Source organism: Haliotis rufescens, unplaced genomic scaffold, assembly GCF_023055435.1.
Source record: "Haliotis rufescens isolate VD_foot unplaced genomic scaffold, xgHalRufe1.0.p SCAF_5, whole genome shotgun sequence".
Lineage (NCBI taxonomy): Eukaryota > Metazoa > Mollusca > Gastropoda > Lepetellida > Haliotidae > Haliotis > Haliotis rufescens.
In genome coordinates, this window is record NW_025964223.1 from 56,291,283 (window position 1) to 56,363,371 (window position 72,089).

The 72,089-nt window shown below is 42.6% G+C and overlaps 1 protein-coding gene across 2 annotated transcripts; it reads left to right on the forward strand.

Moving 5' to 3' along the window:
* Positions 1-2,253: 2,253 nt before the first annotated feature.
* LOC124125908 lies at positions 2,254-46,738 on the forward strand. Of its 2 annotated transcripts, none has more exons than XM_046489300.2 (4): positions 2,254-2,393; positions 34,101-34,197; positions 42,317-42,377; positions 46,294-46,738. In XM_046489300.2, exons 1-4 carry the CDS (start codon positions 2,385-2,387, stop codon positions 46,475-46,477), a joined length of 351 nt encoding a protein of 116 aa, XP_046345256.1. In that variant the 5' UTR covers positions 2,254-2,384; the 3' UTR covers positions 46,478-46,738. The 2 variants fall into 2 exon arrangements, with proteins under 2 accessions (XP_046345256.1, XP_046345255.1); XM_046489299.1 differs by lacking the exon at positions 2,254-2,393 and adding an exon at positions 32,321-32,368.
* The last annotated feature ends 25,351 nt before the right edge of the window (positions 46,739-72,089 follow it).

Genomic DNA, 72,089 nt, shown 5'->3' on the forward strand with positions numbered 1-72,089 from the left:
ACGCTGCACATGCTGCTAAATATAGCCTCTCGCGGTCACACAAGTCCTCATGGTTCCCATATCAACTGGGGACGTTTTCACGCCATAAATAACTGCCGGGGAAAAGAATGTCTGCACACGTGTTTGATGGTGTCTATAAATGAAACAAACAAGAAATGGTTATTTGATGGTGACGTATTTGATACGGGTATCATACTTGTGTTTTGGACTTCACGTTTGCAGTGTTTCGGCGACTGTTTTCAGCCTAGTAACATTTTGTGAGGTGAGGTGAAATGGGGTTTAATGTCTATCACTACGCCACGGAGGCCGTCTGTAATGTTTTGTAAATGTTTTCTCTAATCCAATTTTTCAAGTGTGTACTTTCTTTTGACCGGTAGTTTATCTTCGACCCCGAAGAAAGATCACCTGTAATGTGAGTGGGTGAGTTGGGTTTAACGCAGCTTTTAACATTATTCCAGTTATATCGCGGCGTGTCAGCTTGATGTGGGAAGAAAGCCCGAAGTGATGCAGGTCTCAGACGTTTACCACTTCGGTGAAACCCACGGGCACGGGTATGGTGCTGATAAACCTAGGAACATAATCGGGGCGAACAGGGTTTCGATCCCACGATCATAGGTTTCTGGCGTGCCCAAGTGACGCAACTCTGCACAGCGAATCGCGACGCCTTAGACGACTGGGCCACCCGTGCCCCCCACTTGTAATGTATCGATAGCTCGATCAGTCCTTACATCCCTATTCTCATCCGATGTCGCATGGATGTTGACTGTTGTTTAACGCCGCACTCAAAAATATTCAGCTATATGATGGCGTTCTGTAAATATATCGAGTACTGGACCAGACAATCGAGTGACTGACCTCGTGAGGATCGATCCTATCAATGGGGATACGATGACATGCAATCAACCAAGTCAGCGAGCCTGACCACCCGATCCCGTTAGCCGCCCTTACGACAAGCACGGGTTGCTGAAGACCAATTCTAACCAGGATTTTCAATGCTTCGTACATAATTCACATGAATGTAGTATTCGCAGTGTTTCAGCAGCTGCACATCAGTGTATTCCTATTATAATGCCAGTCCCGATATAACGAGGGAATATCAACATATATGAATGTACAGTGTGTCACGTAATATCTTAAATGATGGTAACGTCAGTCTGCTACGGTGATTTATAACAGTCGCTGTGATAACGATACGTTATGTCAGATCATAACTGAGGCTACCGTTATGTGTCAGATCACCATGTATCACATTGACATTCATTAGCTGCCACCGCCTCTGAGTCCTTGGCCACCGTGCTGTGCATGCTTGTGGGCGCTCGGTGTTAAATGTGCTAACTGTTGGTGTATGTCCCTCTCCGGGAGCGGCTGACAGTAAGTGTGAGTTTGGATCAATACATGGTAGTATTGTGTGCAGGGGGCTGACTTTACAAGGAATTTACTGGGGTCGGGGAGTTAAGTTGGGGGTAAAGGTTGGGGTAGGGGAGTATAAGGGAAATGAGGTAGGGGTGGGGGCAAGGAGGGGTGTATAGACAGAATCAGGCATAAAAAAGACAAGAATAAACATGGAAGACAGGAATGTTAACGACGGAATGGGGTCGGTTTGGTTTTTTTACTTTTTACGAGTGAGAGAGAGAGAGAGTAGCACATACGTTCTCCACAACAGAAAGCGCCGCTTGGGGGGTGGGGGGGGGGGGTATATATAACCCATACATACATACAACAAGTTCCCATTTGTAAACGCTCAGCAAATAAACGAAGCAGAATGGCGTGCAACACAGAATAATCACCACATGCTCGCGCGTCATACACCCACATCATGGAACATCACCATGTCCGCTCGACAAGCCGGGAACGCATCATCTCTGAGCGAATGTCAGATCGTAATGTGTGAAGCGTGTTGTCGGTGTTTACCAAGGCACATATGCCGACGCATATACGTGTGCAAATATAATAGACATCAATGAAACAAAAACACACAGCTTCTCGGAGTCCCAAGCAATGGTTTCCTGCGCACGTAACCACAGGCGTCACGGCATAGACATCCACCGCACGTACACATCCTCTCACACCCATCAGCAATCAAATGTGACGTATTTACCCCTTGTGAAGATCCCCCACACCGTCTCCCCCACTTTGCCGATCCGGCCCTCCCCTCAATCGACTCCTGGAACTTCATTGGAGAAAGCCAAACCCTTCGAATGGTGTGTGGCTCGGGCAAACAGAAGGTGCCACTGACTAGCCAATCAGCGCCAACTTCCGGTCCACCCGCAGACCCCGGGACGGCGTTATGTTGAAGGTTGTTACTGGCGGGTTGTTACGGGAACATAGTTGTCTGTGGATCTTCTCTAATAAGACTGGACGTCACTTAGCAGCTAAAGCGCAAAATGAAAAAGGTAAGCGTATGTTTTTTTAACGTTTTTTTTCTGTCCATGTGGACTTTTGTCATTGGCATATTTTTACAAATATTTAAAACAATATTTTAATAACGATGGTGTGTATATGTATAATGCGTCAAATCCACTCCATTAAAGTTATGCATATTCTTGAAATACTGAAAAAAACTCATGAAGGATAAATTTAGATTGGACAAATTAAAGTCGTTATTAATAATATTAAATCGCTATATTGATTTTTTCTGAAATATAGTCCAGTTGTTATCAAAGTATGTGTTCTCAAACTGTCAAGACTATGATTGTTACTGGGAAGCAGAGTTATTGATTTTTCGAGGTTCTGCACAAGAATACGGTTTTCGTTGAGTTTCATGTCTATATGAAAACATTTAATGACATACTTAAGCATAGATAAGCATTGATAAGTATAAGTACAAAGGTTTCGTTTTGAAAATAATTACATTAAGTGTGATGCAAATTGGTAATTGTTAATGCACTTGTTCTATCGAGCGCGAGGAAGTGCCTCTCATTTTCATTTCGTCATATCATGAAAGCAGGATTTGTAAGCACGTGGACTGGGGTTTGACATCTCTCGCATTAGTTCGGTTTTATATATCATGGAGTATCATCTTTCTCTGAAAGCCCAAGATTGCGCAGGATATTGACCTTTACAATTAAGGCACAACCTATAATATGGTGTAACTGAACAATGATCTAAACCGGAACGATTCTGAGATTCGAACCCATAACTAGCGGATCCTTATACTACTTGACTACCCGGGTCCTAATGAACGGCCAACTTGAATGTGTTAGTGAGTGAGTTGGGTTTAACGCCGCTTAACAAGTTCAATTTGAGAATCCCTTTCGTTGTGTCCCCCGCTGGAATATTGCTAAAAGCGGTGTTAAACCCAACTCACTCACTAACACATTCAAGTTGGCCGATCATTAGGACACGGGTAGTCCAGTAGTCTAAGGAGTTGCGTCCCTTGCATCAGGATCCGCTAGTTGTGGGTTCGAATCTCAGAATCGTTCCGGTTTAGATCATTGGTCAATTACACCACATTATAGGTTGTGCCTTAATTGTAAAGGTCAATACCAATACCCAATTTTGGGCTTTCAGAGAAAGGTGATACTCCATGATACATAAAACCGAACTAATGCGAGAGATGTCAAACCCCAGTCCACATGCTTACAAATCCTGCTTTTATGATATGTTCTCCGCCTCCGTGGTCCAGTGGATAGAGCGTCTGCCCGGAGAGCGGGAGGTCGGCGGTTCGATCCCTGTCCGTGTCATACCAAGATACATTAGAGATGGTACAAGTTTCCGTCTGACGCTCGGTATGAACGGGATGAAATAAGGGTTGGTCGGCTCGGAGTCGACTGTGTCTGAGTGAGGTATTCATGTTAAACTGCGGCATGGTATCTCAGTGGGTTAGCACTATTAAACCAGCATTAGAACACACGCACAGGCACAGGCACAGGCACACGCACACGCACACGCAAAACACACACACACTCACACATGCATGCACGCCGATATATAAGTGCAATAATAATACGCGATGTTAAACACCATTTTGGGGGCACGGGTGGCCCAGTCGTCTAAAGCGCCGCAATTCGCTGGGCAGAGTTGCGTCCCTTGGGCACGCCAGAAACCTATGAATATGGGTTCGAATCCCTGTTTGCCCCAATTATGTTTCCAGGTTTGTCAGCACCATACCCGTGCTTAAGGTTTCATCACAGTGCTAAACGTCTGAGACCTGCATCACTTCGGGCTTTCCTCCCACATTAGGCTGACACGCCGCGATATAACTGTAATAATGTTAAAAGCGGCGTTAAACCCAACTCACTAACTCACTCGAATGATGATGAAATTTAATGGATTTATACATAAAACGATATATTGGTACTCTACCTGAACTCCTTAAGTGTGTATTAAACACCTTTGAGGCATATGCTTATACACTCTTCTAATGACCCTTAAGATAATATTGGTGTGAGTAGGTTTTACAGGTGCTAATACTCGTTATCTGATAATCATATATACAAAGTGTTGGTAGTTTCTATGAGAGCACAAAGGCGTATTCGTATAAATAATGTATAGATGTTTGGTAATATTTTATTATAATTTAATTCTTAAATTAGGCATGCATGGTTATTGTCTATTTTGAAGATGAGAACCATTTACATTAGGCCTCTGTAATATATAACTCATGCAACATATATATTTAAACTTTCCAGTAATATAGGCCATATGCCTTAAACATTGGAAACAACAACGCCTGTCTGTTGAAATATCTATTCAAATAATACAAATAGTTTGTAATGGAAAAATAAGTATCTGAACCAGGATCCTAACGTCATTATACATCCTAGTATTGATTTCCGCGTGGACAGGATAGGCCAAAAGCGGCCCCGTTATCCTAAGCCCGACTTATGTGAGCGCGAGGGTTACAATGTGTCTGGTCCTATCTCATGCTACTACCACCGGTCTGTCTGTCCAGGTTCGATTATATTCACGCAGTCGTGATGTAGCTGAAGATTGTTGACAGCGGCTGAAAACAACATTCACCCACTCATCCCCCTTGAACTGTTTGGGGATTCCGGGATACAATATGGGTGGGCAGGCTCGGTGACTTTGTATTGACCCTGTCACATAGTACGCTACTTATAATATGAACCACTGGTTTGTCTTGGCCGGAATCGATCATAGAGTACGTAAAATAACTGGAATATAGCTTACTTGGGCGTAAAAGAAAAAACACTGGCTTGATGAGGGTGTATTTTTCTCCTATTACCGCCTCCGTGGTCTAGTGGTAGAGGTTACACACAACCAAATGTTTTCCCATAGACTTTTAAAATAACTAAGCATTCAACAGCTATTACCTGTACGTGTGTGCACAGTTTGGCCTTAGAGCAGCAATAAAAAAATAAAAAATGACTAGCTTAGTCAGCTCCTTTTACGAGTACCGGAAGCTAAACACAACACCCCCAGTTTCGCACCAAATGTCACCTCCTTGAAAATAGCTGTGGTCACATTCAGCATAAGTCATCATGTTGAAAAAGACAGTACTAAATATAGAAAAACATGGTCAGTTTTACTAACTGGATGGATGTACATTTGAAAGACATAAAAATCTTACAGAATATCCCCCAATCACAGCCAGCAGATATCTCTCGATCCGCACTGTCCAAACTGGTACTGATTTGGTGTAGTAGAACCTAGAGCGTCCGCCCGGAGAGCGGAAGGTCCAGGGTTCGATCCCCGGCCGCGTCATACCAAAAGACGTTAAAAGATGGTACTTGTTGTTATCCTGTCTGGCGCTCGGCATTAAGGGGCTAAAACAAGGACTGGTCGGCTCGGAGTCAGTATACTGTGTCTCAGTGGGGTACTCGTGTTAAACTGCGGCATGGTATCTCAGTTCTCAGTGGGCTAGCACTATAAATCGGCATCAGTCCGGACTAGTACAAGCAGCCACACAAACACACACACGTACATGCACGTCGCTATATAAGTGCAATAATCTTGGACGCGACGTTAAACCCCATTTCACCACAACCACCACCAGCTCAAGTAGGATCATTCTCTGAGCAGAGTTGCGTCCCTTTAATTTGATGTACCAGAAATCTGTAATTTTGTTTTGTGAGCGCTATACCAATGCTCGTTGGTTTCACTCAAGGTGAACATGAAAGACTTGTATTATCTCGAGCTCTCCCTCCATATTGATGCAATGTAACTGAAATACTGTTCAAAGTAGCGTTAAACCAAACTCTCTCACCATTGGGAGGTCATTCAACATTGATGACAGCAGGAAATCGCGCCTATTGATCTGACTTCGATCAGAGATTGTGCCCTGAACCAAAGCAAACACGAGTGTAGACACATCCTGATATGATATTGTATTACCTGCACACTCCCCCAATCGCTGACAGGCGAGAGAATATGTTGATTTAGTGGGTGATTGCGGAGGCAGACGAAAAGTTAATGCTGCGGGTTATTTTGTCGGCCAAGGATCGGAGGGTCTTAAAGAGAATAATTATTGTATTGACAGACCAATCCCAGATATTAATACAGATATGTTCTTGATACATGTGGGGGCACGGGTGGCCCAATCGTCTAAGGCGCCGCGATTCGCTGTGCAGAGTTGCGTCCTTTGGGCATGCCAGAAACCTATGATTGTGGGTTCGAATCCCGGTTTGCCCCAATTATGTTTCTAGGTTTGTCAGCACCATACCCGTGGTCGTGGGTTTCACCGAAATGGTAAACGTCTGAGACCTGAATCACTTCGAGCTTTCCTCCCACATTAAGTTGACACGCCGTGATATAACTGGAATACTGGTAAAAGCGGCGTTAAACCCAACTCACTCACTCACTCACTCTTGATACATGTTATAGGTTAAACCCCACTTCGGCACAGCTGAAGGTTTGTAGAAAAGGTAACAATTATATTTACATAGACTTAAATGAGTGAGTGAGTATGGTTTTACGCCGCTTTTAGCAATATTCCAGCAATATCACGGCGGGGGACACCAGAAATGGGCTTCACACTTTGTACCCATGTCGGGAATCGAACCCGGGTCTTCGGCGTGACGATCCAACGCTTTAACCACTAGGCTACCCGACCGCCCCACTCATAGACTTAAAATAATACTGTGCTTACAAGTAGTGCAGGGGCGGGTGTTGTCGCCGGTCTCGCATGCTAGTTCGTTTCCTGCCATGAGCCCAAATCATTCGCTTTACTATGAATTACATATTTAAATATTGAGATAAAGATAAGAACACTTGGCAATGAGTCATATCATGCAGGCGCCTCTCCTTCTCATTCAGTATTGCGCGGGTAATTTACACAGAAATCGTTAAACTGGAGAGTTGTTTAACACCACTGTAAGCAATATCCCAGCTTTTATACAACGGCCTTTAGTGAGTGAGTATAACAGCAATATCACGGCCATACCGTGCTCGTGGATTTCACCGAAGTTGTAAACGTCCGAGACCTGCATCACTTCGGGCTGTCCTCCCACATTAAGCTGACACGCCGTGATATAACTGTTATACTGTTAAAAGCGGCGTTAAACCCAACTCACTCGCGCAGCTCAGGGACTGCAAACTCAACCCTGCCGGGAAATACCATTCGTTACTCGCTCATTGTCTTACTCACGTTCTCATTGTTCTAGTCTCATCTAAGGAGGTGATGAGACAAGGTTCTGGACTCCCTCGCCAATTATTACAGTTAATGGTATTCCGGAATGTTACTTCCATTGTCATATAGTAACAGTTATACAATGGAACAAGTTCACCACCGAAGACCAATTTCCGCTATCACCTCAATTATCCGAACTTCCGAGCCTAATTAGTGGCGTGTTATACAAATGAGTTTAACTCGTAACTTATCAAACACCATCCTACGGCTACTGGGCTGATATCACAGTGGCATTGTGATATTGGTAATTTAGGGGACAGAATCATATGATTTACATAATTGACAAGATACTTGCCGGTGCTGGTAATGAAGAACACAACTCCTCCAGAGTGTAAATCAATACGGAATCCAGTATGGGCGTGGGACATTGTGTAATAATTTTTTAATTTGAAGTTTACACGATATACGGCTTTTCCATTGGACGACAGGTCGGTCACATGACAGTGAAATTGACGTTCATAAGTGTATGAACGACACAATTTGACGTTCATACGTTTTTCACGAGACCGTGTTCTTGACATGACGTAAACACTGACGGACTACTTCCACATTCCTGGGGAAACCCCTGGGAATTCCCTAGCACAAAAACATACGTAAGCGTTCTTTCTTTCGCAAGCTCCGACGTTCATACAGGTTGGCCCTCACTCTATGAAGGTTCATACTCCAATGAACTCACACAAAGTGAAAGTCAATTCTTAAATAAATGTGAGTGAGTTGGGTTTAACCACGCTTTGAACAGTATTCCAGTCATATCACGCGTACGGCGTGTCAGCTTAAAAATAATGTGGGAGGAAGTCTTAGACGTTTACAACTTGGTGAAACCCACGAGCACAGGTATTGTGCTGACAATCCTAGAAACATAATCGGGGTGAACCGGAATTCGAACCCACGATCACAGGTTTCTGGTGTGACCAAGGGACGCAACTCTGCACAGTGAATTGTGACGCCTCGGACCACTGCTCCACTCGTGTCCCCTTAAGAGTATTTGCAGACATACACGAATTAACAAGAAAACAAAATCACCCGTTGAGCATTTGTCTCATGTGTTAATATACGAAATAATGTTGGACGGTACAGGAGTTATGCTCTGGAGTCAACCGTGCCGACGGACGACCGAACGGGGCTCGTTTCTTGTCCCCCGTTGGACGGATAGAGTTTCAGCGTCCGTATGATCCCCTTATAAATTTATGGACAGGAAAACCTCGTCCAGCAATTCATTAATGCAATGTAACGTTTTAGACGATTTATTGGTATGATCCCGACGGATTCCGTCTGTTAATACCTCTGGCAGTGGGTTTGGTTTTACACCCCTTTAACAATATTCTAGCAATATAACGGTGGAGTACAGCGGAAATGGGCTTGACACATTGTTCGCATGAGGGCAATCGAAACCGGGTCTTCGGTCTGACGAGCGAACGCTTTAACCACAAGCTATGATGATCAAGAATGCCGCTAGGTTGTGGTGTGTAATGTGATAGTCACGTGAACTAGTAAAACTATTGACTTCAGACATGAGGATTGAGATGAGACATGAGGATTGTCGAAAGTCAACTGGCGGCAAAAGAAAGAATACACCCATGTTTGATGGTGGCTAAACATATCAATGAGGATTTCACAACAGGCGACTGTTTTCAAGCTACCAACGTTTGTATGTCTTTGGTCAAATCTAATTTTCAAGGGTATACTTTCTTATGCCCGGGGCGGTCGGGTAGCCTAGTGGTTAAAGCGTTCGCTCGTCACGCCGAAGACCCGGGTTCGAATCCCGTCATGGGTACAATGTGTGAAGCCCATTTCTGGTGTCCCCGCCGTGATATTGCTCGAATATTGCTAAAAGCGGCGTAAAACCAAACTCACTCACTCACTCACTTTCTTATGCCCAGCAGTGTATCTATTTGTCCCTTATAATAGTGGAAAAGGTGAAGCCATCACCTCTGACACCATAATTGTCGTCAGTATAAAGTAGTCTGTTCATTTGCAAGGTAAAATCAAACAAACACAAAAGAATCGTGTTTCCGTTGACAAAACAGATTCGTTGTTCAGGATTTATGGTTGTCACTTGGCGTGTAACATTCTCTTAAATTGCCAGAGTCGCCTATTTCAGTCAGATTACCCCAGGTGTCTAAGATAACCAATTAGTCAGCCCACGAACATATTAAAAAGTAGCGAGAGGCAAAGTTTAATCTGTTTACTACGGTAACACTTTCATTTCACGTGTTATTGGTCTCAAGATTGGCCTGATATACGATCTGGACTGCTAGCCTAGACGCTGATCAGTCTCTTGTGGGTTGTTGTTTAACGCCGCACTCAGTAATGTTCCAGCTATATGACGGCGGTCTGTAAATAATTGAGTCTGGTCCAGACAATCCAGTGATTGACATCATTAACATCGATCCACGCAATTGGGGTACGATGACATGCATCAACCAAGTCAGCGAGCCTGACCACCCGATCCCGTTAGTCGCCTCTTACGACAAGCATAGTCGCCTTTTACGCCTTTTGCTGAAGTACCCCGGATCTTTACGGGTACTCTTGTTGGTAGTATCTCTAGCACATGCGGGGGATTGTATCTCAGTGTTGGTTGTTTTGTCCGTTATGAAGAAATCAGCTGAATCTCTGGAGCTTAAAATATTCTTTGAATTTATCGTATCTTTAAACAATACGTTACCTGTCTGGGTTCAATCAGATGTCAGCTTTCTAAAATGATTGGCTTCATTTCTTTACCATCTTGATTTCGATTCGATTCTTTATCCCTTAATATTAACCCTTTTGGGTGTTGTTGTCATGGTGATTGCAAACGACAGGGGGTATAAAATAACCACAATCATAAAAACCGCGGTGTTTTTCGCATTCGGATTTCATCGATTTATTTTCTTCGACTCAGATATGCATTTTTAATGCTGCGCTCACTTGTAGAGAGCATTTTGAATTATTGACGCTGATTTGCTGATTTCAAAGATCACCTGACCACCTCCTATGTAGGCGTCGTCAGTTCTGTAGTCAGAGAGACATCGTATCGGAGTAGTAGATCTGATCTGATTTTAATAAGATTGCTTTGAAATGGGTTATTTTATTAGATATTGAAGATGAAACCCCATCGCAGCTTCGACCTAAGCGATTCGATGTCGAACAAAAGTAACCAAACAATTGTCCACAAATAGCCCATTGCCCAGTTACGAAACAAATCACATGGATATCGGTAAGGCAAGTAGGGGAGTACTGACGCTTAATGTAACTATCATGTCAATGCAAAATTATTACAAGTCTTGATTATCCGCCGAAACAGATTCCATTTGGCGTAAAGGGCAAAATAGCTCCGTGTGGTCCACTGAAAATCAATGGCGAAACATCTTTAATTTCGCTGTTCAGATTGCAATAATTCCTGCCACAATCTTAAAGACCGGGATATATGCCTACTAAAAGAGCCAGTAATATTATTTCAGAATCCGATCAGACTTTGTGTCGGGCAGTGCAATTGCATCCCGGCTGTAATTATCAGGTCTGTTAGGGCCGACAATAATAGCTGAGCATCTGTTGGGAATAGAGCCCCATTGTTGCTCCGTCTAAGCCAGGATCTCGCTGACAATATCGTCTGACAATCACAGTCAATGACGACAGTCATTACGTCCATGTGTTCGCTCAGTTCATTCATGGCGATGCCAAATGTGCCAAGTGTCTATTGCAATACTTGAACAGACTTGTAATAAGCATCCGTCAATCAACGTCACGAGTACATGCAATGGAGTCATTATTAGAATGGCGTCGGCATATTTCCGCCGTCAGCCGTACAGTAACGAAGCCAACTCGCAAGTACCCCTGGACATATCTCGTGATTCAGTTCCATTTAACAACTAACAGTTACTTCTCGCGAAATGTGGAAACAAATCTCTCTTTTCCTGTCTGCGTTGAATGATGATTATAGTTATGGTTCTTTGATATTCTCACCAACGCCTATAATAGACGCTAATAAGATACTTTAGGAGAAACTTATAAACAAACCATTTTGTATGTAATCTTTATCATTTCCTTAACTTTTGAAGTTAACCTTCTCTGCTTATCGACGTTCGTAAATGGCTGCAATCTTAGCCATTTTGAAAATACCTGGTGCACGATGTTGCCTTTTCATTCGGAACATTTATTTCCCAAATGGATTTACAACGAAGCTGTACGACTCAAAAGAAGTTAAGAACTCCTGATTATTTTATTAGTCAATCAATCATGACAGATCAACTATAGTCGTATGAAAAATCGCCTGTTCTGTAACGTACACTATTTTCATCAGCTGAAAAGTCAGGAAGGTGAGCTACGAACCCTTTCTAGACACATACGTACCCTTTCTAGACACATACGTACCCTTTCTAGACACATACGTTCCCTTTCTAGACACATACGTACCCATCCTATACACATACGTACCCTTTCTAGACACATGCGTACCCTTACCAGACACATACGTACACATCCTAGACACATAGTACTCTTTCTAGCTTTATACGTATCCATCCTAGACACATACGTACCCTTTCCAGACACATGCGTACCCTTACCAGCCACATACGTACCCATCCTAGACACATACGTACTCTTTCTAGATTTATACGTACCCACCCTAGACACATACGTACCCTTTCTAGACACATACGTACACATCCTAGACACATACGTACCCATCATAGACACATACGTACTCTTTCTAGATTTATACGTACACATCCTAGACACATACGTACCCTTTCTAGACACATACGTACCCATCCTAGACACACACGTACCCTTGCCTAGCGTGAGATAAATGTACGTTTTGAGCAAACAATTGGTTGAGTTTAGTCAGTTAATTTGAAATAGAACAGTGATCCAATACCATTCTATTCTGAGATATTAGATGATCTTTTGTGAGAGCTAGAGTGTATCATGGCCATCATTATTTATTGAAAGGATTGGTTGTCATGGTAATGATTATACATTTCATTTAAACAACAGACGTAGTGTTGTTCTGGCTTACTGGTGCCGGGATATAACATCCATTTTGCTGTTTGGAACCCTTGCAGAGCCTGGCAACAACAGGATTAAGAATCAAAGAGGAAAAAATGATTAATCTTTGGTCAAATTTTCGCTTTTTATTACGCTATTCTTTATCAAATAAGACAATTTGGAATCTGAACTGAAATCAAATTCTGTTTTCTCCTTATAGCTGTGATCAATTTTCACGTTCCACAAATCTCTCCTGAGAATACATTTGACTAACAAGTGTAGGAGCGCAGCTGTTTGATTTAAAGTTCTTGCGAAGATAGCACCGTGATTAAATGTCTGTTTCAATAACACTGTCATCTATTACAGTTACACAGGATGGATAAGTAAATGTAAGTAATCATCCTGTCTAACATAAACGTGGGCGGGTATCAGCTTCAGACGCTATCCTGGTCTTACTTCGCCCTTTCTGAAGCATGAAATTATGTCTTTGTATATTTAAACATCGAAAACCACTGGGATTAACTCCCGATGCCCGAAGCTTGTCAATTAGTTATTTTATCTGTACAGCTAATTATCGTAGCTAATTTGCAAGCCGGGAAATACTATCAGAGTAATTACACGGGTTGATTTGTTTGTCAAGACTGGTCTCAAGGCACTTCCTGATATCTGCCGGTTAGTTGTGGAGTAGGTCAACCAGCGGTCAGCAGTGGCAATTAGCTCGCTCTGGACAGGGGATATAGTTTAATCATACCAACTATTTTCCTGCAGAGAATTATTGGGTATATCTTACGGGCAAGATCAGTTGCAGACATTTGGGAAATATTGGAGTTCAAAATTAATTTGACACGATTGGCCACAAAAACTCGGATTAACAAAAGTTTATACGATTGATAATATGATCGACAATATGATATGGAAACCATAGAAAGACATAGGCTACAATCACTAGAATATGAAAGGGACACAGTGTCCATTTCGACTCTCCAGAATAATGATTTACCCGAATTGCGGATGTCTCGAAACTATTAGAAAAATAAGATATGTTTGTTTGTTTCTTGTTTAACGCCACACTCAGCAAAGCAATATTCCAGCTATATGACGGCGGTCTGTAAATAATCGAGTCTGGACCAGACAATCCAGTGATTGCCATCATGAGCATCGATCCACGCAATTGGGATACGATGACATGTAGCAACAAAGTCAGCGAGCCTGATCACCCGATCCCGTTAGTCGCCTCTGTCGAGAAGCATGGTCCCCTTTTTATGGCAAGCATGGGTTGCTGAAGACCTATTGTAACCCGGATCTTCACGGGTCAGTAAAATAAGAAGATGCCCACACACATACACACACACGCACACTCACTCGCGCCCGTGTACGCACGCACACGTACACACACACACACACTCACTCACTCACTCACTCTCACATACACACACCCACACACACTAAGGATGAGGAACGCGACACACTTCGAGGTCTTAGACCAATGGGTTTTCTCTTATCATGAGTTAATTTGATTGTAAGTGATGTATTTCTGATTATGATGGATCGATTGATGGGAAGAGAAATGAACTAGTGGGTGTTTGGGTCTTGAGAGCAATGTATAGTCGGGTGGATGGATTGAATATTGTTATGTTGTTTTGTAGATGGCTTAGGTGGATGGAATGATAGGTGAAAGAGGCGAGTTAAGGGGAGATTAAGGGTAGATTTAAGGGGAGAGTTAAGGGTAGATTTAAGGGGAGAGTTAAAGGTAGAGTAAAGGGGAGAATTAAGGGGAGACTTAAGGGTAGATTTAAGGGGAGAGTTAAGGGTAGATTTAAGGGGAGAGTTAAAGGTAGAGTTAAGGGTAGAGTTAAGGGGAGAGTTAAGGGTAGAGTTAAGGGTAGACTTAAGGGTAGACTTAAGGGTAGAGTTAGCGGTGTAAGGAACAATGATAAACCATTAATGGAGGGATCGTTGGTTTATGTGGTTTTGAGTGGTTGAATGAGAATGGTTTTCACGGCGGGGGACACCAGAAAAGAGCTTCACAAATTGTACACATCTGGGGAATCGAACCAGGGAATTCGGCGTGGCGAGCGAACGCTTAACCGCTAGGCTGCCCCACTGCCCCTGTGTAACGAAATGTCATTTCATTTCGTGTTTCGTTTTGCTGTAAAACGCCGCGCTCAGCTTTACTCCAATAGCGTCTATAAAATTCTGTCTTGATCAGACAAACCAGTAGTTGATACAATGAACACCATCCCACGCCGTCGGAGTATGATGACACGCAATCAACCATATCACCAGACAACCCGATCCATCCAGTCGCCTCGTGCGACAAGCATAGCTACTTGGGATCAGCCCCGGAATCCCCGGAAGGAACTGATGTGTGGGCAGATAGTTGAGCTGGTTTGATGGATTGATGAAGCAGCGAACGGGTATTTGGAGACAGGCGTATATTAATTATACTTGGCGAGTAGATAATATACTACTCAAAAGAAGAATGACAGCTTATCTGTAGTAATATGAAAGAACCGGGTGGTCCTTAACTTGTTTTGAGTAGTATAATTGTTTAGGAAGGACCGAATAAAGGTTTGACCAGCAGGATGAATAGCCAGCCCCCTTACGAATCCCACACCGACCTCTGCGAATTATTGTGCCCGATGGTGCCCGATGGTGCCCACGAGAGCCCTCACAAAGCCAGCTTTATTAGTTCCAGGGCATAGGTCGTCTGAGTGCCTCGACACGGAGACTAATGGTGTAAAGTTGTGCACACGATGTGGTTTATTGGATTGTAGATCTAAACTGAGATAAAACGACAAGTGGGAGCCTTCTATCGATCGTAGGTGGGGAGTTTCTCTTCAGAACACTGTGCAAATATCCTTGAATTGAATGCTGTAACGTGGAACATGCTTAATACTTTGTTGTCTTGTATGTCGTGATCCAGATCATAACCCAAGGTTGGATCGCCAGCTTAACCAAACCCACTCGACTCACGTCCACTCACCCCAACCCCTATACATCATCACTCGGACAATCCACCAACCCTCCAGATACCGGTATGATCACCAACCAACCCTCCAGATACCGGTATGATCACCCACCAATCCTCCAGATACCGGTATGATCACCCACCAACCCTCCAGATACCGGTATGATCACCCACCAATCCTCCAGATACCGGTATGATCACCCACCAACCCTCCAGATACCGGTATGATCACCCACCAACCCTCCAGATACCGGTATGATCACCCACAAACCCTCCAGATACCGGTATGATCACCAACCCACCCTCTAGCCACCGGTCGGACCACCCACCAACCCCTCCAGATACCGGTATGACCACCATCCCACCCTCTAGCCACCGGTCGGACCACCCACCAACCCCTCCAGATACCGGTATGACCACCCACCAACCCTCCAGATACCGGTATGATCACCATCCCACCCTCTAGCCACCGGTAGGACCACCCATCCTCCCTCCAGACACCGCTCGGATCACCACCCCACGTTTCAGACACCGCTCAGACCACCATACCCACACCTCCAGACACCGCTCGGACCACCATACCCACACCTCCAGACACCGCTCGGACCACCATACCTCCACCTCCAGACACCACTCGGACCACCATACCTCCACCCCTAGACACTGCTCTGTCCACCATACCTCCACCTCCAGACACTGCTCTGTCCACCATACCTCCACCTCCAGACACCGCTCAGACCACCATACCTCCACCTCCAGACACCGCTCGGACCACCAAGTAGCCATAGCTGAAACTCACACATTAAAAGCTGACACAACGTGATGTTACGGAAATACTGTTCAAAGCGGCGTCAAACCAGGATCACACAGCCAACCAGCACCCCCTTAAAACATCGCACCAAAGCGTGAACACGAATGACTGATTAAAACGTGACAGTATGTTTGAGTAACACGACGTTCTGACAATTCAGAAATGCTACTCGGAAATGTATCAAATCATATTTGGGATCGTTACATACTTCCAATTTCGGTTGTTTTCAGTCTCCGTGTAAATGAAAATGGAACCTATTGCAATATTCTGCCATGTTAGAGAGGACAAAATGTCAAATGTCTCCGAGCCTGCCAGGAATACTGGCGATGACTGGCAATTCTTGTCTCATTCTGCAGTGTGTATCGAAATTATCTCCAATCGGATGGTCAGCTTTCATAATATATCGCTATATATAACCCCGGATCCATCAGACAGATGAATTCACTCGTGTTGATTACATTCCGACAAGCAGTCTATGCCCAGTCTTATAAAACCCGCAGACACCACTGATATCGTTTTGTAAGATTTATGCTGCAGTCAGCACTATAACAGCTAAACCTATCTCTGCAATCTAATCAGATCTGAAGTTGGCAAACCAGTGGTCAATATTATGAGCATCGAAAATAGCTTTTGATCTGAGGGAAATAAAGCAGGAAGCTCGAAATTGAGTATATTCCACACACAGTGCATGGGCGGATACAGCTTTTTTTTAAAAGGGTGTGTGTGTGCACAATTAAGATCTATTTATTGTCTTTGGTGGTAATTTATACAGAAATAAAGGTTTTGTGGTATCCAAACTGGAAAAGAGTTTTTCAATAGGATAAATGTTGAACGTGAATTCTTATCGTCATGACGTAGTATTTTTTCTTCTTTATAACACGCGAGTTCGAATCCCAGACTGTTCCTGATTATGAATAGTGTTTAATGTGGGAGGAAAACCCAGGTGATGCAGGTCGCAGATGGTTATCACATTGATGAAACCCTCGAGCACGGATCGTAATCAGAGGAAATGTGGGATTCGAACCCGTGACCAGCGGATCCTGAAACGACTAAATGCCACAGCTCTGCACGGCGGGATGAAGCGCCTTATGCCCCTTATTTCCCGTCGTTGTGGAAACCTTGATTTATTGAATGCGGGCATTGGCACCGATGTGGATTGGTTTGAATTAACAACATTTTCAATACAGTACATGGTATTTTTTCAAGATCACGTAAACCAATCAGATCTCATGACATGATAATTATTTATCCGCATCCGCGTATCGTGAATATTTCAACACATTAACGTACATTTTTCACGACCAAACTCGTACTCCGAGACCAGCGTATTACCAGCGGAACGTGACATTAATCAAACTGTGAACAAATTAAATCTGTATTGCGCTCAGAGGAACAGTCTGTCTGAAATTGGATCCAAATAAGCAGATTAATCGTGTTAAATCGGGCTGAAAAGGTTTCAGATTGCTGAAATAATATCGTACGTGCTCTTGAATTTGGTCACATATTTCATAGATGCTTCAGCTCCTCGTGAATCCCGCAGGATATTTGGGCCATTTCGCTCCAGATCTCCGTCGCCGTGAAATCAATTATTCTGATTTTTTGACACTGATGATATCATGTGTTTACTAATATCCATCACACTGATTAGATTGTTTACCTATAAACAAGATTAATTCAGCCATAGTTCGGTTAGATCCTGCAAATAAACCCATTCTCATTGTGTTGTCAGTGCGAATAATATTCACCGAGAATTAAGAAACATTTCGAACAAATCATTCAATTTCCTTCATTTGGGAATGGTTAACAGCCTCATAAATTGATAAGTACCATATTCGACGTAATAAGCGCCCAGGGCGCTCTCAAAATTAGAAATAGGGGGCTCTTATTAGAATATTATTTTGTAGGAAAAAAACAGAGTTGAAAGATAAATTTCATGATTTATGCTGACAGCCTGAAATGTTTATATACGAGAGATATATTTTTCCAGAATTTAATTGCTCATAATTAAGGGTGCATATAACACACGCGTGGGTATTATACGCGAATAAATAAGTATTGTGTACATTGATCATTCGGAAAGGGTGCTAATTGGGATTGTTCACGAGCCAATATATTAGCAAATATCGCCGTTGGCGCTTATCAGAGCGGGACGCTTATTACGTCGAATACGGTAAGTTGTTTCAGTAGAAGGACTGGGGTGGTGGTGGTGGTGGTGTATGTGGGGAGGGAGAGGGGTGTGGGTGATGGGGACAGGATGCTCTCACCTTTTCGCGAACTACTGGTATTATCATTATTTGCTTCTGATTCAGAAACACATGCTTAGAACATGATCGGACTTGTACACGGATTCTACTTTTAGCAGAGATTACTTCAAGGGAAAGCGTTGTTGTTGTTGTTTTTGCTTTGATCTTATTTACAATTAAGCCTGTTCTGCATTCCCCCTGCCGTGATATGATTGGAATATTACTAAACGAGTAATACAAACATCCATGCACTCAGTGGATCGTGTAGATAAACCTGGATAATTGTTGTTATGAAAAAGTTCAATCGTTAAAATAATTCCGGTATGTACATATGCAGGTCGTGAGAGTAGATATATGATAAGTATTGGCTGATTACTGTGTGACGGTTCGATCCCCGGCCGCGTCATACCAAAAGCCATTAAAGCTGTCTGGCGCTCGGCATCAAGGGGCTAAGACAAGGACTGGTCGGCTCTGAGTCAGTATAGAGTGTCTGAGTGGGGTATTCATGTTAAAACTGCGGCATGGTATCTCAGTTGGCTGGCACTATGAAATCAGCATTAGTCCGGACTAGTACAAGCAGACACACACACATCTTCAACCATTACTTTGCCTTGACTAGACAAGTGCGGCTTTATATCAACACACATACATGATGACAAATAAGGTATCACTTCCAATGCAGAAATATTGCTGACGCAGCACGATTGATCCGTCTGTCTTTTAACATTATACTGAATTCAGCAAGTATTGAACAATCTTTAAGCAAATAGAAACGTGTTTGGTTATTGAATGAACCATCAAGAGTAGATGCAACTGATTAGTGCCTACTTGTTCAGTTTCCGTCCCAAATTTTCAAATCTCTGCGCATGACATATCTCGAGGCAGGAGAGACTCGTGATAATATGTCACGAAGAGTTACACGCCCATAGGTCAGCCTGCTCCAGTTCTTGCCTCAGAGAATGTCGCGTTGACGTCAGGCGAAAAGCGTGATGTTTAGAGACACTGGCTACGTTCCCTCAAGTTGTGCGTGGACACTTCCTGTCAACCCAGTAACGTTACCTATACGTGATATGTGGTTCCCCCTTGAGGTCTTTGTTTACACCACATCCGTGATAGAGCCATTTGTCAGTATTGAATACAATATTTATAAAAGTAATATGAATAAGGCAATATCTATTAATTCATTTAATCAATTTCAAGATACTAAATACAGTTTCCGTATATGTGCGTGTGTACGTGAGTGTGGAGGTGGGGGTTGGGGTTAGGGTTGGGGGTTGTTGAGAGGGGAGCGAGGACTGCCCTTGCTACAAAGGTGGTGTTTAAGAACTTAGCAAAACCTTTATTCCTGGATCAATTATTTGTTGTTACAAACGTGGTGACCATAGATACAATTAGTTACATATTTATCTTCACAGGTTCACAGGTTCAGACAGTTTGTCAAAAATGAAAGCAAATGCCATCTGAAGTTTACTGAGAAAACAATATGTGAAATGCTGAACTTCCTCATTGATGAGACTTTCAGGCAAGGAGTAGGCATCCATGGGCACCAACTGCGCTCCCCTTCTTGCTGATGTGTTTATTTATGCATATGAATCAGAATTTCTGCTCTTCTTGGGAAATGTAAAGAAGGTAATATAGCCAAGAAGTTTGACATAAGCTTCAGGTAAATCGATAATCTGATATCGTTGAATAACCATCAATATACCCGTCCACAGACTTACCCAACTGAGACGAGTGTGACCGCTTCATCTGTTTCATATTTAGATCTATGCATAAAAACATTCAGAGTTACAAAACACTCTCCACAACACAGTATGACAAGAGGGGTGACCTTAACTTTCCAATAGTCAACTTTCTCTACATGTCGAGCAATATTCCAGCAGATCCAGCCCTTGGTATTTATATTTCTATTTCACAGCAATCGGACATGCTCTTTGTACCAAGATTACAATGAGCGTCATACAACTCTTCCTCATAAGTTGTTTGATCAAAGTTACGACATTCAAGACCTCAGTAAAGCTTTCAAAAAGAATTATGGTAGAAATGTGAAGGACATTTTCAGTGACAAAAATGATGTCTGATCCAATTCCCTATTTTGACTTGAACCATATGTTCCCGTGTTTTTTTCAGGTGAACAATTGCCTTGCCTTTGCATGTGTTTGTAACGGGTGTCACGGGGGGAGGGGGCAGGATACGCTCACCCTTTTGAGAACACCTGGTATAAACACTATTTGATTAAAATATCGTCTGAATAGTACAATCGGCGGAGATTTCTTTTGAATATGGAAGGGTTTTGTCGCTTTTAGGTCCTAATACACTATTCTGAGACAAATGGTACTGAACCCTCTCTTCAATTGTCACTCCAATTTTTCATAAACAACACGCTCGGTACGATCCAGAATGACCTGAATGGATCACGTGGTCTCGCCATAGCAACATTCGGAACACACCATACATTTTAAACGAGACTAATATTTCGGAAGAAGCAAAGAGCCATTCTAGAACGCTATTTTTCGTAATTTTCCCCCTTAATTATGACCACGATGGAAACGAAGTTCAAACCAGTGGAACCAAAGTCCAACATGGAAATTATTTTTTCTCTTCCTTAAATTACCATCATCCAACGACAAAATTCAATAGATTCGAGGGAAAAAAACTGACTTAGTTACATCCGTAATACATAAACTACCATCACCGATGAGGTGGGAAAGTTGAACAGATTAAATAAAGCCCAATTCTGAACAGTTAATGTCACCTAATCATGAACCGTTACTCTGAGTGGCATCATCAGCCCTGCATGAATATAGAACCATTTTCTTTGGAGCCATTAAAACCAAAGCAGCGACAGGTTACCTTGAAGGTTGAGTGTTGTTTGACGTTTGGGGAGAATGGGTAATTTCTAATTGGAAAGCAAAGCTAAATATAGAAAGCGGCCGGCCAGATCGGGGAACTTTATATTGCTGGGGATTCTTGTGAATGAAGCTTCAACTAGTTATGAATATTCATGAAGATATGAATAATTCATGATACGGCACTACGACCCTTTACGTCAAATTGAAGGGGATTGTGGGGTTAGATTGCGTGTGTGAGTGTTTGTTTTGTGTGTGGGTGGGTGTGTGGGTGTGTGTTGGAACCATTTGTGTAAACCTATTAGGTCGGATAACCTGAGTTTCATTACCAATGGCATATACAGTCTGTTCTACTTACATCCAAATGGCCCGTGAACATCCGGGTTTGAACAGGTCTTCAGCAACCCATGCTTGTCGTAAAAGGCGGCTATGCTTGTCGTAAGAGGCGACTAACGGGACTGTGTGTTCAGGCACGCTGACTTGGTTGATGCATGTCGTCGTGTCCCATTTGCGTGTATCAATGTTCGTGATATCATTCACTGAATTGCCTGGTCCAAACTCGATTAATTACAGACCGTCCTCATATAGCTGGAATATGGCTGAGTGCGGCGTTAAACAACAAACAAACAATACGTCCAACTGGATGCCTCGAATGCTGCAGTGGTTGTACGTGTACTGTGCAGAGTTGCGTCCTTGGGCACGCCAGAAACCTATGGTCGTGGGTTCGAATCCCGGTTCGCCCCGATTATGTTTCTAGGTTTGTCAGCACCATACCCGTGCTCGTGGGTTTCACCGAAGTGGTAAACGTCTGAGACCTGCATCACTTCGGGCTTACCTCCCACATTAAGCTGACACGCCGTGATATAACTGGAGCGGCGTTAAACCCAACTCACTCACTCACTCAAGCAGAATATCATAGTATTTAATCTCTCTCTCTCTCTCTCTCTCTCTCTCTCTCTCTCTCTCTCTCTCTCTCTCTCTCTCTCTCTCTCTCAAACAAACCGGGACACCGAGAATGAACTGTTCATATTGCACCCCTATTGGCATAAACCAGGGTTTTCGCCCTGCCGCGCGAATGAATTAACCACAATGCTTGATTTAACCGCCTCTTCGCGATTTATAAGTACGACCGAATATACACGACCTACCCCAGGTGATTAAGTCGTCACCTGCCAGGGTATATTAGAATGTGGTTCGTCATGCCGATGTGTCCGGTCTACAGAACTCTCTCCGCAATGGGCGTGATACAGGGATATATGTCCGCACAATTAAAAATCTTATTTCAAACGTCTTATGACCTTTACAAGAATTTCAGAAACAAACAGCATCATATTCAAAAGCTGATGTTATTGCGTTTTGGCAATAAATACATCAAAAGAAGTTTGAAGTCTTTGTTCTCCCGAAAACATTAAGATCAAACGAAAAAAAAGGTTCATAGATTAGGTTTTAATAATTTTATTCGCTTCGCCCCCATATTTCATCAAAAGCGGTGATGTTGTGATGGATTTTGTAATCGGATTTCTGTCCTTCATTTCTTTTGAAATTAAACCAAATAAGAAATGTCAATGTAGAGTTACTGTAGTGCGATGACTGTCACCCACGTGCCAATACCTAACTGTAAATCTATGTCCACAGTTGACTAGGAGGGCGTTAAGTGACTGCATCTCTGATGTTGAAAGGTTACTACCGAGATAAAACGCCCAATACACTGCCTCACACCGACACATACCACTCACAGTTGAATAGGGATACGAAATATTTCATTCCGTTGAGGGAACAGGCTGTTTGTTGTTTAATGCCACACTAAGAAATATTCCAGCTATATGAAGGCGGTGTGTAAATAAATGAGTCTGGACCAGAAAATCCATTGATTGATATAATGAGCATTGATCCACGCAATTGAGATACGATGACATGCATCAACCAAGTCAGAGAGCCTGACCACCCGATCCCGTTAGGTCACCTCTTACGACAGGCATGGGTTGTTGAAGACCCATTCTACCCCGGATCTTCACGGGTCGAGGAAACAGGTGGCCCAATGGTCTCACACACAGCTATTCGCCTCATCATCAGGTTTCATGGGTTTGAATCCCAGATTCATCGGGGCTATGATGCTTGGCTTGAGCGCGTTTGCTTCACCGAACATATATAATCAGCTGACAATTAAATGGAAATACAAACAGAATGATATTTATGTATTTCTCCATATAATCATCTCCTATCTAATCTCGTTGCATTATTGATTTAAATCTTTATCCTTGCTTTGAAAGAGGTAAAAAATATTTGAATATTTAATAACAGATTCTTAAATTGCTGTGAAACAAATATAATATTTGAATTCCTTTGAAGTCACAACCCGGAACATTTTTCATTAATGGCTTATTCCTAAGTTGTGAGCATAATCATTAGATGGTGTTTTCACACTTTTTGTCGATGTTTCCACATAATTACTCCGCTTCCTGGAAATAATTTCTTTTTCGCTGGAGTTATTTACTGTAATCACCGCTAAGCCTGACATTTGTTATTTCAATGGTATTTATGTACCGTTACATAGTGCTGCACAGACATGACTTCTGTTTATAACATTAAACAAAGGACTTGGAAACGACTCTGTGTGATCTCAGAGTTATAAATAGTTTACACGAACGGTGTAAACAGATGTAAATATATTGATGTAACAGTTAAGTGCCCTTTGTAAGTATTTTCGTCCTACCATCATCTATATCCAGTTCAGGGCGTTGTAAAAGGCTCTTGTTGGAATCAAAATGTCAGTTTACAGACAGGTGCTCATTTCTTGTACACAAAGCGCCTGTCGGATATTTGCATGATCTTCAAGAGTTCCTCATGCTGCACGTGCAGACAAAACACGTGCAAGATATTGCACAAAATGGGTTGATACATTTGATGAAGAAATTTGTTGGGAGTACTTTGTTTTTTGTTGTTTCAAACCGCACAGTCATATTATAGCCAGCTGTAAATATCAACCAGGCAATCCAGTGATTGATATCATGATCATTTCTATACGGAAATAGAATACGACAGCATGGATCAACCAAGTCAGCGAGCCTGGCCACCCGATCCCCTCAGTCGCCTCTTACGACAAGCATGGGTTGCCGAAGACCAATTCTAACGCTGATGGGTCGCGTCCGTTTGTAATACGAATTGTTTATGGTTGAGGGAATCGTTTCTTCGTAATATGATTAATATGTGATGATGTCTGCGACAGGTGCTTGACATAGCACTTGCATTTGAAACATGATTAAACGTGCCCACCGCTTTCTTCACCACATCTCTAGCATTATCGGACTGATCTATTATATACGTCAAGCTATATCATTATTAATACCATTTCTTAATCTCTGTGTACCTAATAAACTTAGGATTGGTCCTCAACGCTAATTCACATGTGTTGATTCGATTCGTCTTTATTATACACATAACACGGAACAACATCGAACTTGATAACCTGGCTTGTTTGTACAGAAAGCGGGCACCTTGAACCTGTCTGCACGCCCAGCCTTCTCAGCACGTGCTGCACGGATTGTACGTCCAACAGACACACTCGGTGACCTCTTTATCTCGCAGCTGCGGTGAATGACTGGTGTTGTCATGCGCTTTGACAACCGCAGACGCCGATAGCGCACGGGAAATTTATCGGAAGGGTTAGTTTAAGTGTACGAAATAAATGAAAAATCACTACGTGTCCTACTGTTTATTGACTAAGAATGGTATCTGAAGTGGGGAATATTGAAACGTGCTTTGTGTTTGGTATGCGTTATCGACGTGTTGGTTTAGCCTCCATAACGCTGAAATATCTCAATTCTGTTTATATGGTTATTTGTCAACCGTTTCTTTCCGTGGCTGGGAATTTGTATTGAGATGAGTGAGTGAGTGAGTTTGGTTTTACGCCGCTTTTAGCAATATTCCAGCAATATCACGACGGGGGACACCAGAAATGGGCTAAACACATTGTACTCATATCGGGAATCGAACCCGGGTCTTCGGCGTGACGAGCGAACGCTTTAACAACTAGGCTACCCGACCGCCCCGTATTGAGATGAGATTAGACGAGGTGACATGGGGTTAAACGTCGCGTTCAAGATTGTTGCACTTGATAGCGATGTGCATGCACGTGTGTGTGATTTTGTAGTGCTACCCCACTGAGATACCATGCCGCAGTTTACACAATATACTGACTCAGAACCGACCATTCCTTGTTTCATTCCCTCAATGCCGAGCGCCAGGCAGGGTAACAACAAGTACCATCCCTTAACGTCCTTTGGTATGACGCGGCCGGGGATCGAACCCCGGACCTTCCGCTCTCCTCCAAATGTCGGAATTCACTTTAATTAGTTATACATGTATATACCACATGAAACTGTGATAATGAAACGTTTACGTTCGATTGTAGTACTGTGTTTGATCACAGGCTGTTATATATTATACCAGCACCAATGTTTTACATGAACACCTAGGCGGACGTTCTACCACTAGACCACAGAGGCGGTCGGAATTATGGGATCAGATATTTTTTCAGCTCCAACTACAAAACCAGATATCTTTTTGTTTAAAACTAAGAGCCTGAATAATTTTTTTTTAAGAAAATCACCTTGCGACAATGTATTTTTTTAGGCAGGTAATTCCCTTTCTTTAACAGTCTTTAGCGTAATTATTTTTTCCAGAATTTTGGGGACAATTTATTTTGTTCGATAAAATCCCAGCCGAACATCTCACAGGCTTAATTATAGTTATAGTCTGTCGTACATTGATAAAAAAATCTCTAACTGTGGCGTAAAACAGCATTCACACAATTCATTACGTGGTCATGAGAAGGCATATGTTGGATCACGAGAAGACAACTTCTACGATTACCAGTGAGTGAGTATGGTTTTACGCCGCTTTTAGCAATATTCCAGCAATATCACGGCTGGAATGGGCTGTACACATTGTACCCATGTGGGGAATCGAACCCGGGTCTTCGGCGTGACGAGCGAACGCTTTAACCACTAGGCTACCCGACCGCCCCTCTCCGATTACCAGATGCGTAGGAGTGGTTTAAGTCATTTACTGTGGCTAAAAATGTTTCTAAATGATAAACGGGCAATTTATTCTGTGTGACATGATACGCCAACATTCCGAGGCTGTGCAGTTTGATAAACAGCATATAAAATCAAATCAGACTTGATAACTAGCACATTATACACATTTCGAAGATTAATGGATAGTCTTTCAGACTGCAATTTTCTTCTCTTCAAATTCTGCTTGCACCAGAGAATGATACAAATTTAATGATTTATCAAGTGAACCAGCAATTTGCTACATTAAGGTAGCTTTGCCTCATTTTTTCCAGCAATCGATAATTTCACATTCCGTTGTATAAAGATATCCCACGCACGTGATTCAAGCGTTTTGTCTTGTAACCTTTCCTTGTGAAAGTATGAATTATTTATGAAAAATCAGTTTTATCACATTTGGAAAATATCGTGCCACAAATTTCGTAACTTACACATCTAAACTTGAGCATATAGTTAATATCAATTGAAGTTCAATACATTATTCATTATGATTATATCATTAATCGCGGTATCATCAGAAATAATTTACTGAACGTTTCATATATCTCAGTGACGATCCCGGGGTCAGAGCCAGGTCTTATACATCATTAGGATGAGGTGATCGAGCTCTGTGCCTGATTGCTTGTCATCGTAACCCGACGGCATAGATCCCAGCTGATGCTTTCAGACCCATGATCCGTATAAGCATAGGTCTTCAGCAACCCATGCTTGCCGTAAAAGGCGACTATGCTTGTCGTAAGAGGCGGCTAACGGAATCTGGTGGTCAGGCTCGCTGACTTGGTTGATGCATGTCATCATATACCATTTGCGTGGATCGATGTTCATGATGTCATGAAGAGGGCCCAGTGTCACAAAGCGATCGTAGCGCAAAGACGATTGTAACTCCAATACTTTAACATAGACTTACGACAGTCGTAGCTCTACGATGGATTTGTGGAGCGGGAACTTGGAGTGAGTGAGTGAGTGAGTGAGTGAGTGAGTGAGTTGGGTTTAACGCCGCTTTTAACAGTATTACAGTTATATCGCGGCGTGTCAGCTTAACATGGGAGGAAAGCCCGACGTGATGCAGGTCTCAGACGTTTACCACTTTGGTGAAACCCACGAGCACGGGTATGGTGCTGACAAACCTAGAAACATAATCGGGGCGAACCGGGATTCGAACCCACAATCATAGGTTTCTGGCGTGTTCAAGGGACGCAACTCTGCACAGCGAATCGCGGCACCTTAGACGACTGGGCCACCCGTGCCCCCGCGGGAGCTTGGTGTCCGTAATATCATTCTGCTGTGGTGACATCGGATTTGACTGGCTGTCAGTGAAATTCTACACATTAAAACTCTCAGTTAATTTTTGGGTCGGAGTGAGACGCAGACGGGGCGCTAGACTTGCATCACTGTTTACAGAATACTTGGTATGGCAGTCAAGCGGTAGAACAATGACGAGACCTCTCAAGATAAGAACCCAGTGGGGACCTCGGTTACAAAAAGTTCTCGTGAGACGAAAGTGGATCGAGTGGTCAGACTCTGTGACTTGGCTGATTAAATTATTTCAGAAATGTGAACGAATGTCTCTCGTCGGCATATTTCTGCTGTGATTACATCAAATTTGACGGGCTGGAAGTGATATTCCAGACTTGTTTTGTCAATTTAGAACGCAGAGCAACGGTACGCTAAACTTGCATCGTTGTTCATTATATACTCACTTGGTATTGCAAACGTAGGCTAGAGAAATTGCCGTAAGTTGAGGTGATCTCCGTTACACATTGCCTGTGTGATGAACTTTGCTAACCAGCACGCGGTGACGGCAAACAGTGCAGACAGAAGCACTCAATTACCCCAAAACTCCTTCCCAAACTGCCATGTCTGAATTGCTTTTGAGCTTAATCAAATTTCCAGACGATTAAGAAAGAACGGACTACTTTCGTCTCGTTCCGCCATCTTAGGGACTATATCAGCCTGTAGACATATAGTTATATTGTTTTCAGCTATGTAAGTTTGCTCTTTCCGATTTATTTGAGAAAAGTCGAAACTGAATTCCACGTCCGCTCTAACGTTCACCGAAATGACGACGAACACCTGCGTATTAGTATTTATTGTCCTTTTCGCAATAAAGACTTTTTGAAATCAGCTTCAACTTTTGCGAACACCCCCAGACTCGGCAATGTGTACGCCACGTTACATAATGGCTTCTGCCTGCGATAGGATTGGCTTTTATTTCATTTTCACACAAAAAATAGAACAGACATTTTCAACAGCAGAGCAGACGCCGAAGATTGAGTACAAGGTCAACGGAAAAGGAGTGTTTTGCAGTGGCGTGTTTCACAGTGGTAATGCGAACAAAAAAACCGATTACATCCTGTAATATGTATTTGTTAATATTTACTGAATCATGTAATTATTTGCGTTCGTTTAACACGCTTGAGCGTAGAAATACATAAACTATCTATGTTCATATGTAGCATATAGATGATGTTTTCTGTCTCTGTTGGTAACCGAGTCTTGGTCAGGTGAACCAGTTGTTAGAATTAGCAGAGATCTACACTGTCGGGGTACCGCGTCGGTCCCAGTCAGCGCCATATTGCTCGTTGTAAGAGATAACTTTAAATCGAGTGATCGGGCTGTTGACGTCGTTGATTGTGTCCTTGAACTTGAACGGCGCGTGATGTCGCTCCTAGAATCAGTCAGGGCACACGAATAATTGTTTCTGTTGTTTAACGCCGCACTCAGCAATATAACATCTATATGATGACAGCCTGTAAATAAACCCGTCATTGATATTCTCAGCAATGACCCACCCCATAGGGAAACGATGACCTGCAATCCACGATGTCACCGAGCCTGACCACCTCGGAAGCAAAGGTTGCTAGGGAATTATTTTAAACCGGAATTTAAAGTCGACACGCGTTGGATGCAGGGCACCTATTCTGCCCATTCGTGACGAACTCGTGTTACTCCGGGACAAGCCGAATAGCGACTCGTGCCCCTCTCTTGGCCATTTTTGCGACCGGGTTCCGTCTTAGCGCAAACGGGCATACCTAAAACAATTGTCAACTCGCTACGTTATGGTTCACATATATTTCCCCATATATTACATATATTTCAGATGCAATTTAAAGCACATCTGGACTTGCGGAATTATGATTGGGCGCATTTAACAGTGTCTTGGGTATATTTTTAGATGCAAGACATATGTAAAATCAAAAATTATTTCTGAGGGATTCGTTGACGAAGAATTTGAAATCATACACGCATTCTGATTGGTTTGTCGTATTTTCGCACATAACATTCATCGATAGGGGGCGAGTCTTCTTGCTGGTTACGGAAAGGGGCGAGTGGTGACGAATGCTATTCTGCCCTGAACTTCAGTGGGAAAATCAATTATGACCACAGTTATTCATCTACAAACGTTGGTTTTCCTTTATTGGCTTTCTTGTGGTATAACCTCGTCAATCAAGACAAAGTTGTCCTGAGTAGCGAGGAGGAACTGACTTGGGCCCTGTTCCACAAAGCGATGGAAGCGCAACGACTGACGTAAGTCTACGTTTAAATATCATGGTAGTTACGATCGTCTTAGCGTTACGATTTTGTCACGGGCCCCAAGTCATTTCCTTATAACATGAACGGATATCAGCTGTTATGTGACATCCCATTTTAAAGCCTATATATACTTGTCATAGATAAGGTTCAATGTTAAAGAGGTGTCATATTCTCCTAACAGTAATCTTTTGGAAGGCGTTAACGTTCATAGCGGTTAAACACATATGTAAAATATAGGTTTATGGACGGTCCCAAATAGAACAACGTTGATCTATGGTGTCGACATTCGTTCAAGTTTGTATAGCAGTCCTGAAAATTCCACCCCTCAACTGGGTTTTCAGTGATCCATTCCTTAAAGTGAGTGAGTGAGTATGGTTTTACGCCGCTTTTAGCAATATTCCAGCAATATCACGGCGGGGGACACCGGAAATTGGCTTCATACATTGTACCCATGTCGGGAATCGAACCCGGGTCTTCGGCGTGACGAACGAACGCTTTAACCACTTGGCTACCCGACTGCCCCGCCATTCATATAATGTTCATCACCATTTCTTTGGCGGGTGGGAGAGGCTGGTTATTCTCTTGTGTTGAAGTTTTGAATATACGGTCGGACAGAGACTGGTCGCTATTCAGGTGTACGCAGTCGCCAGGAGTGAGTGAGTGAGTGAACGAGTGAGTGTGAGGGCTTAACGGCACATTAGCTCGGTTATATAACAGGGTGTCTGCTTAACTTCGTGATGCAAGCATATTAGACGTCCAGCGCTTTGGGTCCAGCTTAGTGGTTTAATAGATCGGGCATCTGCCCGGAGAGCGGAAGGTCGGTGGTTCGATCACCGGCCGCGTCATATCAAAATACGTTGAATGATATTGCTTGTTGTTACCCTCCCTGGCGCTCGGGGATAAAACACTGTTCGGCTCGGAGTTTGTACACTGTGTCTGAATAGGATGTCCAGGTTAAACTGTGACATGGCATATCAGTGGGTTAGCACTAAAACGCCGGCATTAGACCGGACTAGTACAAACTCGCACGCACGCAAGTGCAATAAACCTGACGATAAACGCCATTTCACTTCACCTCGCTTCCAGCGATTTATTGGAACTCACAATCACATATCAAAGATCAATTTGTTATCAAGTTAATACTATGAACGAATCTGCTTGAGTGAGTGAGTGAGTTGGGTTTGACGCCGCTTTTAACAGTATTACAGTTATATCGCGGCGTGTCAGCGTAATGTGGGAGGAAAGCCCGAAGTGATGCAGGTCTCAGACGTTTACCACTTCGGTGAAACCCACGAACACGGGTATGGTGCTGACAAGCCTAGAAACATAATCGGGGGGAACCGGCATTCGAACCCACAATCATAGGTTTCTGGCGTGCCCAAGGGACGCAACTCTGCACGGCGAATCGCGGCGCCTTAGACGACTGGTCCACCCGTGCCCCCCGAATCTGCTTGACATTCTATCAGGAGCACATGGCTTCCAGCAAGAGGGATATCGATATGCTATCGAACTGTACTGAACAAAAAATGGTAACTTCCGGGATCATTATTATTTTGGGGGATGTTTGTTTCTAGTGAAGACTGGAGCGGTCGGGTAGCCTAGTGGTTAAAGCGTTCGCTCGTCACGCCGAAGACCCGGGTTCGATTCCCGACATGGGTACAATGTGTTAAGCTCATTTCTGGTGTCACCCGCCGTGATATTGCTGGAATATTGCTAAAAGCGGCGCAAAACCATACTCACTCACTCACTCACTCTGGTGAAGACTGAACACACAATTCATAAAAAAATCCACAAAATATTCATGATCCCTAACTTGTTTTGCTCAGTATAGATTAATTTGTATCTTGTAGGTGTTTCGAACCAGCCATTTCGTGTCGACTACTTGAGAAAGTGGCAGTGTTTGTGGATGTCGGTTGCTATAAAGTTGAGAAGCCTCGTATCTTAAGACTCCACTACATCTGGAGTTTATTGACAGAGGAATATGATTAGTGCACGCATTTCAAGTGTTGCCCTGAATCTGTCACAGTTGATGGCGCGTTTACAGAAATCATCCATTAATGCCTCGGATTCACACCACTATCACCATCAATAGTTACAAGTTATAACCCACTTCCATCAGTAATCAATAATCTTTATTAATATAAACATTATTCATATAAATCTTTGAGAACCGGCTGATCGAAACCTAGAAGTGTTCTCGCTCGCTTGGAGCGGACATAGAATAATATGCTGGGATGAGATCAAATGAAATTTGGAAGTATAGCGGGATTAGACGGAATTCACTCAGTGGGAGATGATGCTAATATCGGCGTGGGAGGAAAGGAAGGTACTTCTGATTGATGAGGTCGTAGCTTTATCTGGTTTCAGCAATTATCTGTGGGCACATATAGTTGCCTTTGTAGCTTGTCGTAAATACCATAATTTGTCAATCCAATTGAAGCCATCGTCTACTGGCTGAGACATGCCCCGTGTCATCATATAGACTGTGGTGATTATCCTCATTGGCTTCATATCCTCAACAATATGTACCATCGTGTCGGTGTCGGTGTCGGTGTCGGTGTCGGTGTAGGTGTCTGTGTCGGTGTTGGTGTCGGTGTCGGTGTCGGTGTCGGTGTTGGTATCTGTGTCGGTGTCGGTGTCGGTGTCGGTGCTTTGTCTTCATTGGACCAGGGGGTATTATCGTAGGCTTCTGAGGCATGTCGAAATATCTCAGTCGCAGCTTACAAAATAATTGCTGACGTGGCAGAATTGAAACTCTATTTGAAACATTCGTGCCCCGATTATACGTTACGCTACTAATATAAGAACTGGTTTGTTTGGTGGCGACTGGATCAATCATAAGCCACCGTGAGATATCTATAATAACTATGCTGAATATATGATTGTGGATGTCTATCTGTGATAAACTTACTGAATATGTATGTGTTCTTGGATATATATGTGACAGACGAACTGAACATATATTCGTGGATGTGTGTCTATGAATGAGTGAGTGAGTGAGTTTGGTTTTACGCAGCTTTTAGCAATATCCCAGCAATATCACACCGGAAAACCAGAATTGGGCTTCACATATTGTACCCATGTCGGGAATCGAACCCGAATCTTCGGCGTGACGAACTTATGCTTTAACCACTTGGCTACCCGACCGCCCCGTGTGTCTATGATCAACTCCGTGTGTTGTGTTGTAGAGCTGGTGGAAGGTGTCGATGTGTGTCTATGTCGAACTCCGTGTGTTGTGTTGGAGAGCTGGTGGAAGGTGTCGATGTGTCTCTGTGATTTACTCCGTGTGTTGTGTTGTAGATCTGGTGGAAAGTGTCGATGTGTGTCTATGACGAACTCCGTGTGTTGTGTTGTAGAGCTGGTGGAAGGTGTCGATGTGTGTCTATGATGTACTCCGTCAAGGTGTCGATGTGTGTCTATGTTGTACTCCGTGTATTGTGTTGGAGAGCTGGTGGAAGGTGTCGATGTGTCTCTGTGATTTACTCCGTGTGTTGTGTTGTAGAGCTGGTGGAAGGTGTCGATGTGTGTCTATGATGAACTCCGTGTTGTGTTGGAGAGCTGGTGGAAGGTGTCGATGTGTGTCTATGATTAACTCAGTGTGTTGTGTTGTAGAGCTGGTGGAAGGTGTCGATGTGTGTCTATGATTAACTCCGTGTGTTGTGTTGTAGAGCTGGTGGAAGGTGTCGATGTGTGTCTATGATGTACTCCGTGTGTTGTGTTGTAGAGCTGGTGGAAGGTGTCGATGTGTGCCTATGATGAACTCCGTGTGTTGTGTTGTAGAGCTGGTGGAAGGTGTCGATGTTTGTCTATGACGAACTCCCCGTGTTGTGTTGGAGAGCTGGTGGAAGGTGTCGATGTGTGTCTATGATTAACTCCGTGTGTTGTGTTGTAGAGCTGGTGGAAGGTGTCGATGTGTGCCTATGATGAACTCCGTGTGTTGTGTTGTAGAGCTGGTGGAAGGTGTCGATGTGTGTCTATGACGAACTCCCCGTGTTGTGTTGTGGAGCTGGTGGAAGGTGTCGATGTGTGTCTATGATGAACTCCTTGTTGTGTTGTAGAGCTGGTGGAAGGTGTCGCTGCTGCAGGTGTCCGGCGTCCTCTACGTCCTGCTGCTGCTGTTGGTACCCGAGTCCGCATCCTCCCAGTACGACAGAGGTAAGGTGAGTCTCTCCTCGCTCTCCCGCTACTACGCTGTCTCCTCCGTCTCACAGTAGCATTATTATCAACCACTCCCTCGTCTCAGTACTGAGTCTCTCCTCGCTCTCCCGCTACTACGCTGTCTCCTCCGTCTCACAGTAGCATTATTATCAACCACTCCCTCGTCTCAGTACTGAGTCTCTCCTCGCTCTCCCGCTACTACGCTGTCTCCTCCGTCTCACAGTAACATTATTATCAACCACTCCCTCGTCTCAGTACTGAGTCTCTCCTCGCTCTCCCGCTACTACGCTGTCTCCTCCGTCTCACAGTAGCATTATTATCAACCACTCCCTCGTCTCAGTACTGAGTCTCTCCTCGCTCTCCCGCTACTACGCTGTCTCCTCCGTCTCACAGTAGCATTATTATCAACCACTCCCTCGTCTCAGTACTGAGTCTCTCCTCGCTCTCCCGCTACTACGCTGTCTCCTCCGTCTCACAGTAACATTATTATCAACCACTCCCTCGTCTCAGTACTGAGTCGATCTCAGGCCACAATAAATTAAGACTTTTAAGACTTTCTTCCAAATTTGTCTTAAAAGTAAGGCGTAGATCAAATGCATTTATATTTGTACATGTCTTTTTTGTAAAATACATCAAGGCATCTGTGTCAATACCTATCGACGGATGTTGCTCACACGAAGCATGAATGTTTTGTAAGAAAGTGTGTGGCGCAGTTTATCAAAATATAAAATAGTGTGAAATGATGCGGGGTCTTTGGTAGTGGGACGGGCGGGGATGAAATTTAACAGTTAATTTGATAAAGCCTAAACCTTATTCTTTTGTATTTACTTATGATACTAATTTGTCTTAGTTTACGTGTTATTTTTTACCGTCGGTGGGTAAGCCTTGAGGTTAAAAGGTTTGTTCGCCCGTCAGAACGATATCCCGTTTAAAGCATAACGTCTGAAGCCAATGCTCGCACAACCAGGGCAGGGGTATTGCGAAATATATTATCTTGAAGTCAGTTTGTTTGTTTGTTTGTTTGATTGTTCGTTGTTTAACGCCGCACTCAGCAAAATTCCAGCTATGTGATGGCGGTGTGTAAATAATCGAGTCTGGACTCGACAATCAAGTGATTTACATCATAATAATCGGAACACGTAATTGAGATCGATGACAAGCATGAACCAAGTCAGAGAGCCTGACCGCCCGATCACGTTAGTCGCCTCTTACGACAAGCATAGTCGCCTTTTACGTCATGAAGTCAGTTGACTCTAGTGTCTCTGACGTACACTCGCTATACTGTATTGGCTGTGGTGTAGACTCCATGTGTGATACATGGTAGGTAGAACCCAATGTCCTGAATTATTCACATGTCGAGGGTGGCCTAGTTGCCGCAGTGTAGAGTTGTGCCCCTTAGTCGCTCCAGAATCCTATGATCGTGCGTTTGAATCCGTTCGACGTTCGAAGATTCGTCAAGATTCTGATTCCGGTGTATCATCACCACTCGTGGGTTCAAAGTGGTAAATGTCTAAGATCCGCATCTCTTTCGACTTCTGTACCAAAATTGACTAACGCCGTGAAATAGCTGAAATACTGTTCAGAACGGTGTTAAACTAAACTCACTCACTCAAGCGATGTAGCACAGTGGTTAAAGCATTGGTTTCACCCGTCACACCCAGGTTGTTTCACCACGTGAACACAAAGCGGTGTAAACCATCCCTACTTTTTTACAACTCTCAAGTGGATGTGATTTATCAACCATACACGCTATTAGAAACCTGAACCAACTCATTTGCAATTACGAAACATAATCGTTGTATTTTTTATTAGATTCTATTTTGTGGTATCTAAACAGTTAATCAGTGTTCCCATATGCAGCTTTGCAATGCAGCTTTTTTATTTGAAATTAAGTACCACATCATGTTCAGGATCAAAGATGCAGAGAATGTTATTGTTGCAGCATCATGAAGATGATTACACAATTTACGCACGTGTTGACACGCAAAACATTAGGGTGCTTTAATATGGCGTCAGAGACACGCTTTTATCATCTTTGTGAAAACATGTTAGATTGTCGTTACAGCGACTATTGCAATATTTTACGATTCAGTCCGTCTTCATGTATTCTATCAAAATATTTGATGGGCATCAATATGGATGTAGCTGAAGCATCGACGAACTGTTTAATCTTCTGATTCTACCGAAATTAGTACTTCTGTATTGCGACCTTATGTAATTACAGTGATATTATATGCTTTTAAAACATAAGAAAGATTAAAGTGTTTAGCTGTTGTTGTCCGATGTAGCGAGGGTCATCCAACGCCCCACTGTAACACAGAACCAGAGGAGTGAATGAGTGAGTATGGGTTTACGCCGTTTTAGCAATATTCCAGCAATATCACGGCGGGGTACACCAGAAATTGGCTTTACACGTTATACCCATGTGGGGAATCGAACCCGGGTCTTCGGCGTGACGAACGAACGCTTTAACCACTAGGCTACCCGACCGCCGAACATGGACAGAATAACATTACTTTAGTACGAACGTCCTGCTGACATAAACTCAAATGTACTCGTGATATCCGGGTTAGAATTGGTCTTCAGGAACCCATGACACCTGATGATCAGGCGAATAGCTGTGTGTGAGACCATTGGGCCACCTGTTTCCTCGACCCGTGACGATCCGGGGTAGAACAGGTTTTCAGCAACCCATGACACCTGATGATGCGAATAGCTGTGTGTGAGACCATAGGGCCACCTATTTCCTCGACCCGTGAAGATCCGGGGTAGAATAGGTCTTCAGGAACCCATGACACCTGATGATGAGGCGAATAGCTGTGTGTGAGACCATAGGGCCCCCTGTTTCCTCGACCCGTGAAGATCCGGGGTTGAACAGGTCTTCAGCAACCCATGCCTGTCGTAAGAGGCGACTAAGCCTGTCGTAAGAGGCGACAAACGGGATCGGGTGGTCAGGCTCACTGACTTGGTTGATGCATGTTACCGTATCCCAATTGCGTAGATCGATGCTCGTGATATCAATCACTGGATTGCGTGGTCCAGATTTAATATTTACAAACCGCCGTCATATAGCTGCAGCGTTAAAAAAGAAACAAACAAACTTTAATTTTTCTTAATTGCATACTTATGCCCAAGTTGTGATGGTTTTGTATCATTGAAACGCCACTGCCTAGGTTATTCTGCCTGTGGGCTATAGAAAGCCAGCGTGAACGTTACAATGGGTTATTCTGCCTGTGGGCTATAGAAAGCCAGCGTGAACGTAACAATGGGTTATTTCAAACCGTGTTATATCTGGATGAAGCTGTATCTTTGTACAGTGATGGAATAAGGAAATAAAGCTGCATGTTTCCAATACAAGCAAGCATTTATATAGCTGCTGGCACTAAACTCTCAGATGACAGGACGGCTGCAGGAACAACACTCACACCACCACCTAACAACTCTGATTTTATGAAATTCCAAAAGCAGCACTCCAAACTGGACAGAACCAGGTCCACCTCTTACCGTTATTTCTAGCGTGTTACATGTCAGGGGGTGAGGTGAGGTGAAATGAGGTTTAACGCCGCGTCAAAGATTATTCCACTTGTATGGCGTCATGCATGCACGTGTGTGTGCGTGTGTCTGTGTGTGTATGTCTGTGTGTGTGTGGCAGCTTGGACTAATCCGGACTGATGCCGATTTATAGTGTTAGTACACTGAGATACCATGCCGCAGTTTAACATTAATACCCCACTCAGACATAGTTAGTCCTGCACCATGACCGTGGAATATATTTATTTTATGAAAAAATAATAATCTAGAAATGCATACAAAAGCAAGTCTAGCCAGCTCAAGCTAGCTCTGAAATCAGCATAGGGAATTTTTTTTTATTTTTAGAGTCAAGAAGGATATTGTGTAATATAAGATTTCAGAGACTAAATGTTAGTCTAAGACATAGTATACTAACCCCGAACCGACCAGTCCTGTTTAAGCACATTAACCCCGGACCTTCCGCTCTCCGGGCGGACGCTCTACCACTAAACCGCGGGGGCGGTCTCGTGTCAGAGGGTGTCAAGGGGTTGTGACAGATGGTTGTGGGGGTGCTTTTAAGAGGTTGGTTGTCAGTAGAGGGGTGGGGTGGGGGAGGATATGGTTTGTGGGGGAGGGTGTAATGATAAGTCGTGAGGGTGGGCGTGACTAACACTGATTGATCGGATGCCTCGCTAATTTTCCTCTTGGTATGAATACACCAAGCCTTTGAGTGATTATATAGCACTGCTGTTTGTGTATTGATTGCTGCAATTAAATCAAGACGTTCTGCACGAGGCATTTCCGATGTGTTCTGTATGATTGAGATGGTGTGAGAAAAACGCTTGGAATGATTGCCCCGATATCCAGTCCATTAAACAAGCCCCTTGCTAACGACACTCATTAAGAGATGTAATTGATCAGATAATCTAGCCTTATTGTTGAGATGCTAATTCAAAACCCATTTAGGCAACAAATGTCACATAAACAATACGTACTTAGATGTAAATCATCAGAAGAAAACCACTTAAATGACATTGCCATCTGAAACATTAACATCGCTGAGGGACACACTTCTTAATGAGTGAGTGGGTGAGTTGGGTTTAACGCCGCTTTTAACAGTATTCCAGTTATATCGCGGCGTGTCAGCTTAATGTGGGAGGAAAGCCCGAAGTGATGCAGATCTCAGACGTTTACCACTTCGGTGAAACCCACGAGCACGGGTATGGTGCTGACAAACCTAGAAACATAATCGGGGCGAACCGGGATTCGAACCCACAATCATAGGTTTCTGGCGTGCCCAAGGGACGCAACTCTGCAAAGCGAATCGCGGCGCCTAAGACGACTGGGCCACCCGTGCCCCCACTTCTTTATGAACGTTGGACAAACTGGGAACGAGACGATGCGATGTGTTTCACACTAGGATATATAGACTATTCAACTAAATAAATTAAATTGTTTCATTACAGATTTTAGCTCACCTCAACATATTTAAAGGTTCAGTTTTCAGGTCTCATCGTTGAGCCCCCTCGACTGTTTTTACATATTCGACGTTGACAATCCAACTTTTCATTGATAATCCAACTTTTCATTGATAATCCAACTTTCCATTGATAATCCAACTTTCCATTGATAATCAAACTTTACATTGACAATCAAACTTTACATTGATAATCCAACTTTACATCGATAATCCAACTTAACACTGACAATCCAACTTTCCATGGATAATCCAACTTTACATTGATAATCCAACTTTACATTAATAATCCAACTTTACATTGATAATCCAACTTTACATTGTCAATCAACTTTACATTGATAATCTAACTTTACATTGATAATCCAACTTTACATTGAAAATCCAACTTAACACTGACAATCCAACTTTACATTGATAATCCAACTTTACATTGATAATCCAACTTTACATTGGAAATCCAACTTAACACTGACAATCCAACTTTACATTGATGATCCAACTTTACATTGACAATAAAACTTTACATTGATAATCCAACTTTACATTGATAATCCAACTTAACACTGACAATCCAACTTTACATTGATAATCCAACTTAACACTGACAATCCAACTTTACATTGGTAATCCAAGCAAGGGTGTTTCTAAAAGTTTCTTACCGAAATCGGATACGCGTTTAAACATTAAAAATATTAGTATGATCATTTCTCAGCTATTTATGTATATATCAATATGAAATTGTGCAGTAAGGAGGGGCACGGACCTCTATAACCACACAGCCCGTGGTTGGGGGTATTCCCAAAACGCAAACCTGACTTCCATGAACCCTTTGGCTTTTGACAAGGGTATTTAGAACAACTACTAAAGTACACGATAACCATTATGACTGTTAATAGAATTCATGTTTATGAACAGAAACTATATGCAGTGTGCCGTTTGTCATTTTCCTCTTTTTGTTTCACGATCTTGTAACATACTTATTCAGCTATCATTAGAAATAACCTGCAACAATAGGTGACAGATAATACACAGACTCGTTATGAACCAAGATTCCGAGATAAGTCAGCCTATTCTGGTGCCGTTACACTGGTCTCCGTCTACAAATAGCTTAAATTGAAACTCATTTCAATATTGGAACCACTCGATCGAAAATAATTGGCCGCTTCATTTGTCTCCCAATATATTCTCTGCCTGAATGCTACAATACGATCTTCCAGTTCAAAGGACATTTGGCTTTTCTTGCCAAATAATATGTAGATCTCATCGAGTTTGGCGCAGCCATTCTGTTATCCTCGACTAAATTTACTTTTGTGGAATAGTGTTTAAACCACATGTGCTGCTGCTTGTACTAATCCGGACCAATGCCGATTTATAGTGCTAGCCCATTGAGATACTAAGCCACCACATTTTAACATGAATATCCCACCCAGGCACAGCATACTGACTCCAAGTCGACCAGTCCTTGTTTGCCGAGCGCCAGGCAGGATAACAACAAGTACCATCTTTTAACGTCTTTTGGTATGACGCGGCCGGGAATTGAACTACCGACCTTCCTCTCTTAGCTCAGACGCTCTACCCACTAGACCACGGATGCGTACCAAGGGATAATAAGCTATTCATACTACTGAATAGACGGGTTAGAGATTATTGTCATGACACAAAGTTTACTTAATGCTTGTACGGAGAGAAGATTGATTTCGAAATGTGGCATTTCTCGATAGAGAAATATCGTTGAGTCAACAAATGATTTCAACATTTCCCTCAAGGACTCGTCACGCAAATATGTAATACTAAACCTTTCAAATTCAAATGCTAATAGCTCAACAAACATGCCAGTATTGCCCTTTTAAAACTCACGAAATCGATAAAATATTATTTTAGCGAATGTACTTCCATACGTGTTTATGTCATATTCACATATGTGTATGAAGAGGTTTTTGAACTGTTGGATAGTGTTTTCTCGTCACGCCGAAGCCCGGATTCTTTTTTTTACATGGGTAAAATGTGTAAAGCCTATTTCTGTTGTCTCCCGCCTTAATATTCACGGATTGATGATGAAAAGCGGCGCAAAACCACACTCACTCACTCATAAACATTTTATTATCATATACTTCCACATACATCACACTAAATACGCTTTCTTTGTTCTCTATTTTTTTAGATTTAGTTATTTGATTCTGGGGTTTGCTTAGTCCCGACGCAGACCTGGGTTCGATTCTCTCCATCAGAATGAAAGCATGGGTGACCTTATGAACAGTTATTTGATACAGTTGTCATTTATATACATCTTTAAACGTCGACTTAACATGATTCTGAGGTGTCAACTTTATATACAATTGAAGAAGGTCGACTTTACATTCATCACAGTACGTCGACTTTACATTCATCACAGTACGTCGACTTTACATACATAACAGTACGTCGACTGTACATACATAACAGTACGTCGACTTTACATAATTGTAGGACGACTTTATATTAATCGCAGTGTCTTATATGCTTGTGGTATTTTTAACTTAGAACGCTCATATGCACGTGGACGATACCGTTTTAGTCGAACATGTGAGTGAGTGAGTGAGTTTGGTTTTACGCCGCTTTTAGCAATATTCCAGCAATATCACGGCGGGGATACCATAAATGGGCTTCACACATTGTACCCATGTCGGGAATCGAACCCGGGTCTTCGGCGTGACGAGCGAACGCTTAAACCACTTGGCTACCCGACCGCCCTTGTCGAACATGTAATCATAGTCCTTGCAAACGTTATAAAGTATAAACACATTTCTATTGATTTGTGTGCTTTCAGGCTTTATTTTTCATATTTGTTTGATCAGTGTTTCCTATTTATGTGTCAACAAACCTTTCATTAGAAATGGAACACGTCCGTAATGGCTCTATGGAACACCGTAATGTTGTGTTTGCGTTAGTTGTGTTGTATATGGTTACGATTTTTACGAGCCAATTTAAGTGAAAGTATGGAACGTGTGGGAGGTTATTATGGGTATTTTGTCCATTTAGAGTGGATGTATGATTGATAAGTTTCCCGTCCTCCCTACAATCATCCATGGTCTCTACGGGATGATAATACTTATCGTGGAATCTAATTCTGTCATTTTGTTTTTCCAGACCTAATAAACAGACAAAGAAGGAACGACGAAGCTCTACAACAACTTAGGAGTATAAAAAGGTTGGTAACCATGGAAACTCGGTCTTATCTATGCTCGGGGAAATGTCCTCATATTCTAAGGTCATCTGCATGCAGCCATTGGCAACATGCCATCAGATGTCATTAAGCCATGTCCCGAAGCTTTTGTACTTATTACCTCAAATAATCCTTTATATGTGAAGCCAAGGATTCCTACCAGATACTTAATCTCTGCAGCTGCTGAATCAGATTGTGGCTTTCATTGACAAAAATGATGTCCGAGGCAATTCCCTGTTTTAAATTTTACCAGATGTTACCGTGTCATTTCAGGTGAACAACAATTAACTTGCCTTTGCATGTGTTTGTGACGGGTGCCACCAGTTGGGCAGGATACGCTCACTTTTACGCGAACACCTGGTATCATCACTACTTGATAGTGATTCATAACACATGCTCATGATATAGCAGAGATTTCTTATGAATATGGAAAGGGCTGTGTCGCTTTTATTTACATCTTTCGCTATGATCTTATGGTAACAGCTCAATTTTACTTGCTTTGGTGGACTGTCCAGTCTGTGAATGCATAATCCTCTCAATCGGTCGTCAAAGCGTTGTTTTTTGTTTATATTACATCTAGTTCGGTAATATTCCAGCAAAACTGCGGCCTGTTGATAATGGAGTCTTGACCAGACAATTAATTGATTGATACTATGAGAAAGACCTGCTTGGTGTGCTGCTGGAGAGTATGTGTGTGTGTGTGTGTGTGGGGGGGGGGGGGGGGGGGGGGGGGGGGTCAGTTCTATGCGGGAAATTCCACGGGGATACAGCATAAAAGAGGGTTAAAATAAAGTTATTTTACGGGTTCAGTGAAATTATCCAGTTAAAGGGGTACTTTACGCAGTCTGGATCAGGCAATCCACTGACTGCCATCAATCGGTTTACGATGCCATGCGTTCAACCAAGTAAAGAGCCTGACCAGCCGATCCAGACATATAGGTTGTGTAGGATGTATACGTTGCGTGTTATCGATTCTAACGCGGAAGACATGTGCTTAAATCATGATCACATTTTAACGAGTTGTTAAAACGTCGTGGGCGAAAAGCAAGCTTTTCCCTTTAATTATTTACAATTTCTTTTTCATTTGTGAGGCGTTGTCATTTCAAAGATGATACAAAATCAATAAACGTGGACGTGTTCCTTGTTCTGAATGAAAACAAAACAAATTCTAACTTCTTCATGAAAATATAAGCGACAAAACTCCTTCTATAGTCATAAGAAATCTCTACTAGCAGTGTCCATTGTACGTTTCCGACTATAACGAACTGTTTCGTTGGATTTTTTTTAAATTGGTAAGTAACACTAAAGACACGATATCTTTTTGGAAGACAGCAATCAAATAAAGAAGTTGTCATCCAAAGAGATATTTGATCTTTTCTCCGCCTTTACCACGAGTGTGTGTCTATGAATCACAATGAAATGGTGATGACACCAGGTGTTCGTATCCTGCCCACCTCTAACACCACCCCACCCCCCCCCACCCCACTCCACCCCACTCCACCCCACCCCTACCCCACCCCACCCCACTCCACCCCACCCCGACCCACTCCACCCCACCCCTACCCCACCCCGACCCACTCTACCCAACACTCGTTACAAACACATGCAAAGGCAAGTGAACTGTTCACCTGAACACACACGGGGACATATGGTAGCAGCCAAAATAGGGGATTGCATTGGACATCATTTTGGTCAGTTGGGAAAGTGCAGAGTAAGTCTAACAATGTTAATTCATTTTATTAACACTTGTCGTGCACTACCAGTGAGTGAGTTGGGTTTAACGCCGCTATTCACAGTGTTCCGGTTATATCAGGGCGTGCATACAAATAAATTCAAATACCGCTCATGGCAATGTACCCCGGTCTGTGTATAACAAGAAAATAATTTTGGCTTCTTGCTGATACTGAGTAAAAACGTGCAGTGTTCGATTCCTATGATGAATACTGAAGCCAGTGTCTGGCGTACGCAGACCCGCCATGAATACCACATATACCCAAATACTGGTGCAGCTTCATAAACCTCCACTTTATTGCTCTATCATGTTTTATAAGTCAATTTATCAGTGACGTAGATTATTTTAGTTCTGTGACTTGATGGAGTCGCATTTCGGTGTAAGGCGAAACCGCTCCTTCGAGTCCTTCAGCGGTAGTGTGTTTACGTGCGTGGTCGAATCGAGTTTCATCATTCGGGTCTATTTAATAGGACGGTGATTGTAGTTTTTAAGTAAATTCTCAGATTACCAAACCTAAGAACAACGCTAAAATAACGCTTTGTTGTATAGAATCGCTTTTTATGTCCGACTGGGAAAGATATTCATTTTACAAATGTCATAACTGATACGGGTTTAAAAACATTTCGTCTTAGCATTACATTTCGTCTTTCGGCAGGGTCAAATTAATTAATTGTTGGACATTTTCCCAAAGTGTTCTCATGGGAACCAGATGGCTAAGAGGAGGTCCCCAGCATCCAATTGCTGGTAGAGATGGAGATTAATTTTAATCGGGTGGTCAGGCGAGGCGATTTGGCTAATAGTGTGTCATCATTGCCTTATGCTGTGGATAGGTGCTCATGATTTCGATCATTAGTTTGTCCGGTCCAACCTCGATTAATAAATGGCTGCCGTGATGTGGATTGACTAGCGACGAATTCTGTTTTGAACATTCACTCACTCAACTTTTTACAGTAAAGTTACGCATGGCGATTTGTAATATAAATGACAACATTGTGTTGTGTGACCCAACATTTTCGTGTTTTTATTTTCTTTAAACTAATTAAAATGATCTTTTATAACCCTTCATTTCACCCCGCCTCAGTAGTAACAGTGGGTAATGTTTGTAACTAGTGACAAAGTGATGACGGTGGTGGCAGTGGTAGTAGTCGTGGTTGTAGGCAGTGACGTCGGTGAGTGGGATCAGGAAGCAGGAGTGGTGATGGTGGAAGTTAGTGAAATGGGGTATAACGTCGCGTTCAAGATTATTCCACATACATATCGATGTGCAAGCACGTGTATGTGTGTGACTGCTTGTACTAGTCCGAGTGAGTGAGTGAGTTGGGTTTAACGCCGCTTTTAACTGTATTCCAGTTATATCACGGCGTGTCAGCTTAATGTGGGAGGAAAGCCCGAAGTGATGCAGGTCTCAGACGTTTACCACTTCGGTGAAACCAACGAGCACGGGTATGGTGCTGACAAACCTAGAAACATAATCGGGGCGAACCGGGATTCGAACCCACAATCATAGGTATCTGGCGTGCCCAAGGGACACAACTCTGCACAGCGAATCGCGGCGTCTTAGACCACTGGGCCACCCATGCTCCCTTGTACTAATCCGAATTAATGTTTATAAGTCCATTGAAATACCATGCCGCTGTTTAACATAATACCCCACTCAGACTCAGTATACTGACTCCGAGCCGACCAGTCCTTGTTTTAGCCCTTAATGTCCAGCGCCAGTCAGAGTAACAACAAGTACCATCTTTTAACGTATTTTGGTATGACGCGGCCGGGGATCGAACCACCGACTTTCCGCTTTCCGGCAGACGGCCCCCCCACTTGACTATGGAGGTGGTGAGTGAGTGAGTATGGTTTTACGCCGCTTTAACAATATTCCAGCAATATCATGGCGGGGGACACCAGAAATGGGCTTCACACATTGTACCCATGTCGGGAATCGAACCCTGGTCTTCGGCGTGACGATCGAACGCTTTAACCACTAGGCTACCCGACCGCCCCCTATTGAGGTGGAAGTTACTGTAGAGTTGTAACGGTGGACTTTGTAATCACTGGTAATAATATGAATAGAGATGTTGGAAAAAGTCTTCTTCTTAGCCCCCGTATCTACAGTGTTGAAGGAAACAGGCAAATTGTTTTGAGCAGGAATTAAGAGTTGTCTCCCTTTTCCAGACGCGTGTCCTACAGGTACGTGAGCAAGCGCCGGAAGACCCTAGAGTGTCGGGACTGGAACCAGTACTGTGTCCCATGGTCCTCGGAGTACGAGCAGACATGCTGCAACCCCCGCAGGCTGGTCTGTAGATGCAACCTCTGGATGCAGAACTGCAGATGCGTGTCGAGAGCATGGGGGAAGTGACGTCACTCACTGGGATCTTAATTTCAACCAATCAGCTCAAAGATTGTCAATCTCGTGTGGGCTGTCACGTGACTTCCTGTCGTCTGCGAAGGTGGTGGAGAAGGCGTTCAAGAAACAGACCAATGTCCGTTATTTTGTATGTTTCATATGTACGGTTACTGTGAATACCGACTGTGTTCCAACAGTTTCTATCGTCTTTGTTCGTTGTGCTCCTTCTGTAAATATTAACAACTATATGGCATTAAATTTGTTTTACACGCAGCTATATGTTTGAGTCTTATGTAAAGATGTGGTTGCACGTGGTCCTATGCACAGAGCGCAGGTCACAAATCTGGTGAAGTTAGGCAACGTCGGTCCTTGGAAGGGTGACCGCGCTCAGCAGCGTGGCTCCTAAGAGTGTCTGCCCCACACTGAAACACATGCAGCACATGCAGCACATGCGGTGTCTCCTTTGTTCGAATTGTGCCACTGTTCACCCAGCAGTGAATGGGTACCCGGTAGGTTCAGATGGCAGATGTTGTTAACCATCTAGCGCCTAACAGGCAACTTGGGTTGTATACTCCCCAGGAAGCTGAGAATGATTGTTGAGTGCACACTGATCCATTGACCGGGGTAATAAATGTCTAAGCGCTTAGAGCATGCTTATGCATGGAGTACAGCGCTATATAAATGGACTATTATTATTTATTATTAAATACCAGGTTCGGGTTCCACATAATCTTATTTATTATAATTATGCTAATGTAAAGGACGTTCGACTGTCTTGACGCTAGGTTCGCCCTGACCGGGCCCTGGCCATCAATGCATATTTCATTACTGCATTGCAAACATGAACTGCCGTGCAAAAAAAAGTATAAACTTGAAACTTGGATGTGACCAAATAATGACAAAATTTATCAAAAAGTTAGCAGGCTGAAAATTTCACTCTCCGAAAACTGCAAAGTTAAGATCCAAAACACAACAATTATGTACAAAAATGCATCACCATCGAATAGCCATTTCTTTTTGTTTAATTTTAGCTACCATTAAACATGGATGCATACTTACATTTTCCCGGCAGTGTATTTGTACACCACGTTAATTTCGACACAAAATAATGTTCAATATGAAAGGGGTCCGATCCAGGACGAGGATCAGGAATACCTACATCACTGAGGCAATCAATGTATCCTGGTATTAACATCCTGCTGGACATTTGCTGCATATTGCATTATTCAAATCACAAAGGCCAAATGGTGTTACCTACACGTCCACAAAAAGAGCTAATATCATCAGATGTTTTGATTGTTGCTTCAGGTCGCCCTCAGCAATATATATGACTGCGATCTGTTATTAATCGAATCTGGACCAAACAATCCAGTGATTGACATGCATCAACCAAGTCAGCGTGCCTCACCACCCTGTGCCATTAGTAGCCTCTTACGACAAGCATGGGTTGCTGAAGAGATATTCACGGGTACCATGCTGATGAAGTAGAGCTTTAAAACAGACGGTCCCAGTCATCTTCATTAGAGGTGCGGGGGCACGGGTGGCCCAGTCGTTTAAGGCGCCGCGATTCGCTGTGCAGAGTTGTGTCCCTTGGGCACGCAAGAAACCTACGATTGTGGGTTCGAATCCCGGTTCGCCCCGATTATGTTTCTAGGTTTGTCAGCACCATACCCGTGCTCGTGGGTTTCACCGAAGTGGTAAACGTCTGAGACCTGCATCACTTCGGGCTTTCCTCCCACATGAAGCTGACCCGCCGTGATGTAACTGGAATACTGTTAAGGGCGGCGTTAAACCCAACTCACTCACTCACTCATTAGAGGTGCATGTGCACTTTTCGTTTAAAGACATCACTACGAAATGGGGCTATAAAACGTCAACGCATGGAAATAACCAGTCTCGATTATTTGCCGTAATTTGGCCGTGAGAGGCAAAATTGGGGTGAAAATTATATGAATGGATCACTGAAAATTAGGGATGACACCAGGTGTTCGCGAAAGGTCCCGTCCTTCCCTACCGGTATCAGCGCCACCCAACAATTTGTATAAAAACGTAAGTGTGTGTTCCTGACGCCGCAAAGCGGTATCCCTGCCATGACCAGACAATCCAGTGATGGACCAGAAAACACGTGCGAACAACCTTAAACAGTACCATTCAATGAAGTACACTCAGTAGCAAGCCAAAGCCCCAAACACCACGAGGATGGTATGTGCCAAGTTTCATACCACTACAGTGAACACTTCTTGAATTATCATTAACGTAATACAGCGTATGTTTGAGCGTAGGACCTTGACATCCAGTATTAGTAACACGTAATTCACCATCATTGCCAAGGGTCATACAGATCAACACAGAGCAGTACATAAACCAAACACGATGACACTTGGTGGAATTCACTTGAAAGGAGTGAGTGAGTGAGTTTGGTTTAACGCCACTTTTAACAGTATTCCAGTTATATCGCGGCGTGTCAGCTTAATGTGGGAGGAAAGCCCGAAGTGATGCAGGTCTCAGACGTTTACCACTTCGGTGAAACCCACGAGCACGGGTATGGTGCTGACAAACCTAGAAACATAATCGGGGCGAACCGGGATTCGAACCCACAATCATAGGTATCTGGCGTGCCCAAGGGACGCAACTCTGCACAGCGAATCGCTGCGCCTTAGACGACTGGGCCACCCGTGCCCCCCAGTTGAAAGGAAATATAGCGTAGTCATGTACTCATTCGGGTCAAAGTCTGACACAAGCTTAAGGCATCGCCAAGTACATGGGACTGCTTAATTGTTAACCAATTCTTAAAAAACCATTGACACCAGTACCCATAGTCTCCTTAGGCTGAGTATGCAGTGTAACTGCTGGGGGGGAACTAAAATTGCAGATAAAGTGAGAGTGAGTGAGATGGGTTTAACGAAGCTTTTAACTGTATTTCGTTACATCACGTTGCGTAAGCTTAACCTGGGGGGATAGTCCGAAGTATTACAGGTCGCTGACACATACAATGATCCTTTCCCGCAGCTTGGTGGAAGCTGGTTCCGGATTCATTATAGTTGTTCACCTATTTAGCTTTGGATGTTGCCAGTATAAAGATGCATGGAGACTGAAGGAAAATACGGTTTAGAATATATGTCCCCCTTTTCACTCTCTGTACAAACTATTGTTACATCACTTGGCTTACATAAATCCCATACGTGGGTCAACTCTTTACAAGGAATCACTATTCGAACTGAATTATCTCGTTATAGTGACTATAAGCTAGTTTTTCAAAAATTCTGGGAATACGGACAGAAACCAAAATTTAAAAAAGGACACGTTGAGAGAAACTAAACTCCACCATTGGAAGAAGTACACGTTGATAGAAACCAAACACCAACATTGGAAGGAGGATTCGTTGATAGAAACCAAACACCAACATTGGAAGAAGGACACGTTGATAGAAACCAAACACCACCATTGGAAGAAGGACACGTTGAGAGAAACCAAATCCAACCTTTGGGAGAAGGACACGTTGACAGAAACCAAACAACACCATTGGAAGAATGGCACGTTGGGAGAAACCAAACAACACCATTGAAAGAAGGATACGTTGATAGAAACCAAATACCCCCATTGGTAGAAGGACATGTTGATAGAAACCATAACACCCCGATTGGAAAGACACGGTGATAGAAACCAAAAATCACCATTGGAAGGAGGACACGTTGAGAGAAACTAAACACAACCATTGGAAGAAGAACACTTTGATAGAAAATTAACATCACCTTTGGAGGAGGACACGTTCAGAGAAACCCAACTCCACCATTGGAAGAAGGACACGTTAAGAGAAACCAAACATTACTATTGGAAGAAGGACACGTTGATAGAAACCAAATACCCCCATTGGAAGAAGGACACGTTAAGAGAAACCAAACATTACTATTGGAAGAATGACACGTTGATAGAAACCAAACACCACCATTGGAAGAAGGACACGATGAGAGAAACCAAATACCCCCATTGGTAGAAGGACACGTTGATAGAAACCAAACCCCACCATTGGAAGAAGGACACGTTGAGAGAAACCAAACATTACTATTGGAAGAAGGACACGTTGAGAGAAACCAAACACCCCCCGTTGAAAGAAGGACACATTGATATAAACCAAATACCAACATCGGAAGAAGGAAACGTTGATAGAAACCAAACACCCCCACTGGAAGAAGGGCACGTTGAGAGAAACAAAACCCACCATTGGAAGAAGGACACGTTGAGAGAAACCAACATTACCATTGGAAGAAGGGCACGTTGAGAGAAACCAACATTACCATTGGAAGAAGGACACGTTGAGAGAAACCAACATTACCATTGGTAGAAGGACACATTGAGGGAAACCAAACACCCCCATTGGAAGAAGGACACGTTGAGAGAAATCAAACATTACCATTGGTAGAACGACACGTTGAGAGAAACCAAACACCAACACTGGAGTGAGTGAGTGAGTGATTTGGGTTTAACGCCGCTTTTAACAGTATTCCAGTTATATCGCGGCGTGTCAGCTTAATGTGGGAGGAAAGCCCGAAGTGATGCAGGTCTCAGACGTTTACCACTTCGGTGAAACCCACGAGCACGGGTATGGTGCTGACAAACCTAGAAACATAATCGGGGCGAATCGTGATTCGAACCCACAATCATAGGTTTCTGGCGTGCCCAAGGGACGCAACTCTGCACAGCGAATCGCGGCGCCTTAGACGACTGGGCCACCCGTGCCCCCACCAACACTGGAAGAAGGACACGTTGATAGAAACAAAACAACTCCATTGGAAGAAGGACACGTTGATAGAAACCAAACCTCACCATTGGTAGGACACGCTGAGAAAAACAAAACACCAACATTGGAAGAAGGACACGTTGATAGAAACCAAATACCCCCATTGGAAGAAAGACACGTTGATAGAAACCAAACACCACCATTGGAAGAAGGACACGTTGATAGAAACCAAACACCACCATTGGAAGAAGGACACGTTGATAGAAACCGAATACCCCCATTGGAAGGACACGTTGAGAGAAACCAAACACCACCATTGGAAGAAGGACACGTTGAGAGAAACCAAACATCCCCATTGATAGGACACGTTGAGAGAAAATCAAACACCACCATTGGCATTTGGACTCGTTGATACCCACGTGGGCCTACAGGCTACGCTACCGCCCCGTCAAGATAGTAAGGATCATTAACTGGACCTGGCTGCATCAAACTTTAATGATCTATTAACGTGTCATTAACCCTCAATCAACTAATGTGGACTAAATTCCGTTGTATGAAAGTTTAACGCCGTCGTGATGTTAGTGGAGTGACATTAATGTAATGAATGTTCAACAAACATATGACTGTAAATATAAAGTTTGAACGCATAGGAACATATTAATGATGGGCTAACGAAAGTTTTTTTATAACCGATTATAATGATGTCATTATCAGATGATACATAAAGAGTTGAATGCATCATTAGGGTTTCATGTGTCATTAGGGTTTCATGTGTCATTAGGACACAACTCTACACAGAGTGTTGCAATAGACGGCTGGGGCAGTCAAAGTAATCGGTCCTTACAAATATGGTATAAAAATCCCATCATGTTCTGAAACCCTTTTATCATACCTCCATGTCAGAATGATGAGATCTGATTGGTCCACGTGATCATTTCTGAGAGGAAGAATAAATCCCTTATACCCCGCTTCAAAGCAAAAAGCTCCACGCTTTTTCCGAGTCAACGGAAGTCACGTGACATAGCACAAGTTAACCTCAGCTCAGTGGAAAAGCCGTTTTCTATTAATTTTGAATTTGTGTGAATTCTTTTACAATGGCACATTAAAACATGTCGGTAAGATTAATTCGTTCTAGCAGGATCACTCGGGGTACGTGGGGTTGTATGCGTCCCTCGCCTCCGGCTCGTGGTAGGATCACTCTGAGTACGTGGGGTTGTATGTGTCCCTCGCCTCCGGCTCGTGGTAGGATCACTCTGGGTACGTGGGGTTGTATGCGTCCCTCGCCTCCGGCTCGTGGTAGGATCACTCTGGGTACGTGGGGTTGTGTACGTCCCTCGCCTCCGGCTCGTGGTAGGATCACTCTGGGTCCGTGGGGTTGTATGCGCCCCTCGCCTCCGGCTCGTGGCAGGATCACTCTGGGTACGTGGGGTTGTATGCGTCCCTCGCCTCCGGATCGTGGCAGGATCACTCTGGGTACGTGGGGTTGTATGCGTCCCTCGCCTCCGGATCGTGGCATAAAACCTCACGCATGGCGCATAAAACCCCTGTGCTCCTCATGGTCTATCTGCAACTTATAATATCCTCCTACGGTAAAGTCATTCATTTCGTGGGAAACTTTCCACTGTCGTGATTAGTTCATATCTGGATCATCAGGTATACGTCAAGTTGATATTCGGTCAATAACAACAGCTGGGGCCGCAGTCATCGTGCCGTACCACTATCAGGCTGAAGTATTTCATTCACTGAATCTTTGGTTGGACGATTATTAATCGAAATAAATGATGGAATAATTACTCTGTTTGAAAGGAAATGTAATGTAATGTTAACATGTCTAGACAACAATAGCATGGTTTCAAATCAAGCGGTGGTTTAACCTCATTGAGAATGTCGATACATGACGTGTAATGAATGACCAAGTTTAGCGCTCATGGCCATTTACATTATACCACTTAACTGGTAATTGAACGTCGAATCTGACATTGATTAATATCAACCACTCTCCAGGATTGTGTATATTATACCGGCGTTTATAGCAAAAATCTCCCTGCATGAGTTCCTTGTGTTATATGAATGGCGGCGTTTTGTCCGGGAAATGGTAAATGCATCAACATTCGTTTGGAAAACACTCTAATTGACGTCGTTTGTATCGAACCGGGATGGTATATGTATTGAGATCAAGTGTAAGAAGGAAATATATGTATGTTTACCAGTAATTCAGTGTTATTGCACTTATATAGCGACGTGCATGCAGATCTCTCTCTCTCTCTCTCTCTCTCTCTCCCTCTCTCTCGCTCTCTGCGTGTGTGTGCGTGTGTGTGTGTGTGTGTGTGTGTGTGTGTATGTGTGTGTGTGTGTGTGTGTGTGCGCGCGCGCCAAGGGCCGGAAGTCAACGTGTGATGTAATGTCAAGACAACCGTATTCGGTTGGTGCATTTAAACCAAACTGCCACATCAACAGTACGGTCAGTTGTAATATGGAAGCCAATTAGTGAAAGAACCGATACGCCAACTTCTGATTCCACGTCACACGGGACGGTCGGGTAGCCTAGTGGGTAAAGCATTCGCTCGTCACGCCGAAGACCCGGATTCGATTGCCCACATGCGTGAAGCCCATTCCTGGTGTCCCCCGCCGTGATAATGCTGGAAAATTGCTAAAAGCAGCGTAAAACCATAGACAGCAAATCATGGGAGAACACAACTAACCATTGTTAATGTGCCATTTGAATGGCGTATGCTACCAGAACGACATCATCTGAGATCATATTCTACCCTTTGTGCAAATACAAGGACGTAACGTCACGTTGCAGCAGGATAATGCCCGCCCACACGTTGCACGTGTAGTAACAGACTTTCTTTGGACAAGTCTCTTGTTACCTTTCGCTCTACGTCGTATCCGCTCTGGGAAGTGAAATGGCGAACGCTTTAACTACTGTGGTGCCAAATAACAAGGGAAGAAATTCATTCGTTTCTGGGTTCGTTTGTGGAATTACCACATTGATAACCCGGTGCTGTTTCAAGCAGACATCCATGAAGCTATGTTAATGTTTGACATGTCAGAGGACTTGCTTCTCAGATAGTCGATGGATATTTGTTTGTTCCTTACGAAAAAGCCATGCTGACGAAACATGAAACGTTACAAGATAATCATTGAGCTGCAAGTTTATGTATGTAGGCAACTGCTTCGGAGAAAGAACCGTCTCTGTAGTTTGAATAGTTGATGGTATATTTATTGCTTATAACATATGTCCTCCCACGCATACACACGCCACTCTCCAACCCCATCGATGTTTAACTGCAACTCTCCAGATCGATTATTTTTCTTACGTACACAGTTGCAGGGGATTAGTATCCGACAGACATTGGCATCTCGCCAGCTGAATATTAAAACAGAACCTAAAGGTACATGATCAGGTATCAGTTTATCAAACTTCAAATCTCAATCTAGATTTACTGTTCTCAGAAACATTTATAATTTACCAGTTACTAAAGGTCAAAGTCGTTTGTCTAAAACATACATGTATATTGCACTTCAAATGTAAAGAAGGACATTCGGGTTATACAAACGTGTGCTGTCTTTCTGTGATGGAAATGTCAAACATGTCGTCAGTATCAGAGGGTATCATGGTCAGTGGAGCACTTGTATTTAGTGAAAACATGTCTTTTCAGTCGCAGTTGTGCGTCATTAGGTTGTTGATAGTTGCTGAGAAAACATTAGTGTTTAAAACGGGTACCCTGAGAATTTCAGCAAATAAAGACAATGGTTTCCATGTTTAATTTGTGACGCCTGTAGATAGAGTGTCTGCGGAAAGTGGGTGGTTGGGGGTTCGATCTGCACTCGTCATATGATGCTTGTTGTTACTCTTGCCTCTCGCTCGTCATTAAGGGGCTAAAAGACTGAATGGTTAGCTCGGAATCAGACACGCACGCACGCACGCACGCACGCACACACACACACACGGGTTCTTACAATGTCTGACCGCTGCAATACCCAGCATTCAGCCCACTTGGACCTCCTGACATGCAAACATCTTTAAAAAATTCAATTTTTATTGCTGTCTTAACTGATGTAAAGTAACATTGGTCACATCACGTGTACCTTGTTGATTACTGTCGTAAACAGCCGCTGCATGACGACGGCCCGTAAACTTCCGGGTCTCCACCAGCCCATCTTGTGACAGATATTTCAGTACGACAAGCAGACGTAGCTAGGGGCAAATTCTCTCAAAATCCCAAAAGAGAACATAACTTTGAATTGGGATTAACGTATAGAAAATGAAAAGGATGTCGCACCACCACGCACATTACGACAATCTCACGAGATCAAACGTGCTCCTGTAATGCCTTAGGCTCTTCACGGCGATGTCTCCTTCAATGCAACGAAAAGGTTGTGTCGTCATGTTCTGTGAATCATATAAGGTTTGGTGAGGTGAAATTGGGTTTAACGTCGCGTCCAAGATCATTGCACTTATATATGTATAGCGACGTGTGTGTGTGTGTGTGTGTGTGTGTGTGTGTGTGTGTGGCTGCTTGTACTAGTCCGGACTGATGCCGATTTATAGTGCTAGCTTACTGAGATACCATGCTGCAGTTTAATATGAATACCCCACTCAGACACAGTATACTGACTCCGAGCCGACCAGCCCTTGTTTTAGCCCCTTAATGCCGAGCACCAGGTAGGCACATCTTTATACGTCTTTTGGTATGACGCGGCCGGGGATCGAACCCCGGACTTCCGCTCTCCGGACGGACGCTCTACCACTAGACCACGGAGGCGGTCACGAATCAAATAAGAGCACACACAACATATCAGTTGTTTAATACTCAACTCCGATCTTGCTATATTTGCTGCCAGTAAATGTCGAAGACACCGGATTGTTAACGTGAATGTGGGGCAACACACAGCTGCACATGGACACTCATACGTCACCGTGTTACTGTTAACTGTCTTTGCACAGGCACCAGAGGCCAGTATTTGCGTAATATAAGCGTAAGCAGACCCATAACCACCCGACCCTGACACCGATTATACCATCATGAAGCATGTATCAAGAGCCACTGGACACCAGATAGGGTGACAGTTGCCTGGTGTCGTCGATTTATACTCTCACGGGAACAGAAACTATACCATCATGAAGCACGTGCCACGAGCCATTGGACACCAGACAGCTGCCTGATGACGTCGATATATACTCTCATGGGAACAGAAACTATACCATCATGAAGCATGTGCCATGATTCATTGGACACCAGACAGCTGCCTGATGTCGTCGATATATACTCTCATGGGAACAGAAACTATACCATCATGAAGCACGTGTCATTAGCCATTGGGCACCAGATAGGGTCACAGCTGCCTGATCTCGTCGATTTGTACTCTCACGGGAACAGAAACTATACCATCATGAAGCACGTGCCATGAGCCATTGGGCACCAGACAGCTTCCTGGTGTCGTCGATTTATACTCTCATGGGAACAGAAACTATACCATCATGAAGCACGTGCCATGATTCATTGGACACCAGACAGCTGCCTGATCTCGTCGATTTGTACTCTCACGGGAACAGAAACTATACCATCATGAAGCACGTGCCATGATTCATTGGACATCAGACAGCTGCCTGGTGTCGTCGATTTGTACATTCACGGGAACAGAAACTATACAATCATGAAGCACGTGCTACGAGCCATTTGACACCAGATAGGATGACAGCTGCCTGATTTCGTCGAGTTATACTCTCACGGGAACAGAAACTATACCATCATGAAGCATGTGTCATCCAAGTGGAACGTTTGTGGTCATGTAATAAGCAAACAGACAGCATGACACAATTACAAGGCACTGGCAGCGAAAATGAAGAATTCGCGGTGCCAACAAGGACGTTGGGGCATACTGTAAGTTTGCAGTAACTGTAAACACAATATACTTGAAATTATAGCCACTCTGCGTGGATGAAATTGAAATGATACCAGTCGGTATCGCGTGTGTCCTTTGGTTTCAAGACACACGACGTGTAGATCTACCTGCTCTAAGGAATTCAACCACAAGTCCTCAATATCACAGAGTCTTGACAAGGGTAGAGCGAAGGCACGTCTGGTGAATAGTCTCAAACCATCGTTGTTCTGGCAGGCATCTCGTAGACCATAGTTCTTCACACATTTCCAAACGGCTTGTCGGAAATGGAACATGCGACCTTTCATCTGGCACTCGACAACGGTGCGGGTTGCATTCGGGGCCGCTGTCTCAAAATGAGTGAAATACGAGTCCAGTACCGGATTAAATGAGAGAGTGAGTGAGTGAGTGAGTGAGTGAGTTGGGTTTAACGCCGCTTTTAACAGTATTCCAGTTATATCGCGGCGTGTCAGCTTAATGTGGGAGGAAAGCCCGAAGTGATGCAGGTCTCAGACGTTTGCCACTTCGGGGCGCAACTCTGCACAGCGAATCGCGGCGCCTTAGACGACTGGGCCACCCGTGCCCCCTTATATGAGAGAACACAGTTCACATGTCGCTAGGGGCTAGGATGACTGAAAATGAGTACTACCTACTAATACAGACTATTAACGGCAAATCAATAACCGTGTATTTTAATCTCTTATAATCAAATTAGGCGTCCGGCAAAGCAGGACTTCACCAATCTTGCTTGCAGAGTTTGTTTGACGTCAGATTATGTCATTCGGTAACCCGGGCCATTATTCCCTGTATTAAGTTACGGCTGTTTGCGGAAGGGTTTTTCTCGTGTGACGATCAAGGTGGTCCCAGATATCTCCAGTTGGCAACATGTCAGGAGAGTCAGCTGATCAAGGCAAAACGTTGACGTTGTTAACGTCAGAAAGTGACAGAAGATACAATGTCGTGTTGCCTGTCGTCTGTGGTCAAATTTAGCGAATTAAGTTATTTTATACAGAGTTTTGGTTTGAGATTGGTCTCATGAAGGATAATGGTTTGAGCCATGTTACGTCGTCTTACCTCTGGTGACCCTTGCATTTCCGGAAGTTACAAAACAAGTTGATTCCATCCCTAGAGATCATGTTTCTTTAATTTCTAGTTGTTGTTTTTTACTGTATAACGCCACACTCAGCAATATTCCAGCTATATGGGATATGACGGCGATCTGTAAATAATCGAGTCCAAAAAAGAACAATCAAGCCTGTTTGTCTGAAAATAATAACATGACTCGCATTGTTGGTAAAGCTTAGTGTTCCCTTTTCTTGCAGAATATATCAAAGTGTCCAAAGAATATGGTTTGTCATTTAATTTATTTTTACAAAAACTTTTTTTTAAACAATTGAGCTACAAAACATTAAAAACGAAAATCGCAAGACGATAGCGCTTACTGATTTTGTTGAAACTAAAAACGATAAGTTAAAACTTGAATCGTTTGTTCACATCAGTCGTCCACAGAAATATAACCAGTGAATGCGTCCAGAATATTTTGATGTTTGTGGACAAGTGTCAGTTGATATACAGTCAGTTGTTATCCTAAATTAATGTAAAACAAATTTAAAGAGATAAGGTCAACCATTTACAATGGCTTTGGCGGCAACTGACAATGTGTTTATTGGAAATATTGAAACTAATATCGTAATATTTGGTGGACTGTTATAAAATTCCTACTCTAGAGTCTGCACAGAGACAAGCAATAAATATTGTCATGATTGTATAGCTTCCAGGCGTGTGTATTTCAAGGATGTCGTCCCTTCCTATGGTTTACAAAGGGTTGAGTTCTGGGTGAACAATCAATAATAACAGGTTGTTTTGTTCCTTATTTAAACATACATTGACTGTGTCAACTGTCAAGGGCCATTTGGGGGATGTTCAATAACCGGAAGGCAACTCCATCCCCACTGTGTACAAAGGACACGGGTTTTGATGTAAATAAAAGCGACAAAAATCATTTCCATATCGATAAGAAATCCTCACAAAGCAGAGTCGATTGTACGATTCCAACTATTCCACGAGCAAGTTTTTATAAGTCACCATTAAATAGTGATGGACCTGTGAAGATCCGGGGTAGAATAGGTCTTCAGCAACCCATGCTTGCCGTAAAAGGCGACTAATGGGATCGGGTGGTCAGGCTCGCTGACTTGGTTGATGCATGTCATCGTATCCCGATTGCGTGGATCGATGCTCATGAAGTCAATCACTGGATTGTCTTGTCCAGACTCGATTATTTACAGACCGCCGTCATATAGCTGGAAAATTACTGAGTGCGGCGTTAAACAACAACAAAAACAAACAAAAAACAAATAGTGATGATAGCAGGTGATCAAGAAAATCAACAATGACAGGATTATAGGTTCCAGATTATCTAAACATAAATTAACCGCCTTATATATATCTGGGTCAAGGAAACATCCTTATATGTTATATAGCTGAACTAGATCGAATTCGTGTGTTGGTCATTTCAACAGTTCATTTTTACTTGATATTGGACACCATAGAAGTTAAAGCGATTTCGCTTTCCAACGCGGATACTACGTATAGCGAAAGGTAACAAGAGACTTGTCCAAAGAAAGTCTGTTATTGTCCAACATGTGGGCGGGCATTATGCTGCTGCAACGTGACGTTGCGTCGCTGTATTTTCACAAAGGATAGAATTCTTAACAGAACATGCAGTATGTGGTAAACGTCTGTATGGTAGCGAAAGGCTAATGTGCTATTATTTATACAGGACGGCTTGCCTTTGCATGTGTTTGTGACGGGCACCACTGGTGGGACAGGATACGCTAACCTTTTCGTAAACACCTGGTGTAATCAATATTTGACAGTGATTCATAAACATGCTTATGATATAGTCGGAATCGTACAATGGACTCTGTTTTTTTTATTTCTTGTGATTATGGAATTTTTGTTGTTGCTTTTATTAATAAAAATTACGTTTTTCGATGATATTGTTATGGCCGAGACATAACTACGGACAGGCTACGCTCACCTTTTTGGTAAACCTGGAATTATCACTACAGTAAACTACGGTTATAACGAACTCAAAGGGACTACTAATTTTAGTTCGTTATAACCGTAGTTCGTTATAAGCATATATACAACATAACTACAGCAAATAGTCGGGGCCAAAAAATAAGTTCGTTATATCCGTCAGTTCGTTATAAGCGTGTTCGTTATAACCGTAGTTTACTGTATTTGAGAGTGATTCATAACCCCATGCCCATGATATAGTCGGAATCGTACAATCAACTCTGCTAATAGCAGAGATTTCCTATGAATATAGAAAGGGTTTTGTTACTTATATTTATTGTTATAAAATCCACCATGACAATAAGTCAACTGGATCTGTGAGCAACTTAATTGAAACTCGATTCTTATAACTCTATAGGTCATCCAATATCAAGACTTGCACTGAAATAAATCAGATTATTGGTCTTTGTGCCGTCGTGGCGTCCGCCGTTATATCAAGTGATGAAACTATATTTGTAGGGAATTAACATAATGGAATGATGGATGCTACACTAGACACGGACATAATCCAGTTGATATGTATAGGCTACTTGGTTGTCAGTTTCTATGTTATAAATCTATGTCTTCTGTCAAATAGGATGTTACTGTGAAGGATTCCCGCCAGACCTAAGCACATCAGCTGGACATAATGAAATATGTTTTGTGTAATGGTTAAGAGTAAATAGGTTAAAAGGAAAGAAAACTTAGGGAGGGACCATTTTTTTGTCAGGTTTGGGCGGATTTTGGCTTGGGGTCAGCATTCTTTTTCAATATTAGGATCTCAATTATTATATCCAACATAAAGAGGCATAAAATTATGTCTTTATAAAATATATAAAAATAACGGGCTGTATTCTATGGACACGTGTCTGCAAAAAAAGGGCACATTATATATATTTTTCCTATAATGACAGGCTTTCGTATTCTTTCATTAAAGCAGGGGCTTGAATATTTATTTAGAAACAAAATATTGATATGAAAATATAAAATGTCCTTATTGTCTGAAGCTAAAGTCTGCACAACATCTAAATGATCGAAGTGCTTTGGTTCAACATTATGTGTTCCATTGGTAGGGGGGCGGTCGGGTAGCCTAGTGGTTAAAGCGTTCGTTCGTCACGCCGAAGACCCGGGTTCGATTCCCGACATGGGTACAATGTGTTGAGCCCATTTCTGGTGTCCCCCACCGTGATATTACTGGAATATTGCTAAAAGCGGCATAAAATCTGACTCACTCACTCTTTTGGTAGACGTTTCAAGGTCACCATCTGAAACGCCATACAGATCGACAACATTATTATTTGCTTTCATCCAAGCAATTGGGATACGCTGACAGCATCAACCAGGTCAGCGAGCCTGACCACCCGATTCCGTGGCATAGTCGCCTTTTAGGACAAGCATGGGTTTCTTATGACCTATTCTATCCCGGATCTTCACAGGTATTTAATATTTGAAACATGCGAGGTATTATCTCCAGCATACTTGAGCTAGATAAGCCTATTATTGTGTTTTATGATGGCCCTCCTGAACAGTCCTTCAAGATGGGTCTGTCATCGAGGACGTGTCTTCGGGAACACCTCATGTTATCACTGTTTTTCAGTGATCTATTCGTATATACAGACCCGTGAAAATCTGGGGTAGAATGGGTCTTCAGAAACCCTTGCTTGCCGTAACAGCTGACTATGCTTGTCGTAAGAGGCGACTAACGGGATCGTGTGGTCAGCCTCGCTGACTTGGTTGATGCATGTCATCGTATCCCAATTGCGTTGATCGATGCTCATGATGTCAATCACTGGATTGTCTTGTCCAGACTCGATTATTTACAGACCGCCGTCATATAGCTGGAATATTGCTGAGTGCAGCGTTAAACAACAAACAAAGAAGTATGTATAATGTTAACCGCTGTTTTGCCTTTTCAACTCGATTGAATCTGCTTCGGCGGATAATCGAGGCTCTGACGTTGACGTTATATGCTTGTAATTACGTCGGACTACAATTGTGCGTAGGTGATCTATTTGGCTGACACGGGACTTTTAAGTCGGACTAGAAACCTTTCCTCCCCTACCAAAATAGAAGCAAATATCCAATTTTGTTCAATCAGTAGCCAAGACCTCCAGCAGAATAATGTTCCCTAATATCACTTTAACTTTGAATTTTCGAGAGCACTGTTTTATTTTAGAACAGTACTAAATAATTGGAAACACAAATTTTACTCCCACGCGTTCAATAGGTAAGTTGCAGTTTATATCTAAATCCTGCTCCATGGGGAAAACGGGTTGATTGAGTACACCGCCCCCGCGTTAGTTTCATTCCGACTGTCATTAGTTTCACAGACAGAACCCAGTTCACTGCTACTCGTCGATGTACCTTCTTCAACCGAAGGATTTTACCAGCATTAGTTAGGTCTACATGTATTTGATGAAAGTTGAATACAACAGACGCACTGAAAGATAAGTCAAGATTGCGATGGTATTGAATCTAAACAATGCTACTATTAATGGCAGTTCAAGTACATTAAAGGGCGGTCGGGTAGCCTAGTGGTTAAAGCGTTCGCTCGTCACGCCGAAGACCCGGGTTCGATTCCCCACATGGGTACAATGTGTGAAGCCCATTTGTGGTGTCCCCCGCCGTGATATTGCTGGAATATTGCTAAAAGCGGCGTAAAACCATACTCACACACTCACTCAAGTACATTAATGGATACTTGGTTAAAAAGTAATCATCACGAAGACGTATGAGTTGTTGTCAATCACATGATCGGGGCTGCCAACCATTTATTGGTTCGCCAGTTGTTTGTGTGTTTACGCTTTGCAGATGATAGACAGTGTGTTTGTTTGTTGTTTAACGCCGCACGCAGCAATATTCCAGCTATATTACGGCGGTCTGTAAATAGTCGAGCTTGGATCAGATAATCCAGTGATCGATCCACGTGTGGGTTGCTGAGGACCTGTTCTCCCTCGGATCTTCACGGGTCAGTAGTAGTAGTAGTAGTAGTAGTAGTAGTCACGGGTCGCACATGGTCATGCATTGTACGTGAAAAAAGTTTAATTCATTTTTACCAGCTGTGTTCACGAGTTCATAAACTGAGTGCCAAAACAAATTAAGTGGTATGACGGAGGTCTGGAGGTGGGGGCTGGCACTGTCATGAGGTCATGGTTTCATTCGCAACCAACACGGGTCCTTCCTCGATAATAGTGACAACCCATTTCCGTGTGTCGGTTACAGCAACACTCAAATATTCCTAGTTATCACACTGAGAGCTCCATCGTAGATGTACGGTGGCCCATAAGGGACATGGAGTCGGTTTTTCAATATTTTGATATTTCACTTACTGTTATCGAAACCTTTTGCAAATTAACACGATTTGTCATACACATATGACTCCATGTCCCTTATGGGCTACCATATAGATCAGATGGCAAATCAGGCGTTTCCTGAATGTAATCAAACGTACGTGTTCGTTTCATTTTATAACTGTACAAGGTTTGGTTCAACAAGTGAGTGAGTGAGTATGGTTTTACGCCGCTTTTAGCAATATTCCATTAGTATCGCGGCGGGGGACACCAGAAATGGGCTTCACACTTTGTACCAATGTGGGTAACCGAACCCGGGTCTTCGGTGTGACGAGCGAACACTTTAACCACTAAGCTACTACACCGCCCCTGGTCCGACAAGTAACAACAACAATGCATTGAACATTTTGTTTGTCACGTTGCAGTATAAAAGCGGCAGAGTATCATTTTAAGAATCTTTAAAACATCTCATTTTGTCATAATTAATTTTAGCAATCGGGAATAGAATCTACCGTATCACAGTCCTCACACGCTGTTTCTTTGGTATGCTACTTTTCGACAAATGGAGCTTCAGTGCTGAAACTACCATTGTAGCTGAAAAGCAGTTGCTTACATTTAAAACAAAACACAATTTGTTTACAGCTTTAAAAAAGCAAATTTTTGTATAGAAGTAAACCTCAATTTATCATCTGTGCAGTATTTTATGAATTTAACTCTACACGGTCGAACGTGATATTTATTGTCTAACTAGAAAATATATTATAAGGGTAACGCTATTTTTCAGGGCATTATTTTTTGCAGAAGCCCGAGGGCTTCCATTAACTGCCCGACGAAGGAGGGCAGTTGAAAAGACCGAGAGCTTCAGCAAATGATAATGCCCTGAAAAATAGCGTTACCGTTATTATAGCTAAAATGGATGGAATTTGTTATCAAATAAATAGAAACAATATCGATTTTGAAACATTTAATGCAATCAACACGAACGTCACTGACCCACTTTTACAAATATGGAAACGTCATAGAACAAACCAGATGACGTCACTATTGAACGTTACGTCACCTATCCCTATCCTATGACGTCACCTAACAACGGGCGTGATAATGACCCGTCGTCAAGTAATATGACGGCATTATCAAGTTACAGTGGCCCGCTCATTTCTGATAACATGCGGGCGTTTTTATGATAATTCTATCCATTTTAGCTATAACATTTTATAACTCAATGATTTTATTGGTAGATGGTTTGTAACGTTAGCAAACCGCGCTCACACAATTATTTTCAGTATAATGAAAGGTCGGCTCACGTTAAAATATGAAAAAATAAATAACCATCCCATATTACGAATGAACATGTAAAAACACATAAAAGTAATATTATCGATTAGTTTTAATGTTTAAATTTCATTTTTGGTCATAGATGTTTCTTGAACGAAAGTCGAAAATGTGTGGGTGAAACTCGTATGTATTAATTACTAATAAAACAATATGATAAATATATTAATAATATTTGTTTGAAATAAAACCTTAAACAAAACGGTCCCAAAATAGAGGAACTAGCGTTTTAGAGCATCTTTTTATTATTTCTGTGGGAGCTGGCAGGCCCTCTTAAAATTGGTTTTGCTTACACTTGATAATAGGCTTGTTGCCCCTTAGGTTACGGAAAGGTACGAGTTGTGTGAGTGAGTTGGGTTTAGCGCCGCTTTTAACAGTATTCCAGTTATATCACGGCGTGTCAGCTTAATGTGGGAGGAAAGCCCGAAGTGATGCAGGTCTCAGACGTTTACCACTTCGGTGAAACCCGAGAGCACGGATATGGTGCTGACAAACCTAGAAACATAATCGGAACGAACCGGGATTCAAACCCACAATCATAGGTTCAGACGACTGCTCCCCCGATACGTGTTGTGGCGAAAGGTCATACTTCATGTACGTCTGGATTTCCACGAGCTCTTCACCGCATATCTCCGCCACTTCAAAGGCGTGTCACGTGCTGTCCGTGCAACATGGTATTCATAAACACTAACGTGAAACTCAAACAAGAAAACGTTGATGCAGAGCATCAAAGTTCCCCGCCATATGTGAAGCATAATTATGATGTTACTGAAAGGCATGATGGAGCATAATTATATTAACCACAAATAACACAACGCTGTTGTGGAAAAAAATATTATTTATTTTGAGTATTGGGCAATACAGTTGATACATTTGCATAGGGTAGGTCTATTTAAAAATAGTTTCTTGTTTAACGCCGCACTCAGCATTATTCCAACCATATGACGGAGGTCTGTAAATAATCCAGTCTGGACCAGATCATCCAGTGATTGACACCAAGAGCATCGAACTACGCAATTGGAATATGATGTTATGCATCGACCAAATCGGCGAGCCTGACTACCCAATCCTGTTCGTCGCCTCTTACGGCAAGCATAGGTTGCTGTAGACCTATTCTTACCTGGGTCTTTATTTAAAAAGTAGATCGAAGGAAATGGAAGCAATTTCTGGCACAAATGTAAACATGTGGAAATAGTATCAAAACTGCCAACAACATTGGCAGATGCACTTACTCAAAAAATAGATCACATTCTTTTTACACTTGGCATTTGGTTATAAAAATGTAAATGAAAATACTAAGGGCTCCATATGGCAAAAAAAGTCATACTAGATAAGGTCTTTTTGTCACAACCACAGATGCACATACTCAAAATATTATCACGTAGTTGGAAAACATTTCAATACCGGGACTAATCAATAACGGAGATTCCTCGTCTCTTGTTTTACGTTTTTTGGTCAGTTTTTTTGTGTATTTCCTTCTTTCAAAGAATAGTAATTGTGATCATGATGAGTTGAGTTACTTGTTTTTTTTCTATATACTGTTTTTTATCCAGTGTCAGTAACTGTTGTGGAATGTGGTTTACTTGTAACAATGACTGGTTTGAGTTCATATGATGATGATTGATTGGTTTGTCGTTTAACGCCGCACTCAGCAATATCCCAGCTATATGACGGCGGTCTGTAAAAAATCGAGTCTGGACCAGACAATCCAGTGCCTAATATCATGAGCATCGATCCACGCAATTGGGATCGACGCCTCTTACGGCAAGCATAGTAGCCTGATATATATATACTGTTAAGATGTAACATGACAATTCATCCATACTACTAAACAGAAGTAAAACCGCTTGTCCATTCGGATCAATCTGACCAAGACCATTCCGCTGATGACAGTCAAATAATGCATACGAATCGAAATCCGTAAAAATTGCAATGGAGACATCATTAAAAGTTACCAAAAGTGACGGGGATATCAATATTGCTTTTTGAAATGATTCTATGAAATTTGTTTTCCCTGCTTCAATATTTGGAGCACCTGTGACGGAGCCATAAAACTGATCTGTTATGTAGACAATATCGCTTGAGGCAGTTGCTGCTGGGGACTGATTATGACCTAAATACTCCTCATAGCCTTCGGTGTTATCTTTGTGGCTGTAGAGAGCTGTGCCTTCATCCAACAGATTATCGAGGTCAGTGGAACACGGTACAGACGCAAATAGATTTGAGCTATGGGACACAAAATATATGAATGACCAGAGCTACGGCTGTACATTGAATTCCATTAAACGGTTGAAAAATACTACAGCCTTGATGCAAATTCGCTGACACACTACTCCGATTTTGCTTTGACTTTGCTACCAAACGTTTCACATGTGGTTATGTGCGGTGCACTGATTAAAAAACACACACGGGGGACTGGGTTAATTCAAAATACGGAATATAACTATTCCAAATATTTCCAGTGAACATGAGCAACCAAACAATCAAAAGTGTGGTATGTAGAATATGGAATTCAGCCATATTACATTTAAATTGAGATGTCGTCGTTGTTCATTAATAAGCATATTCAGAAACATAATTTTTATTATGCTGTTATTTACGATCTCCGGAGCACAGTTCTTCTTTTGTATACACCGTGAAAATCAGAAAATTAGTCCTTGAGGAAAAAAGGACATCGGATTACACATGAATGGTTTAATAATGTCAGCTAATGACCAGAAACGGTCAGATGCATCAATTAACTACATAAAGACGATTTTGAAGTATCTCTTATTGCTGGAAAAGAATAGCATCAACATTCACCGCACATGATTTGTATGTTTTGTTTCCGTAAATGCGTGGCTTGAAATTTCAAATAAACCAACATGTCGACATACATGCCACAAATTTAACGTTTCCCGTATACTTCCCCGCCTTAAGGGCGGGGAAGAATGAAAGCCGAAATGAAACGCAGCTCTAACCGCTCTTTATTTTTATAGTTGTTAACCTGTCTGGCGCTCGGCATTAAGGGGCCAAAACAAGGATTCGTCTGCTCGGAGTCAGTATACTGTGTCTGAGTGGGGTATTCATGTTAAACTGCGGCATGGTATCTCAGTGTGCTAGCACTATAAATCGGCATCAGTCCGGACTAGAACACACAAACACAAACACACACACACACGCAGGCACGCACACACACACACACACACGTGCATGCACGTCGCTGTATAAGTTCAATATAAGTGCAATAATCTTGGACGCGACATAAAACCCCATTTCACCTCACCTCATAATTTAAAAAAAAAAATAACCAATGGTTCATGATTATTTTTTTAATCAATAAAACGTTCATGTATTATGACTTAAAACTATTGATAGCATTTTGAAGTGTGTTGTTGTTTGAGGACGAAGGGAAGATGATGGGCCTCGTTAATACGGGCATTTTCCTCATCACTGAAATCGTTCGGATTAACAAATGTCCGCATTAAGGAGTTATGAGTAATAGCACTGTGGCTGCATGTTAACGTTCCAAGCAGTACACTCCCAGAAGGTTAAGTTTCTGCATTAACGGTCTCCGGACTAGCGAGGTATTATTGCACAGAGCTCAGCCACCGATGAATATAATACCTCGAAAAATACACGACTGCCGTGGCAAACATACATTCCCACCCTTATCGCGAACACCTGGTGTCATCACTGATTTCAGCGATCCATGTATATAATTTTGTCCCGATCTTACCTGTTACGCCCAACAGAATCTGTTTGAGCTGATAATCGATTATTGCCTAGCGTGAACTTTTTGTATCCTTTCCACAATATATTCAACAATGCTATTCTTATGCTGCGTCATCTATCCGTGAAGTGTAGGATGTTTTGATAACGCAATTGTGCATTAAAGATCTATTTAGTCATCTATAACCAACATATTAAGATGTCATGCTTCTATAACAAAACGTTTCCTCCGATAATACGTAAAAGCATGACGTTATTACGATACGTACATTGGTATTGTGTCCTTATTGACTCGAACCCTGCACGCAGAAACCTTAATCCGTTTTGAATAGCAGTAATTTATCAATTTGCTCAAGTCTGGGGAGAATGCCCAAAGTAAATAATGTTCACTGATGCCATTTTAAACGTCGATCGCTTTTTCGTCTCGGTATTTAATAACTGAACCAATTTGACACAGTCGAATGATTATTTTCAGCAGAACATTTAAGTCCCGATCCTCAGAGAAATCGAGTTAATTGAATGAACGCCCACGTGTAGTTTTTATTAAGATCATCGTTGATTGTACAGATTGATTCCCCCATTCTAACGCTCAGCAATCAGATTTTCCCCGAAGGGGTTTATCCACATTAGGCTTGAACCTCAACAGACTGAAGATTGTGATGGAAGTGAACATGGAGATGGCAGTTGTATTTTTCTATTATTTTAATTTGCTGCTTTTCAACAGATGTAAGATTGGTGTTGCGAATCAGCATCATTCAAAACTGTTAACCTTTTCAACTTTGTATCTTGACAGTGAGAGTTCTGGTTATGGCTTTTGAAAAGCGTTCTTGTTGACTTCCGACGTGGGGATGGTTTTATGATGATCTGATATCGTTCTATAATCATCAAATAGCCAACTCCTTTCCACTGATGGTTTACGGGGATCTGATATCGTTCAATAATCATCAAACAGCCCATTCACTTCATCTGATTTACCAACCGGAACCAGAAATAAAGGAGACCAGTGAGACCGCCTCATCTGATTCACATTTAGATCTATGCATAAAGATTCAGAGTGTAAAAACACTGTCCACAAGACTGTATGACAAGAGGGATGACTTGAACTTTCCAATAGGCAACTTTCCCTCAATGTCGACCAATATTCCAGCAGCTCCAGCCTTCAATGTCTTCATTTCACAAGATTTTAGGTACAAAGGAGCATGCTCTTTCTACCAAGATTTCAAAGAGCGTCATACGACTCTTGCTCAGAAGTTGTTTGATCAAGGTGAGGTGGTGAAATGGGGTTTCAACGTCGCGTTCAAGATTATTGCACTTATATAGCGACGTGCATGTATGTGTATGTGTTTGTGTGGCTGCTTGTACTAGTCCGGACTGATGCCGATTTATAGTGCTAGCTCACTGAGATACCATGCCAAAGTTTAACATGAATACACACTCAGTATAGTGACTCCGAGACGACCAGTCCTTGTTTTAACCCCTTAATGCCGAGCGCCAGACAGGGTAACAACACGTACCATCTTTTATCGTCTTTTGGTATGACGCGGCCGGACCTTCCGTTCTCCGGGCGGACGCTCTACCACTAGACCACGGAGGCGGTCTTGTTTGATCAAGGTTACAACATTCAAATCCTCATTTCGGCAATCCAAAAGGGTTTTTTTTATGGTAGACATATAGAGGACATGTCCAAATTTGATGCACCAGTTACAAAAACTATGTCCGATGCAATTCCTTATTTCCATTTGTACCATATCTTCCCGTGTTTTAAAGGTAAGCAGTTGGCCTTCCTTTGCATGTGTTTGCGACGGGTATCACCGGTTGGACAGGATACGTTCACCTTTTCGGGAACCCCTAGTATATTCATTATTTGATAGTGATTCACGAAACACAGTCTACTGAGATAGTCGGAATCGTACAATCGACTCAAGTTTTAGCAGAGATTTCTTGTGGTTATGGAAAGGGTTTTGTCATCTTTATTCAAAGTCATTCCATCCAATTGCCAAAATAATCTAGCAAAGGGGGTGCGGTGAGGTGAAATGGTGTTTTAACGTCGCGTCCAAGATTATTGCACTTATATAGCGACGTGCATGTATGTGTATGTACCAAGTACCATCTTTTAAAGTCTTGACCAACAGTCCAGTGATTTACATTTTAACGAACCCCGGACCTTCCGCTCTCCAGGCGGGCGCTCTACCACTAGACCACTAGAACACGAGTGGAAATAACCGGGATTATTGAAGGTTGTTTCTATATTTGTCGAGTCTGGACCAACAATCCAGTGATCTATATTGGAGCAACGATACCACAACATACATAAAAAGTCCTTCCTTGATTGTCTTAAGGCTTATGGTGATTGTTTTAGATAAGGTTTTGGTGGTACATTAGCTGGAGCATGCATTATCTCTTTATATGGGTTTATTTGGAACTTGAAAAAGAGGAATGGACACGTCTTTGGGTTTTAGAGTATAAAGGGTAATAGTACTGACGCATGGGTTTGGGCAGATTTCTTCCTTAGTCAATATACTGGCCTTATGAGGAACATTTGACTTGCCTTTGCATGTGTATGTGACGAGACAACTGATAAGGAAGGATACGCTTACCTTTTCGCAAAAATCTGGTATCATAACCATTTGATAGTGATTCATAGACATAAATTGTCAGTTAAAGAGAAGAACCAGTCCAGATTATCCGCGGCCGAAACAGATTCCGTTTGACGTTAATAGCAAAATAGCTGTGAAAATTATAGGAATGGACCACTGAAAATCAGCGATGACGCCAGGTGTTCGCGAAAAGGGTAAGCATGGCCTGCCCTACACATGATGATTTAGTCGTAATCGTACACTGTACTAAGCTTGCAGTGGGGATTTCTATTATTATGGAAATGGAATTGTCGGTTTAATTAAAATTAACGTATGTATATGTGGCATTAGTTCATATGTCACTTATACTAAGTTCTTTGATCAAACAATTAATGTCGTGATGCTTACATACAACGGGGTTCGTGAAGATCCGGGGTAGAATAGGTCTTCAGCAACCCATGCTTGCCGTTAAAGGCGACTATGCTTGTCGTAAGAGGCGACTAACAGGATCGGGTGGTCAGGCTCGCTCTCTTGGTTGATGCATGTCATCGTATCCAAATTGCGTCGGTCAATGCTCATGATGTCAATCAATGTATTGTCTGGTCCAGACTCGATTATTTACAGACCGCCGTCATATAGCTGGAATATTGCTCAGTGCGGCGTTAAACAACAAACAAACAAACAACATACAAAGGTTATGTTATTTGAGGCTTGTCAGTGGGAACAACTAAAAACTGGAGCAGCCAGACTTTGGAAGACAGCTGGATTTGAAAGTGTAGGGTTATTCCAGTTCTGTTTCCACCATTATTTCATCTCAAATGTCATTTTAGCGGGAAAAAACATCATTGCAACCACGTTCACATTGTAGCTTCGGATATTATGTAGTTTTCAGGGAGGTATATATTTGGTTCTTTTCAATTCATGTTCATCTACAGGACAAAACAATAAATCTAGGAAAACGTAATTGTCAATTATTTACATACAAATCAATAAAAGCAAGAATGCATCGTGAAACGTGGTGATGTTGG

Coding starts and splice junctions, on each gene's coding strand:
- LOC124125908 (XM_046489299.1), top strand. CDS start 32,336: ATGATGCTAATATCGGCGTGGGAGGAAAGGAAG. Junction 32,369..34,100: donor CGGCGTGGGAGGAAAGGAAG/GTACTTCTGATT, acceptor GTTGTGTTGTAG/AGCTGGTGGAAGGTGTCGCT. Junction 34,198..42,316: donor ATCCTCCCAGTACGACAGAG/GTAAGGTGAGTC, acceptor TTGTTTTTCCAG/ACCTAATAAACAGACAAAGA.